Genomic DNA, 60,948 nt, shown 5'->3' with positions numbered 1-60,948 from the left:
GTCAATTGACAGGGCTCTCCCGGCAGTGGGGCGTGGATGTTGTGAGTAACTGATTTGATGTGAAGTAATTGATTTGATATGAAGTAATTGATTTGATGTGTTCTCTTTTCGGTCAACCTGGTGTTTCTCTTTCCGGTTGATTTGTGTCATTTCTCTTCAGCCGATGTGGGTGTTTTCCCTTTCCAGTCGGGCTGATGTTTTTTCCCTCTTAATATTTGACCTATTCAGATCTGTTTGCAGACTATCGCCTTTACTATCCTCTATATAATAAAATATACCTTCAGTCCATTTGTTTGGAGTGGAAAGTGTCTTTTACGTCTCCGATTGAATCCCCGAACCTCTCATAACATAATACGTCTCCGATCGAATCCCCGAACCTCTCATAACAGGCTTCCACTACACACAGCCAAGCCCCATCCTGACAGCTTAACAGCAAGTTCGGATAAGAGCCTCTCGCTGCACCTGCTCTGGCCTCAGCCCGCCAGAGCCACACGGAGCCTGTCTGCCCAGGGGACTCCCGCACACTCCCAGCTCCCAGTGGAGGCAGAGCCGGGTCTGTTCCTAACACAGCACACAGTGCTCCTTTCATCTCTCTCAATGAAAGAAACATGGAAAAGACCAAGAAAAAGGTAAAAGAAGGAGTGACTAAGCAAAGTTTGTACTTATTTAATAAGAAAATTGCTTCTTTAAAAAAATAGTGTCTTCAGGTCCGGTGGGTGGCACAGCGGTTAAGTGCTCGCGCTCCGCTTCAGCGGCCCAGGGTTCGCACGTTCAGATCCCGGGCGCCCACCGATGCACCGCTTGTCAAGCCATGCTGTGGCGGCATCCCATATAAAGTAGAGGAAGATGGGCACGGATGTTAGCCCAGGGCCAATCTTCCTCAGCAAAAAAGAGGAGGATTGGCCACAGACGTTAGCTCAGGGCTAGTCTTCCTCACAAAAAAAAAAAAAAAAAGTCTCTTTACATGCTGAAGTGTATGTAGTCTACACACAAGCTGAAAAGAGATTTGCGGCAGGTTCTCCCTGGATGAAAACGCAGTGATGCAGGTCTCCAGATCCTGAGGTTGCGAGGCCAGAGCTAGGCTCTCCTGTCTCAGCGAGGAATGCAGCCCTATCGCAGACCAACTCCAAGACGCTCTGGTGGGCGGCCCGTGCCTCAGTCGCTGTCTCCGTCCCCTTCACTGCCTTCCAGGGGGCTGGGGACCTGCAAACGAGAGCAGACAGGAGAGCGGCTGTGTGGGCCACCGCCCGGGGTGGGCACGTCCTGTGACGAGGGCTGCCAGAGCTGCCCACGGCGGGCTCAGCATCAGGAGCCCGTCTGCCAAGCCTGCCTTGTCGGGAATGAAGTGTTTGTTCTCAGCCTCCTTCTCTTAACTGGTTCCAGAACCTGACTCAAGCAGGGAAAGCCAAGAGCTGGGGACAAGAAGGGGTTCTTGATTGGGCTCCTTCAGAACCCCAGAGGCTGCAATGACCTCGGGGACATACAATTGGGCTACTCCAAAACTGGACACGTGTAGGCCCCTTGGCAGAGTGTAAAGACAGCAGACGGTCAGAAGCTTCTATTCGTGGGAATCAGGCGGAGGGCAAAGTCTGAACCCGAGGTCAGATCTGCACATGTGCTCCATTTGGCATCATAGTGCTTGGGAAAATTAATAACCATCACATTTAAAGGATGAAGATTTCACATAAGATTCTGGAATGCCAGTTTCTCTTGAAAACAGTTAAGTTCTAACAACACTGAGCCCCCCTTCCCGTGCGGCCACCACTAGCTAGCGCTGAGCTGTAATAGCCCCCTTCACATGGAACAAGAGCTCGCCTGTTGCCACAGTCTCCAACAATCCGTATCGCCTCCCTGACAGTGCCATTTATCGTCTGACCTGCACTCCTGCTTTCCTTACACCCAGCCCACTTCACTTGCTCTCCTGACCTGTATGCACGTAAGTTTACCAGCCCAGGTGTGGAGGAAGGACAACGTTTTAATCTAGATAATGGGAAGAAATCTCCCAGAGCTCCCGGTGGGAATTTCACCCTTTGAAAACCTGCTGGGCCGCCACGAGGAACATGGGCTCTGAGGACCTCAGTCACCCAGGGCACAGAAGAATTGAGAGCTACAGTAAAACTCCAACTTGAGATGCTTTTAGCTCCAGCGCCTCACATCAGGGCTGTTCTCCTTCTAAGATACAGTCAGTAGTTAGCTAACTGGCGAGTTAACTTCGAGCCGGGTCCCTGGGAGGTAAATGAAGCAAGCCGGCCCCAGTGCTCATGGAGCAGAGCCGGCAGAGCAGAGGACTCCGGGAGGGCTGGGCCGAAGTACAGCCTTACCCAGACGGCCTTCCCCTTCCAGACGGGGGGCCACTGTGGGGCCCGGAGAGGAAGGCCACCCAGAGCGGGCAAAGAGAACGCCCGGCAGCTGAGCATCCCGGGCGCCTCTCAAGTGACTCCACGTCTGGAGTGGGTTTAACGACAGACGTGTGCTAACCAAACAGCAGCATCTACCCGAGGAAGTCCTACTGTCACCTCCATCTCACAAACGGCAAGACAGGCCACCGAGCATGTCCCTCAACCAGGGTCACTACGCACTGAGTGGGGAGCGAGCACAAGGCAGCGTTTTGGGTCACTGGCCACTCGGTCCTAAACCCTGGCCCTGCTCCTCCCATTGCTGTGCAACCTTGGGGGAATGACACACCTCTCTGTGCCTCAGCTTGCTCATCTATACGAGGGGCACAAAGACACCAGTGCACGGTGGGTTAGAAGCTTAGCCACAGAGAGCGACAGATGTGGACAAGCACTTGGCTGAGCTTGTGGAAGGGCCCGCACCAGCCCCGTGGCCCCAGCCCCACCTCGGCGCCTGGGCCGGCTGCCGCGTGGGCAGTGGCGCTGAAGTCGTGCACGGGCAGGGTGCTCAGCCACTGCGCCATGGACCTCTCGTGCCGCTCAGTGCTGACGATGGTGGGGTAGATGTGCTGCTCCTTGAAGGCCGCGACCTCCGCCTCCTCGCGCGCCCAGTCCAGCGGCTCGTGCAGTCCGTCATTGCCGAAGCGCTGGTTGTACTTCTCAAAGTGCACCCGCTCCAGGACGAGGCCAAGCCCCGGCGCCTTGGGCACGTCCACCTTCGCCTCCCCCCAGCTGCGCTCCAGCACGCTCTCGGGGGCATAGCCCTTGACGATGGCCACCACCAGGCCGACCATCTTCCTGATCTGGTGCGTCATGAAGCTCTGCCCCTTCACCTTGATCACCGCAAACTCCATGCCCTCCCGCACGAAGGGCTCCTCGCAGTACATGTCCAGGATGTAGCGCTGGGCGCTGGGCTCCCGGGGCCCCTTCTGCGAGGTGAAGTTGTGGAAGTTGTGGGTGCCCTTGTAGCAGGCGAGGAGCCTGTTCACCCTCTGCAGCGTCTCCGCGCTCAGCCGGTAGGTCTCGTCCTGCACGTCGCGGTCCTTGTGGGCGAAGGCAAACGTGGGCAGCATGTAGAAGTAGGTCCTGGCGTCACATTTGTTCTTGGAGTTGAAGCCGCCCGTGACTCTCTTCAGTCCTTGGGGGAGAAAAAGTAAATGAGGAGGAAGGCATCTAAGGCACCAAGTGTGCTGACCAGGTCTGAGCACCGGCATCTCTACTCCCGAACGTGGACGGGTCCTAAAGAGACCCGGCTTCCGTGCACTAAATCCTAAGCCTGCGGACGCGCCATCTCAGAGGTAAACAAATCAACACAACAAACACTTCAGTGTGTGTTAAAGCCCAGGGCTGGCCTAGGTGCAGGGAGATCCTGCTCTTGCCCTTGCCCTGCGCTGACTCGGAGCTGCTCCCGCTCTGCGTGCAGACTAAACTACGCTGTGGACCAGGAGTGTGACAATGACCCAGAACCCACTCGCTACAAGTTATTCTGCAGGTGAGGCCACAGAGGCAGCACCGTGTTCAATAGCAAAAACAAAATGGAAACTTAAAAAGTCCAGCAATAGGAAAATGATCAAATATACTCTAGAATATTTGTAGAATGAGAGGAGGCAGCCCCTGAAGATCAGAAGCAAGTCCCCAGGAACTGAGGCTCGGTCTCCTCCCAGAGACCCAGCACCTTGAGGGCTCTCAGCACCCACAGATGATCAATAAATATTTGACTATGAAGTGAAAAAATAAAAACAGCAAAATGAAGAACTACATGCAGGGGGATTCCATTTGTGGGAAGAATGGAAACACACGTATGTCTGTATTTGTATGGAAACTTTCTGGAAGAGTAGCAAGAACCATTAGCGAGGATGGTTTCCAGGAGCCAGGGACGAGGAAGCGCTCTCCTTGTCCCTGGACACACTTGGTGACGCAAGTGTCCTCAGGAAGGGAGCTGCAGTCATAACCCAAGAGTGTCGGGCCACTGGGTTACAAGGATTCAACCTCACAAGGAGATTGACTTAAAACCCAACTCTGGTCTCCTATCTACAAGGGTCGATGTGGACTCCACAGCCCGACGAGCAGCGGGGTGCCTCCAGGCAGGGCGCCTGTCCAGCCCTGGGGCTGCTGGTTCAAGGCAGCTGCGACCTTGGGAGCATCTGCACAGTGGTGCCTGTTTTGTGTCCACCATTGTGTTTGACTTTCGGGTAACTTTAGTTTTGTTTTTTTCTCTCTGCGTTAAAAATTCAATTTCAGGGCCAGCTCCGTAGCTTAGCGGTTAAGTGCACACGCTCCACTACTGGCGGCCCAGGTTCAGATCTGGGCACGCACCGACGCACCGCTTGTCTGGCCATGCTGAGGCCGCGTCCCACAGACAGCAACTAGAAGGATGTGCAACTATGTCATACAAATATCTAATGGGGCTTTGGGGAGAAAAAGGGGAAAAAAAAATTCAATTTCATCAACACTGAGCATCGCGAGTACGCTTTGGGCACATCGTTTTAGTTGTGCAGGACGTAATTGCCAGGAGAGGCGGGAAAGTGCTGTCAGACAAGCACAATCCTGGGCCATTAATGAGGGAAAGTGCCGTTATATAACAAGTAGTGCTAACTATGAAATAGTTGTGTACGGGGTATGGTATTGTTTTAGCAAACTGGGGAATAATCTGTGGAACACATTAAAATATTTCCTGTGGAAATGAATGGTAAAAGGTATCAAATGGAACTTTAAGAGAATTTACTCCAGGAGGAGTTTTTCAGGAGGGACTTTTCCTCACGAGGCAGAGAAAGACCACAGTATGATAAAAATAAAACTATATTATATGAAAAATAAATTCAATAGTGGGCAAAGTAATCAACAAGGGTTACTGACGCTGCGTTAAGAATCCTGTTTACATGGGGCCAGCCTGGTGGCATAGTGGTTAAGTTCAAGTGCTCCACTTTGGCGGCCTGGGGTTCACAGGTTCGAATCCCAGGTGCGGACCGACATATCGCTCATCAAGCCATGCTGTGGAGGCGTCCCGCATACAAAGTAAAGGCAGACGGGCAGAGATGTTAGCTCAAGGCCAATCTTCCTCAGCAAAAAGAAGAAGACTGGCAACAGGTATTAGCTTAGGTCCAATCTTCCTCACCAAAAAAAAAAAAAAAAAAAAAGAATCCTGTTTACAGAAACTTATATATAATGTACACCTGAAATTACACAGTTATAAACCAATAAGACCTCAATAAAATGAAAAAAAAAAAGAAAACAAACAAAAGAATCCTGTTTATAACTTGTACCAAATGTTCATAGCAACTTGATTTGTAATAGCCCAAAACTGGAGACACCCCAAATGTCCCTCACCAGGTAATGGACAAACAATTATGGCAAATCCACACAATGGGACACCATGCGGCAATATAAAGGAACACACTGCATAGACACAACGGGAAGGAATCGTTAACTAGGCTCTATGAAAGAACCCAGACAAAAGAGTACATATACTATGATTCCATTTACACAGAGCTTTAAAAATACAAACTAATCTATAGTGACAGTAAGCAGATCAGCGGTTGCCTGGTGAGGACAGGGGCAGGGGTGGGTCCCCATCTTCTGGGGGTGACGGAGAGGCTCAGTGTCTTAACTGGGATGGTTTCAGAGGTGTACACACATATCAAAGCTTCTTCATTGTATGCTGAAATATGTGGTTTACTATATGTCAGTTATAATAACTGACATACAATAAGTGCATTTTAAATGCATGAAAGTGCATTTTATTTATTGTTTTATTTTTATTTTTTTGTGAGGAAAATTAGCCCTGAGCTAACATCTGCCAATCCTCCTCTTTTTTGCCGAGGAAGACTGGCCCTGGGCTAACATCTGCACCCATCTTCCTCTACTTTATATGGGACACCACCACAGCACGGCTTGACAAGCGGTGCGTTGGTGCACACCCAGGATCTGAACCCCAGGCTGCCGCAGCGGAGCACACACACTTAACCGCTATGCCACCAGGCTGGCCCCTAAAAGTGCATTTTAAAAAGCACTTAAAAATTTTTTTTAATTGGCTGCTTAAAGAAAAAATAACAACAACATAGTATGGGGTTTATAACATATATAGACACAAAATAGACATCCACAACAGCACAAAGGCCAAGAGGGGAGAGATGCAACTATGTTGTTGTAGTTTTTAGACTATACACAAAGTGGTATGGCTTCATTTGAAACAGACTGTGGTAAGTTAGAGACAGATGCTTTAACCCAGGACTGGCAAACTAGGCCCAAAACAATGAATATTTTTGTACAGCCTGTGAGCAAAGACGGAAAGGGTGGTTTAAAAAAAATACATGCAGGGGCAAGCCTGGTGGTGTAGCGGTTAAGTGCATGTGCTCCGCTGCGACAGCCCGGGGTTTGGATTCCAGGCACGCACTGACGCACCGCTTGTCAAGCTATGCTGTGGCAGCGTCCCATATAAAGTGGAGGAAGACTGGCACAGATGTTAGCCCAGGGCCAGTCTTCCTCAGCAAAAAGAGGAGGATTGGCCACAGATGTTAGCTCAGGGCTGATCTTCCTCACACACACACACAAAAATAATAAATAAATAAATAAACTTAAAAAATAATAATAATAATTAAATAAACTACATGCAACAGAAACCATAATCTGTGTGGCCACAAAGTCTAAAATATTTTGCTGCCTGGCCTTCAACAGAAAAAGTTTGCCAATCCTTGCTTTAAACCCCAAAGCAATCATTAAAAACCCACAGCGAGTTATAGCTAACAAGGCAACCAAGGTGATACTTAAACGGAATTATAACAACTATCAATTAACCCAAAAGAAAGCAGAAAAAGAAGAAAAGGGAAACAAATGCCAGATGGAACAAAGAGAGACAGATGGCAAGAGCTACACCAGCCATCCCAATACCACACTAAACATAAATGGCATATAAACGCCACTTAAAAGGCAGAGTCAGACTGGATTAAAAAAAAAAACAAGACCTAAAAATCCCATTTATCAAGCCTGTTCTAAAAGGGAATAATCGCCTGTTTTAACTTTACCAAATATGGACTTTTATATCTCCAGTGTTAGGTTAACACAGGCTTGTACAGCACCAAGGCACTGCAATCAGGGGACGTGGAAAGTCTGTCAATCCAGCTGCATCCCTTTCTGAAGGAGGTGGGAATACTGAACTCTTTGAGCAGATGACTCATAATCACTCCTTCCAACTATTAAGCAACAAGTCTGTTGTCTTAACTCTGCACCAGAGAAATTTGGTGACAGAAGAAATTTCGTGTCTCTGCGAGACCAGCCACCACCCTTGTGCAGCCCCTGCACAGCAAGGCTTACCCAATATCCGAATGTGAGACGGAAGGTGGCTGTTGATCTTTTCTAAAATGTCGTCAATCAGCCACACCTTCAGGGACACCACCTGGCCAGCTGCGGACACACCCTGCAAAGGAAGCAGAACGGGCAGGAGAGGCCAGCTGGGCCTTGCTCTTTAAGCACAACACTCTGCAAGGTGATCTTTTAAACAGAATAACCCCATGAACATCTTTTCATGGAGGAATTCTGCTCTTAGAAACACATCTGGGGCTGGTACGGTGGTGTAGCGGTTAAGTGCATGTGCTCTGCTGCTGGCGGCCCGGGTTCAGATCCTGGGCGCACACCCAGTTGCACCGCTTGTCAGGCCATGCTGTGGCGGCGTCTCACATAAAGTGGAGGAAGATGGGCATGGATGTTAGCTCAGGGCCAGTCTTCCTCAGCAAAACGAGGAGGGTTGGCAGATGTTAGCTCAGGGCTGATCTCCCTCACACACACACACAAAATGCCTCTGAAGGGAAGAACCAGGTAGAAGCACAAGGCTCTATATACCAAGGGAGAGAGTGCAGCCTAACTTACAGAATATTACAAACGACTTCAAAGCCCCACAAAACTTAAACCAAGGAACATATGACGTTATGCAGAGAGGAAACAAAGCCCCACCTCAGATGTGACTCTCAGCAACTTGGGAAAAAAGAAAATGCAACTGAGACGAGAGAACTGCGAGGCAAAGCAAGGAAGAGATCACCATCTAAGTCACAACAGAGTTATCCTGTGGGGCAGCGGGGTCATGACTCAGACAGGGATGGGGTGCTGGTTACACAGGTAAAAACGATCAGGCTCTACAGTGAAGATGAGTGCACTTTACCATCTGCATATTATATGTTTTTTTCTAAAAGCAAGTTTCATAAAAGTCAAGACCGTAGTAACTTGCAGGGAGAGGGAAGAGGTGTGATTCAGAAGTGGACAAGGAGGGCCCCTGGGATGGGGCAGGGTCCTGTGTTGACCTCAGCCGGGACTACCCAGGCGTCCACCTTAGAATCACGTTTTACGGGCGGGCCCCGTGGCTTGGCGGTTAAGTGCGTGCGCTCTGATGCTGGCGGCCCGGGTTCGGATCCCGGGCGCGCACTGACGCACTGCTTCTCCAGCCACGCTGAGGCTGCGTCCCACATACAGCAACTAGAAGAATGTGGAACTATGACATACAGCTATCTACTGGGGCTTTGGGGGAAAAATAAATAAATAAATAAAATTATATATAAAAAAACGTTTTACTTTACATGGATGTTATGAGAACCTTTCTGTGTATCATCGTCACATTTTCTAGAAAGATTTAAAAAATATATGCAAAGAAAACAGACCATAGTGCAGCACATGTAATATTCCTGCCACAAAAACTCTATCTGAATCAAGTCATGAGAACAATCAGGTAAGTCCAGATTGCGGACAGTCTTCAAAACGACTGGCCTGAACTGTCAAAACATCACATCAGGAAAGACAGAAAGGAGGCAAGGAGACTCAAGGAAACTCAAAAGACATGACAACTGAACACAACCAATGCCCCTGTGTTAGGTGCTGGATCAATAACAAAAACCAAAGCACGTTAGGAAATGGGATCATGTCAACGCTGAACTACCCAAGGGTGCTAGTTACACTGAGGGCTCAGACACGGCCTCGTCCTTAGGAGACTAATCCTGATGTGTTTCAGGGTGAAAGGTGATGGTGCCTACAACTTACTCTCAAAGGGTTCTGTTTTTTTTTTTTGTGAGGAAGATCAGCCCTGAGCTAACATCCATGCCAATCCTCCTCTTTTTGCTGAGGAAGACCGGCTCTGAGCTAACAACCGTGCCCATCTTCCTCTACTTTATGTGGGAGGCCGCCACAGCATGGCTTGACAAGTGGTGCATGCCCGGGATATGAACCCAGGCTGCCAACAGCAGAGCGTGCGCACTTAACCGCTACGCCACGGGGCTGGCCCCCAAAGGGTTCTGTTTAAAGAGAAAAAAAGGAGGTAGACAAATAGAAAACAAATATGGCAAAACTTCATCACTGCTGAATCTAGGGGAAGACTCTTTGGGCATTCACCGCATTGTTGCCGAGACTTCTGAAGGTTTGAAATTCTTCCAAATAAAAAATTGGGGGGGGCCGGCCCCGTGGCGTAGCGGTTAAGTTTGCGCACTCCGCTTCAGCAGCCCAGGGTTCGCTGGTTCGGATCCCGGGCGGGGACCCCCTCACTGCTCATCAGGCCATGCAGAGGTGGCATCCCACGTAGAGGAACTACAACTATGATACACAACTATGTACTGGGGCCTTGGGGAGAAAAAAGAAAAAGAGGAAGATTGGCAACAGATGTTAGCTCAGGGCCAATCTTCCTCAAAAAAAAAAAAAAATTGGAGAGGAAAAAAAAAAAGACAAAAACTAAACTGGTGAGATGTTATACAAGCCAAATTCACCATACTCCAGACCCACACTCTCTAATACTGAGGCATTTGGGGGCTACTGAGTGCATGAAACAGGCTGTTCTGAATTGAGGTGCTGTTAGTGGGAAATACACAATGGATTTCAAAGACTTAGTACAAAAAACGAATGGAAATATGTCTCATTGCTAATCTTTTTGCATTCATGATGTTGAAATAAGAATATTCTGGACACGCTGGTGGGGATGGGGTGATAGCTAAAGGATACGGGGATCTTTTAGGGATGATGAAAATGTTCCAAGATTGACTGTGTGATGGCCGCACAACTCTGCAAACACACTAGAAACCATCGAATTGCACACAATAAATGGGCAAATTGTATGGGAGTGAATTATATCTCAATAAAGCTATTTTTTTTAATCTAAAGCAAAAACTAACAAAATGTTATCATTTGTTCGTCCGAGGGGCTGGATGCCTGGTGTTGGGATGTTAGTGTCAGAGGTTTTCACTTCTTTAGGTTCCCCAAATTGTAAGAAAGAAAACACATTAGAATAAAACCATCTAATAACAGTGCAAATTAAAATAAATGCTAGCACCATATTTTGAAATGCTCTCTTTATTAGCTCAGGGAAATGTCTACTTTTTTTCTGCCTTGAAAACAATCAGAGAGCTGTAAATGGAAGAATTAAAGAGGAAACGAAAACCATGAAGAACCACAGGACCCCTTCCTTGAGCCATCAGTTACGTTATCACGTCACCTACGAGAAGGGAACGTGTGGGTCTCGTTTTCCTTCTTACCTGTCTGTGCAATGGCTCCAGTTCTGGGGTTCTGGCCCAGGCCTTCGGATCCCAGGGGACCTGTGTACCTTTGAAACTAGATGTTATTCCGATTCCCAGGACCCTGACCTGCAAAAGGCTACGTCTGGGACAGATTCCCACTGACCTAGGAGGCTGCAGAGGTGCATTCTGAGCCAGGGTTTCTGAGGGGCAGGGTGAAAGGTGTGGCGTGCATTGTGTTTTATACCTACTAGATGGGGCCGGCCCTGTGGCTTAGCGGTTAAGTGCGTGCGCTCTGCTGCTGGGGGCCCGGGTTCGGATCCTGGGCGTGCACCAACACACTGCTTCTCCGGCCGTGCTGAGGCCACGTCCCACATACAGCAACTAGAAGGATGTGCAGCTATGACATACAACTATCTACTGGGGCTTTGGGGGGAAAATAAATAAATAAATAATCATACCTACTAGAGAAGAGCTTACGTTCTCTGTGCCCTGTTGTCCTACTTGCCGGCACCCAGGCCCTGCCTCGGCGACACCCCTCCATTCTCCTGTGGGGAGCCCCTACCCATACCAGTCCTACACTCAGAAACGTGGCGTGGCGGGACCACCCAGCACAGCTGCCATGCTGGCGAGTGACTGCACCTGGGACAGATGCACAAGCCAATCAGACAGAGGGACTTGATCTTGTGACTGAGTGGACAGGGCTAGCCCACAGGCACCCCTGGCTCCTGAGTTCACAAGATGTGGCTCATGTGATAGAGATGTGCGGTGACTGTGGAATACACACTGGATTTCAGGGACTTGGCACACAGACCCAAAGAATGGAAAATATATCCCGTTGATTGTTTTTTATATTGATTACACGTTAAGACAAGACTATCCTGGATATACTGAGTTAAACAAAATCGATTATTAAAACCAATTTTCTCTTTCCTTTTGACTGTAGCTACTAGAAAAGGTAACATCACAAGTGTGGCTTCACTTTGCAGCCACACGATCCGATCTGCACTGGGAGCCTGAGATGGATGGATCTAAGGCCGGAGATGTCATGACCACCATGCCACCTGCAGGGGCGACAGAGGAGAAGGCACAGACCGCGAGGACACAGAGTCTTGCCAGCGGCGAGCACCTCACGTCCTGCAACACCTGGGCTGGAAATGCTCCTGGGCGTCGCAGTAACACAAGGCAACAACTTTCTTTGCATTTAAACTAGCTTGATTTGTGCATCTGTCATTCGTAACCAAGAGTCTTGACAGATAAAGACACTAGGATGGAAAGTGGGACGAGGGCAGTCAAAGACAAAACACAGACCAGCAGGCCCAGGTGCCACTTGTGCCTGCAGAGACAGGCACCTACCTTGTCTGTCCGGGCGCACCGCTGGAAGGACATTTTCCTCATGTCTTCACCATGATTTTCAGGAATACAGCCTGACCGGACCAGGGCGGACACCAAGTCATCCTCGATGGTCTTGAATTGCGAGGACCCAACATTCCTCTGAGGAAAAGAGAAGAAAACAAATTGTTTTTCAGTCACTACCCACACATCAGGGGCCCTGGGTGCAGGCTGCTCCAGGTAGGGGGCCTGTGGAGTGTGCCCACACCTGTGGCCGTAGGGACACACTGCAGCTCTTCCTCCACCCATGCCAAGTAGGAAAGCTACCTGGGGGTACCCACAGTCTCTAGAAACTCCCCACCCTGGGCAGCCAGGTGAAACAACCAACAATAGGCATCACCTGAGACACCGTTTCCTCCCTCCTGGTCAGATCTGAGACCAGTACTCCTCCTGCTGGACACCCATCTGTCTGCAGCACCCAGCTGCAGAGGGACACCCCCCTCATCACTGCAGGAAGGGGGGCCCCTTGGCTCAAAGGGGGAAACCCACCCCAGGATACCGCCAGCAGGGGCTGGGTTTGGCATCCCTGGCATTTCCCAAACCCTTCAGTCCATGTGACCAGCCTGTACAACCTCCCGTGATTACTGAATACCAGGGAAAGACACCCACTGCTTCTAGAACCTCCCTAATGCTATCCATCTCAGCTTGCCCTAACCATAACCCAGTGCCTGCAGGACCCTATGACATTAGTGAGATCAGCATCCTGACTATTCTCAGAGGAAACCTTTCCAACACAAGCGACACAAGGGCCTGCGAGCACTTCGCCAAGACCCAACACAGCAGTGAAGTTCTTCCCAAAGTCTACCTTACAGTTCCCACGGCAATTTAGGTACAATCCCTTTACTCAGCATCAAGTAATAAATGCTCCTCAAATGATGGGAATGGATATCAACAAACAGGGATAGGGCCAAGGCAGTGAGGAAGGTGGCCGAGTGGTGACATCTACGCTATAGGTGGGAGGTGATGGAAGGTGGGGGGGAAAAAACAGAGATAACAACACTTCCACATATCTCAATTTGTCCTTCTGTCAGCCCTGTGAGCTACTGTCACTCTCCACACCCTTTTCCCTATTGGGGAAACTGAGGCAAAAAGAAGATGATGGACATTTTCTCAAAGTTCTCAAGACAGCACCTAAGGCAAAAACCCATGTAATCAAAATCACCCTCAAAAAAGCATTTCAGTCATCCACAAGGAACAGCAGAGGTGGTCTCTGTTCCTACTAAGGCTGGGGGCTAAGTTACACTGAAGGAACGTTTTCTGACCCATAGTCACAGTCTCCCAGTGGTCACGAGATTAGTTTCATGGGTGTGACCTATACTACTTGTGTAAAAATAAAATAGGATGCGAAGCATCTTATTACTACTATTATTCACGTAAAAGTTACCATAACTCTTGGTAAGGTTACGCATTGTTTTCTCTTTCTTTCTTTCTTTTTTCATGAGGAAGATTAGCTCTGAGCTAACATCCGTGCCCATCTCCCTCTACTTTATACGTGGGATGCCTGCCACAGCATGGCTTGGTAAGCAGTGCGTAGGTCCGCACCCAAGATCCGAACCTGCGAACCCCGGGCCGCTGAAGCAGAGCATGCAAACTTAACCGCTACGCCACCGGGTCGGCCCCAACAGTGAATTTCTTACTGTGAGTCAAGCTTAAAGAAGTTTAAAGAACAAAGAACCAAAGTTTAAGAGCTACAGAGTTGACTACGAGGAACAAGAAGAAAATCTACGTGCATTTGCAGGCCATCTAGATCCTCTGGCTTTCAGAGCAGAATCAAACTGATGGGCTGGGTAGAGAATTCTGCAGCGTGATTGCTTGTCCACACTCTGTCACCTTAACGTACCTGACAAACACTAACAGCCGATTCTGAGCTTCCTCGGCGCTATCCACGGTTCTCAGAACACAGCACCAGTGAGCCTGCTGAGTCTTCATGCCCCAGAGTCGCTGCTGTGACCGCCCCACCCCACAGACGAGGGAAGGCGGCAGTGAGAGTTTCAATCACTTGCTCAAGGCCACAGCACTGGTCAGTGGCAGAGCTAGCCCCTGCACCACCTCCGGCCAGACCTGGCCCCTGCACCACCTCCGACCAGAGCTGGCCCCTGCACCACCGCCGACCAGAGCTGGCCCCTGCACCACCGCCGACCAGAGCTGGCCCCTGCACCACCGCCGACCAGAGCTGGCCCCTTCACCACCTCGGGAGACGCGGGAAAGCCCCAGCACAGCATCTCAGGTGGATGGATTCCAATCTACATCCTGCTTGATGGGACCCACACGACAACTGTGAAAAGTGGGGGAGAAGAACAAGCCCCATTTCCTGTGGTTTCCTGTTATGGCCTGACTGGATCATCGTCACTCTAATGTCCCTACTCAAAGCTACACGGCGGTCACGAGAGGAGTCAGAGCTGGGCTGGCCCGCGGCGCCCTCACCTGCATGCCGTGGTAGCCCTTCCCCGAGTAGGCCATGAGCAACACAATCTTCCGCTTGGGCAGCTTCCTGCGCTGCTCCCCGAACTCGGCGCCGCTGCTCTTGAGCTTTTTCGCCTGCTGCTCCGTTTCCTCCCAGGTCCTGGCCCCGCCCTGCCAGCCACTCTGGGCCTTCCTGTCCTGCTCCTGCCCGGCCCCCACGGGGGCGGGGGCCTTCACGTTCCCAGCCATGGGGGGCGACCTGAAAAGTCAGGGCGAGTGTGAGCACAAGAAGCCCGGGAGTTCGAATCCCAGCGCGGCGCTCACTGCAGACTCGCCCCACAGCGGCAGGGCCTGGGTTTCCCCGAGAAACCGGCCGGTGACAGCACTTGGCGTGCAGTCCGGCTCAGGGGCGTCACGAGCCGCCCGGGGCGCGACAAGTGCGTGGTCATTACCAGAGGAGGCGCGGTCCCAGGCGCGGGGTCCACGGTCCGCAGGCTCTCCTCAGGGCCCCGGCCGCCGCCCGCAGGCTGCGGACCCCCATGCACGGCCAGCAGTGGCGGGGGGCACGCGCCCGACCCCGACCTCCTCCGGGAGCCCCGACGCCCCAGCCCCACTCCTCCTGACCTCCGACCTCCCCCGGCACCCCCGACCCGTCCCTCTTGATCTCCGGCCTCCCCCGGAACCCTCCCACGCTCCAGCCCCGCCCGCGGCTAACCTCCGACGACCCCTACCCCTAGGCTGACCTCTGACCTCCCCGTCCCTCCTGCTCCCCCCTCGACCTCAGCCCCACCCGACCAGCTTCCCCTCGACAGACGGGGAGACCCCAACGGCCCCGCCAGGACTAGAGGGGCGCGTCCCCACCCGGCCCCACTCACGGCGCCGGGGACTGAGCGCCAGCCGGACCACGTGGGCGAAGGCGGAAGTGGAGCGCGCGGCGGATGGCGGCCCGGCGCGGACAAAAGTCTTCCGGGCGTGACTGGGCGGGGCTTCCCTGCCGCAGGCCGCGGCTGCGCGACTCAGAGGGACGACTGTCCTGGCAGCTAAGACTCACGTGGCTGTGTTCCGTGTTTCCTGTGTTAACTCACTCAATCCTCTCCCCGCCCTAAGGAGCAGGCACCATAGGGCCCCCACTACCGAAGCAGAACCTGAGTTGCAGAGAGGTGGAGCCCTCCGCAAGGGCTCGACCAAGTGGCAAAGCACCACCCTGGTCTTTGGAAGGCACGCTTGGCTTGGCAGTGTGCAGACCAGCGCCTTCCCAGACTTTTTATCTCACAAGTCAGTAATAATAAAGCATGTGTTGTGTGCCAGGTGCTGTTCTAGTCGCTTGACACATTGTAGCTTGTTAAATCCTCATGAGACTTTGAGTAAGGTTCCATTGTCCGCATTTTACAGATGAGGCAGCTGAGGCCCAGAGAGGAGCCCAAAAGCCCGGGAGAGTGAGCGTTGTGCTGGGTGCTCACGGGCTTGTGTCAGAGCTCGCAGGAGTGAGGACTCTCTAGGAACCAGTGGAGGACACAGATGGGAAAACCGTCAGCGCTCAAGGGCTTGGGAGGGCGTCTCAACGTCGTCGCAGCTGGGCGGATTGAGCGACAGCACCCAGGAGGAAGACAGTGCAGCCAGAGGCTCGAGGGACTCACAGGGACATCCCTGGAGAGGCACCATTCGGTGGTAGCTGTTTACTGAGACCTCCTCCGTTCCATCCCTTCCAGAGGCTGGGAGAGACCAGGGAGCATGATGGGAGACGACCCCGCCCTCGGGAAGCTTATGTTCAGCAGGGTAGTCCAGGGAGGACAGAACCCGTCAGTAAACAGAGTAACAGGTGCCAGGTGGGAATGAATCACAAGTACTGATGCCCGCCACAGCGCAAGTGACCCCTGAGAACATCATGCTCAGAGAGGAAGCCAGATGCAAAGGCCAACAGCGTGTCATTCATGTGTGTGAACTATCCAGAGGCCAGAGACACACAGGGCATTAGCACTGTGAACCAGCACTCTCTCCTGGACCAAACTCCACTCGGGCTCCTCTCAGCCGTATTAAGAAAGAGCTCACGCAGTTGAGGGGACAGCTCCCCTGTGCTAAACAAGCCCCCAGGACAGCCCTCCCCTCTGAGGAAGGGGCAGAGCCACCTGTGGGTTCCAAGGGGGGAGGAAAGGTCAAGATCACATGGGACCTGGGAGCTCAGGTGGCTGAGCAGCATTAGGAAGCATTGGGTCACCTCCACACAGAGCACCCCACCTTCACACAGCATCCCCACCTTCACAGAGCGCCCCCCACCCTGCTTCCCATATAGATTCCTGGTGCTGGGAATGCTCCTTCCTTGCCCTCAGCCTCTGCAGCTCAGGAGGTGTGAGCCCCTCCCCAGCCCATGGAGGCCCCAGGTTGAGCCAATCCACAAGTGCACGACCTGGACAACTGTGATGGGTCAAGATGGGCCGAGGGACTAAACCAGCCGGTGAGAGCCGGTGACACTTGACCCTGAGACTTGGAGCTGTGCTACCGGGAAAGCAGAATCAGTCTCTCTCCCTGGCCCATATGGACCAGAAGTTCTCGGTGCCAGAACAGAAACCCAGGCCAGGGGGAGGTCAGTCTCAGCACCGACCTAGCCCCTGCTGTGCCAAGTCCAGCCCCTGACTGGGAGAGCCCCAGGCCAGGCCACCAGGCGGGGAGGATGGAGGCATGTGTCCTGTCCGGGCCCTGCCCCAAGGTCCTGTTAGGAGTGGGGCGGGCAGGAAGGTGAGCACCCTGGCTGGTCAGAACTCCACTGTCAGGTGAGAGAGAGGATGAGAGGAAAACAGAGAGGTGACCACCATACCTGCTCCCTCCTCAGAGCCCACCAGCTACAGCGGACGAGCTTGCATCTCTGTTCTCTGGAGGGTAAACTGAGGCCTGTGGGGCTGGCACAGGTGCCCAGGGGGCTGCGATAGGTGGGGGCAGGCAGCCACGCGCAGCCTCCTGGCTGAGGGACCTGTGGGCCTGGGTACACTGTGAATGTGCTGGGAATGTGCAGGGCACATGAGGTCCTTGGACAGGAAGGTGGGAGCCAGCCCCTCCCTCGTGGCCACTGCACTCCCAGGCCCAGCCCACCCCTTACCATCAGGCACCTGCACACGGACCTTTATACAGCTTTAGTCATAATCGCTACAACTTGGAAGCACCAAGCTGCCCTTCGGTGGGGAACGGATAAATAAAACTGCGGTCCATCCAGACAATGCAGTGTTATTCAGCACCAGAAAGAAATGAGCTCTGAAGTCACGAAGAGACACGGAGGAACCTTCAGTGCACATTACTAAGAGAAAGAAGCCAGTCTGAGAAGGCTACGTACTGTGTGATTCCAACGCTAGGACGCGGTGGAAAAGTCACAACCGTGGGGACAGTAAAGAGGTCCGTGGTTGCCAGGGGTCGGGGGAGGGGGAGGAGCAGGTGGAGCAGAGGCCTTTCAGGGCCGTGAAGCTGCTCTGGACGCTGTCGTGGTGGACACGTGTGTCACACATTTGTCCAAACCCACAGGATGTCCAGCACCAACAGTGAGCCCTATGTTTACCCTCAGGTGAACTGTGGACTCTGGGTGATGATGACATGTCAACACAGACTCTCCAGTTGTAACAAGTGTACCCCAGCAGTGTAGGTGTTCACGATAGGGGAAATGGGGGGGCGCAGGGAAGAGGGAGCATACTATATTTTCCTCATGATTTTTCTGCAGACCTAAAACTGCTCTAAAAAGTAAAGTCCATTAATTTAGCAACAACAAAATGCCATGATTGTCCATCCTCTCTGGGTGTTTCTGTCTCTGATATACCAAAAGCCCCACAGAGCGGAAGGTGCCGCATCCCGCAGTGCACGCCTTCCTGTCTGCAGACACTCGAGGAAGCCAGACTGGAGTGGCCCCTCTGGGACCCAGCCTTTGGAGGCATTGCTACTTCCTCCAAGGCTCCCTTTCCACCAACTTTAGTGTAATACTGCGGTGAGCCTTTTTGGTAATAATAAGTTAGTTTTAACTTATAAAAACAAGATATAGCTTAAAAAATGCAAACCCTACAACTCAACAATAAAAAAAGAAACCACTCAATTCAAAAATGGGCAAAGGACTTGAATAGACGTTTCTCCAAAAAAAAGATCTAGAAATGGCCAACAAGCACACGAAAAGATGCTTGAAATCACTCATCACCACGGACATGCAAATCAAAACCACGCCAAATTTCACCTCATAGCCAGCGGGGCGGCTGGACTCAATAGGCAAGAGGAGTGGCTGTGGGCGAGGCCAGGGCAGCGGGCCCTTTGCGCTGCGGGGGTGGAAATGGTGCTGGTGCCCGGGAGGTGAGTTAAACAAGGAGTCTTCCCCTCCGGTGTACACAATCCAGACAACGGAGAGGCAGGCGTCCCCCAAGCGCCTGGGTGAGCGATTCTGCTGGGACACAGGCCGGGGGATGGACACAGCCCCAACCCACGCCTGAGCTCACAGCCTTGCCCTGGGGTCTGCTCCCCAGGCTGAGCCCGGCTGCCCCAAACTCTAGGTGCTGCTGCAGGACCCGGGGTGGGGGCAGAGGTGACAAGAAAGGAGGTGACAGAGAAGGACAGAGACAGTGACAAACCAACTATCAGTGACACCAACGCCAACAATTCCGAAGGTTTATTTCCTTAAATTGCTAGTACACAATTTAACACGAACGGGGAAAATCACACGAAATTCCTTTTAAAGCAGACCAAGCCCCAAGCGCTGCCTAGTGGAGAACAGGACCAGCTGGCGGCACCCGAGGCTGGGGCCCCAGACCGACCTGGGCACACACACACACCACACAACGAGGACGGGAAGCTACGCAAGGCCCCTCTTGCGGCGCCAGCCTCCCAGCGCCCGGGATTCCAGTCGACTGTAAAGCAATAAATACGAACACATTCTGTGCAGCGAGGAAAGAATAGTCACCGCGTGATGAGAAAAGACACAAGTCACAGGGCTTTTCTAAGTCCAAGCACAGTGGTGATATTTCAAGTATTGCAGAGAAACACCCGGGCAGACCTCTGTCTGAGGTGTAAGACCCTACACCCCTTGCCATGGATGCCTGGACTCACACGGGCCTTCTCTGCACTCTTGGGGATCCACTTGAGGGGAGCAGACTGGGAGGGTCCCCATGAGCCTGGAAGGCAGGCCTCCTCACTTGACTCCCTTGATGGCGGCCAGGACCTAGAGGGGGCAGCGGGGGTTGGGGGAGGGGGGGCGGGGCACTCTGACATCAAAACCTACTGTGAAAGCTGGATGGGGGAGGCTTTTGCACAAACACTCCCCTCACCTGCCCGCCTCTGCAGGGCGGGAGGGGGCAGCAGGGGCAGAGCTGTCCTAACAGGCTGGAAGGCAGGACAACCAGCCACTGCAGACGCATAGGCACCTGATGCCACCCACCTCCCACGCCTCAGCGTCCACCAAGAAGCCGAGGCCCAACCCTTCCAAACAAAACGTCCTCAATACCTACGAGTTTTCTTTTTTGAAAAAAAGGAGGTGCAAAAAATAAGACACATTTTAGGAGTAAAGTGTGAAAGGCTGCAACGTCTGCTGAGTTTAGAAAGCTCGGTGCTTTGTACTGTCCAACCCTAAAAGAACATTTAAATACGATGGCTGTGTCTCCCCAAAAGAGGGTCCCGGGTGTCAGGCACAGCACACACACGTGCACGCCCATACACACTCACAGGGCTATTTATATATATACGTGGATATAGATATGTACACGCGCCTTGTAGTGCAACAACCAGGACTATAGTCCTGGCTCAAGTCCGCCTGCATAAAGTGCTGGGTGATTCACAAAGCTGGGTGGCTGGTCTTGGGGAAGGAGAGGCGGGGAGCCAGGAGGCCACACCTTTTCCTGGGCGGAGCCACTGGGCAGGTCTGGCAGCTTTGGCTTGAATGGGCATCACCTTCTCAGGGCCTCTGCTTGTCCTCAGTGGGGTCAGGGGAACCACGCATCCCCACTTGCCATGAAGGCAGCCGAGGGGGAGAAGTTTTGACTGCCGCCCAGGAGCCATGCCCATCAGCAAGACCAGGGGACCGGCCTGGGTGGAGGTTCTGTGCGAGGCCTCCAGTGCCCTGAAGTCCACTGTCACGGAGCCCAGGGAACGGGGACACAGCTTGAGGCCTGGCTCTGGACGCTGGGCAGGGAGCCTCAGTCCTTTCCTGGGCACCAGTGAGCAGTACCAAGGCCACAGGATATCCCCTCCAGCCCAGCCAGCATGCCGCCCCCACCCTGCGGGATTGGCAGAGAAGGTCCAGCAGCTTGGACATGGCAGGCCGGGCCTCTGGGAGGTCAGGCACAGATACCGGTCAGCAGGGCCGAGAGTCTCCGCTCAATGCACAGCTTGCCTGCAGCGAGGGAGGGTGTCATGAGTGGGCCGCCGGTACCCCCTCCCCGCCCACAGTGGCCCAGTGGGCACTCACACTTGGCAATGTTCTCCACGTCCGCCTGGTCCGTGAGGATCTGCTGCAGCCCCTCCATGAGCAGCAAGGCCTTGTGGTAGCGCTGAACACAGTCCTCCCGGCGGTGGAACATCTCGTCCAGGGCGGCCGACTGGACCTGCTCGGGCAAGGGTGGAGGCTGGGAGGGGGAGGACCTAGGGCTGACCGCACCGAACACCCACGTGTGGCTCTCATGTTGGGGGACACAGATGATGGTGCAGGAGGTGTGGGGGCCGCCCGTGTGATGCAGATGCTCGTGTGGCCTTGGGTAGCCAAGGGGTTACAGATCAGACAACCGGCCAACTTAAGACAGTCAGGGCCACCGGGCAGAGCACCCCCTCGTCTGCATCGTCACTATTAGTGCTGGTGTAACTTACCAGTGGTCGCCCCTGGGGGAGGGCGGCAGGGAGAGCTTAGGGGCTTGGAAGCAGACTTTTCCCAAACACTTGTTCAGACTGTGCATTTTTACTACACAAATGAACGTTCTCAGACCCAGGCACTGCCTCAGAGGCAGCACTTCTTGGACAGAAGGACCCCAAAGCAACGGAAGCAGAGCGCAGAGCAGGCCGGGGGCCCCTCGGAGTCCCCCATGCCAGCAAGCCGGGCTGCCTGCGTCCATCTCCTCTGGAGGCCGCCCCGCCAGCTAAGAGGCTTGAAAACCAGGCCTCTCACCTTACAGCTAGGGGAACTGAGTCTCAAGGGGCGTGTGGCCAAGGATGCCCCCTGGGCTGCAGAGTGCACGCAGTGGGGCCAAAACCCAGGCAAGCTCCCAGGGCTCTGGAGGGGCCTGGACGGTCCCATCTGTCATTGTTGTCTGGGGGGCAATGAGGTGTGATTTTTCACCCCGGGAATGATGACCCCAAATCCAGCCAAGCTTCAGCCATCAACTTTCCCCTGCCCGCACCTCGGCCCCGCCCTCCCGCCCGACATACTGTCTGCACCGCGTGGCTGAAGATGAGCTTCTCAGCTGTGACGCTCTGGATGCGGTCCAGGAGCCGCTGCTTGTCTAGGAAGAAGCGCTGCAGCCGCAGGCTCAGGCCTTGGCAGGACACCACGCTCGCCTTGTACAGCTCGTTCAGCTTCCGCACCACTGCAGGGGGTGTGCGGCCACCATCAGCTCAGCCCATCCCAAGCAGGGGCACCAACAGGACCAGCAGGCAAAAGGCCCTCAACACGTCCCTAGGGCCACCATCCGACCGACCCCATCTCCTATGTGCTCCGCTCCAGCGACACACACTGGGTCTTCCTTTCCCCAAGAGGCACCAGGGCCCTGCCACAGGGCCTTTGCACCTGCCCACCCATGGGATCCCTCACTGCTCCCTGACCTGGGCTGGGCCTATTCCAAGTGACCTCCTCAGAAGAGCCCTGCTGTCTCTCTCCCTGTGGTCACCTGTCCCACCCTGGCTTTCTCCTGCGAGTTCACCATCTCCTGCTGCCAACGCTCCTGGGGGCACGAGCTGAGTACACTCACCCTGCTTGACGGTGGACGACAGGCAGAGCTTGCCGGCCCGGATCTGGTCAATGGCGGTCTGCAGGCCCGAGGAGAGCAGCTCGGCCACTTTCAAGTGGAGCACCAGCTGCTCTGCAAAGCTGGAAGGCAGCAGACGCGTCAGGTGGCTTGGAGGCCCCGCACCCCAGGCCGCCTCCCTGCCTGGGCCCCGCCGCTGCACCCACCCCCACTCGCGGCTCAGCAGGCTGATCTGGTCGGCCACCATGCTCTCCTGCAGCTGGTACTCGGGCCCCCCGGCCGCCTCGCTGGCGCTGCCCTTCAGAGCAGCAACCTCCAGAACGTGCTGGACAAAGACGAGCGTGAAGCGCAGGCTGTGCAGGATCTCCGTGTGCTCTTGCTGGGGGGAACCAGGGCCAGTGAGGAAGGGCCTGGGCCTCGGCTGTGGGCACTGGTCAGAGTGCTGGACTCGGGGCGGGGGGGTTGTCCACAGACCCGACAGGCCTCTGCCTGCCCCTGCTGCTGCAGAGCCCACCCCTCACAGTCCCCTGCCCAGCTGCACCCAGAGGCACATGTGTTCCAGCCAGGGGACGGCAGTGCCACCAGGCCCCCTGCCTGCCCCAGCGCCAGCCCTCACCTCCATGAGGGTCTCCTCGGGGAGGTCAGGGGCCTCGAAGGTCACGGCCCCCTCCAGGTTGGCAGTGACAGGGTCGGCAAAGCTGCAGCAGTGACCAGGCGCAGGGACCTCGGGGGTGGCCTCGCTGCAGGCCCCGGGCGCCAGGTGGCGGGCGGAGGAGGAGCCAGCTGAGCTGAGGGAGCTCGAGGAGCCCACTGCAAGGAGCGGCCGGTGAGCAGCAGCCCCCCAATTCAGGACATGCTCCCACCTCCCGCGTGAACCGCAGCAGTACCTCCCAGCTACTGACCAGCTGGCATGTGCCATTTACTCGCTGCTGCCTGCACAGGCCCCGTGGCACTCCTCACCTGAGAACAGCCGGGCGCGGGGGCCCTGGGGCGGCGTGGTCCCGCTGGGGGGCGAGCCCACAGTGAACACCACAGGTGCAGGACTGCTGGCGCCCCCAGCACGGGCGCCCGAATGCAGGTTCCCTCCGAGGCCAGCAGAAGGCGCTGGTGGGGGGGCAGCAGGAAGACAGGCTCAGGGGCCTTCCCACCACCACTCCCATGGCCTCCACCCAGGGAGACCCCCGCCCAGGGAGACCCCTGCCCAGCTCCCTGCGCACCGATCTCCATTGGCTTCTCCTGCAGGCTGTCTGTGCTGCCCGAGTCGGGGACCTGCGTCCCAAACGCGGCCTTAAGGAGCAGATCAGTGAGGCGGCCGGTGCTGAGGGACCTGCAGGGTGAGGAGCAGCGATGACCTGCCCTGCGGGTCCAGAGGCCTGGGCACTAGGTCCTGGGGGCCTGGCAGTCTGATCAGGGGCTCAGCCCGGCCCGCCCACCACAACTCGACCTGCCGAAGCGCGTGCTGCACGCCAGGCACATACAGCCTCTCCCAGGTGCTGGCTCCTTGGTCGTCCCGCCTACCCTGGGGCAGGTACTGTCACCTTCTGACCAGACAAGGAAGCTGGGGCTCAGAGGTCTCTGAGGGAGCGAGGTGCAGGCCAGCCTCCTGCCCAAGTCCAGGCCCGCTCCCGGAGTACTGGCGCTGGCCCCGGTCTCTCCTCCCACTCGGGAGCATGTGACAGGCAGTGCCACGGGAGTCCCACCCACTCACCTGCCGAAGGGGCCCTTGGTGTCCTCAGCGGGCCGCAGGCCGGGGCCCAGCTGCTGCCCCTGGAAGGGCCCTGCCTCCGAGAGGTCGGGCAGCGTCCGGTTCCGAGGCGGCGTCATGACCACGCCCTGCCGGGCCAGGAGGGTCAGCAAGTTCTGGGAGCTGGGGGTCTTGGGGAAGTCGAAGGTGGGTATGGCCTAGGAGGAGCACATGGGGTGCTGAGAAGGCTGCCCCACCAGTGCCCCCGCACGATGACATCAACAACCTGACAGAGCCCCACACCACAAACCCCCAAACTTCCACACCCCAGGTCTTGACAGCAAAAGCGGGGGACCTGTGCATGGCTGACTCCACTCTGTGCTGGAGAAAAGCGCTGCACGCACGTGCATCCGTACAAACACACGGCACACCCGTGTGCACCTACACTCTCATGGCAACACCGCCAGGTAGCTACTGGTTCTGGCCCCATTTCACAGACAGGAAAACTGAGGCAAAGGGCTGAACTAGGTAATTTCGGTGGCAGCCCGGGCTTTCCGGGGCTGGGGACTGCTGGGCCAGGGTTGGGACACCTCTTCTGTCCGGGACCAGAGAGCAAATGCTTTGGCTTTTGGGGCCAGTCTCTGCAGAGGAACGGGGCCACCCCACATGTACACGGCAGACTCGTGGCACTAGCCGTCAGCCAGTGCAAGAGGTCTCGGCACTGAAGGTGGACAGAGCCGTGCCGGAGCGGTTGGCCTGCCTCTGGATTTCTGGGTCCCCATCTTCTATGGCTGAGCAGGTAGGTGGGAAGAGGGTCCTCGGGACAGAGCCACCCTCTTTGGTCCAAGAGGGCACCCACCTGGAGCTTGGGCCCATTACCTTGGTGGGGGAGCCCAGGATGGGTGGCAGGGGGTTCCTCTGCAGGAAGTCGGGCAGCTTGGGCGAGCCGCGCAGGGGCCGGCAGGACTGCAGCCCGTGGGATGGCTGCGGGGGGCTGGCCTGCGGGTGACCGAACACCACCCCCAGCGGGTCTGTGGGGGGCTTAGGCAGCTTGGGGCGGACGACGTGCAGATCGGACAGGTTGGGCGCACTGTGCAGGCGGCAGCCCAGCCCGGCAGCGTGCAGAGGGTGCTCGGGCACGGAGGAGCCTGGGACAGTACAGGACGGGCCCGGTCACTGCCGTCCTGGGGCGGCCCAGCCCAGCCCACACCACCAACCTGAGGGTGTAGAGAAGCCCTCATGGCTGCTCATTATTCCCTCTTCCCTCACGGCCACCCACCCGCTGCACCATGCATCTGAGCAGACAGGCACAGATCACACCCTGCCGCAGATCACACAGCTGGGAGAGGAGGAGGCAGCTGAACCCTGCAGTCGGCCTCCATAACCTCGGCTCAACTGTGTTTACATGGACGGTCTCACGGGTTTCCTACCGTCCTTTAACTTGTGAGAAACGGTGGTTGTGAGAACAGTAAAACAGCCCCTGCCCCAAGCACGGAGGTCAACCCGTATCCTCCAGGCTCCCCAGCTCCACCCTTACGGCTGGGGCCGGGGCTGCACCCACCTGGACGAGGGGACCTGGCACCTCGCATCTCCGCTCCTTGTGGGGAGGGCGCCCTGCTCCAGCCTGGCCGCTCGGGGATGGTTCCAACTTGGACGAAAGAGGAGTTGCCAAGGTCATGCCCGGGTGAGAGCATGCCCTCCCTGCCCCAGCCACCCAGTCCAGAGGCTGCGGCCCCAGCGGCTTGAGGGCTCACCTTGTGGAGACGGCGTGTAGGGCCGGCCCCCTCCCAGGGAGAGCTTCCTGGCCAGGGCGGCTCCGTGCTCAGCGTGGGATGGGGGTGACGGACTGGCCCGTGCAAAGCCCAGGGGACTGGTGCTGCCCGACCTACGGATGGCGGAGGACCTGGGACAGGGCCAGGCACAAGGAGGTAAGGCCCCCAGCCATGCCCAGTGAGGGCCACGCCCAGGCCAGATGGCTCAGCCCCTCAGTTCAAATGAGGGGCCTCACCAGGGAGCCTTCGGGAGGGTCAGACCCCTCACCCTCCTGCCTGGAGCAACAACTAGGAGGGGGGAGCCCCAGCGTTTCCCCCGGGGCACCCTCAGGCCTGAGGTCCCTGCCAGGACAACCACTAGCCCACAGGGCCTTCTGTGAACTACTCAAGTCATTTACTGCTGTCTGCTGACACTTGCCAAAATCAATATTGGTTTTGTAAACTCAAGACACTTTACTGACCTCTACCAAAACGCTGTCATGATAAACCGAGAAGCCCAGTGTGTCCGCACAGCCAGTGGTGGCCTGAGAGCTATGCACTGCGCAGCCGGCACAACTGTGCATGCACCACGACCCGGCCCCTAAGTGGGTTCTAGAAGGTTCTCACCACAGTTCTCCAGGACATGCCTGGCCACCAGGGGGCCCCCTGCACTCACCGTGGGGTCTGGTACTGGGGCCCCCTGCACTCACCGTAGGGTCTGGCACTGGGGTGCCCCTTCACTCACCGTGGGGTCTTGTACTGGGTGGGCGACTGCAGGTTCTGTTCTATGCGCTGGTAGTTCTGTACCTGAGTGGGGACTGGGATTGGGACGGATGCACCGTATCTGCTGTTGGAGAACAGGCCAGCCCGGCTGCAGTGGGTAGAAAGAGGTTGGGGGTCACTGGAGACGGGGTGCTGGGCTGAACCCCAGGCCCAAACATGCTGGGGCAGAGGCCACCAGAGCCGCCTGCTTCCTCATCTCTGCACACACCCAGCACTGCTGCCACGCAGGCACTGGGGACTGTTTGCACCCCACCCCAGCCACTCTCTGCCCTCAGGTGACTTCTGGTTGGGACCAGCCAGTGGGACACATGGTAGGAGGTCGGGTCGAGGATGGCAAGGCAGGGCCAGCTCCTGCCAGCTCTGGGAGCCCGTGTCCACTCGGCCCTGCAGGCTCAAGGTTGGTGATGATGCCGGGCCCTAGGAGTTCCTGCAGCTGCGCCCCCCTCGGTCTATGTCTCCTCCACCCAAGTCCCTTCTTCTGGTCTATCTATGAGGACCTGGTGTCCAGCCAGGCCTGAATGAAGGCAGGGTCTTCAGGGCTGGGGATGCCATGACACCGAAGGAAGCCCTAACTCTGGCTCTAGGCCAGAGGGGCTACTTACGGCCCCTCCCCAGCCTGGGCGCCTGCTTACCCTGAGGGGCTGGGGGAGCTACTGCAGGGTGGTGAGGGAGACGGGGTCCGGCCGTGGCTCTCCAGGCCAGCCGAGGCCACCAGCGAGCTCCTGGTGGGGACAGAGCAGATGGGCAGGGTTGCACCTTCAGTCCGAATGTGCGCAGACCACGGCCCCTCCCTAGGACCCCGTCCTGCACTGGGCACAGCAGACCTGGCCCTACCCAAGTCATCTGACCCAGGCAGAGCAAAAGAACAACCCGGAAGAGCCAGTGCTCCCTCCCCAAACACGAGGGGCCAGGCCAGGGCTTACCCACTGCACATCAAGCTGTCCGGCAGGGGCTTGGCAGCGGCTGCCTCGGCCCCCAGGTCACCTGTGGACAGGAGACAGGTGAGGCTGGGCCCAGCGCGTGGGCACTGTGGGGCCCCAGAGACCAGAGCTCTCCTGTCCCCACTTCTGTCACTTGTACTGGGAATTCCCTTTGCCTGGCTGGACCTCAGGGCTCTCAAGGGAGACCCTGGGATCCCCCTCGCCAGCCTTCAGCCAACACTAGGCCGTGTTCCACAGCTCCCAGTCAGGGCCTGACCCCTCCTCCAGGACCCCTGGGTCCCACATCTGCCTGTCCCCCTCTCCCGGGACTCTGTCTTCCCGTTGCCCTCCTGGTGCCACCTGAGGCTGGGCAGGGGCTGTCCTCCCCTGCCGGAGCCCAGCTGACGGGCTCAGCACGAGTGACCACCATTCCCGGCACACACCAGGGCCCGCTCCAACCAGCCCAGGCCCAAGAGTCTGGAGGTGCCCAGGAGCAGCAAAACCAAGTGACAAGAGTCTAGGGTCACGAGCAGAATGAGGACCCCAGGACAGGGCTTTGGAGGAGGCCAGACCAGCGCCAGCAGTCTGAGCACCTTCGCTCAGCAAATACTGAGTGGGCAGCAGCTCCGCCCTCGGAGCAGGCGCTGTGATAGGTGTTTTCAACATGCAAGGAGGGCAGATGGGCACGGGGCGGGCAGTGTAGAGGGCACGGCCTGGGCCCACAGACTGCCTGTGACCACTGGCAGGACTGGACATTGACTGTGGCCAAGCTGACCCGGTGTGGAAGCTCCTAGAAGCCCATCCTGAAGGCCCATGGGTGGAGACAAGTCTGCGACCAGTACACATGTGGACATGGGGTCCCCCCGCCCACACACACCCTGGCAGCCCCCGGACCTGGAAACTGGGCCGGGACCATGACGAAGTCATCAGTGTCACAGGAGGAGTCCTTGCTGCTGCCGCCTGAGTCCCGGGAGCCCTGCAGGAAGCCGGCGGTGTCGGCTGGGGAGGTCAGCGTCTTCTGTAGCTGCTGCTGCATCTCCCCCAGGGACTGGGGGTCAGAGGGGGCACTGAGACTCAGCCGCAGGGCCCGCATGAGACCAGGGCCGTGGGGGCGGAGAATGGGGCTCGGCACCTCATTCTCCCCGTGAGCCACTCTTCCCCTTTCTTCTCTGAGGTGCTACACGCCAAGCCAGGCCTAGACCACACGGGGACAGTCATGGGATGGAGCCACCCCGCCACCCAGGGCAGAAGGAAGCACTCGGCTCCCACAGAGCTCCTGGGGAGACCCCCCTTCTCCATCTGTCCTGCAAGGGCCTGGACAGGGTGGTGCAGCGGGGACATGTGCAGAGGGGAAGGCTGCCGGTTGACGGCCCTGCTCTGCGCTCAGCACACGGGGTGTCTAGAACACCTGCCTCAGACGTGGGCAGCGGCCATCCTCTCCACCACCAGCCCGGCCCTGGCCCCCGCCTGGCAGGATGGATGCACAGAGGGACGGGGGTTTGAGCCCTGAACCCTGACCCCCCGACCTCGTACACACCCCTGGCAGACCCCGCCCCACCCCTGCGTTGGGGTGCAGGGGGACATGCGCTGGGGGGCGGCCTCCTCGAACACAAGTCTACCGAGGCCTGTGTGTCTCCACACACCTGAGCTCAACGTGCACAAAGGCCCTGAGGGACGTGGACTGGTGGCCATCAGGTCGGCCTCTGAGGTGCAGAGGGGGCTAGGAGGGCCTTCCCCTATTTCTAACGCTTCGACATTTCACAGGCAGGCTGTGTCCATCTGCGTCTTGATCCGATCAGACAACACAACAGAAAGAAAGGCAGTGCCCTGACTGAGGTCCACACGGCTCTGAACCCCAGGGGAGGGAAGCCCAGAGCCCAGGGCCAGCCCCCAGCAGGTGACTCACCGGTGGGGAGGCCAGGTGGGAGGTGGAGCTGCTGCTGGAGCTGCTGCCGGACCCCGAGCTGGGGTACGAAGGCACGGGCACAGGCGGGGCTGGTGGAGGGGGGAGTCAGTGTGGTCGCTCTCCCTCCGGCCCTGCAGACCCCACCCCACAGCACCCGACCCCATGCTGCAGACAGCTGCTGCCTGGGCCCCTCAAGACAGAGAAACCAGGGATGGGGAGCGGAGGGGAGGGCAGCTCACCACCCCACACCCCTGCCCCCGCCCCATGGGAGGCCCCCCGCCCCCGCCCCTGCACACCTGCTGACCCAGTCAGCACAGCTCTCGAGTCAGCCCCGGGGGGCAATGGCCCAAGGCCACCCTGGGCTGGAGGAGGGCCGAGGAGCCAGTACCCCACCTCCCGGGTGGTCGCAGCCTGGGGTGGGGAGGGAGGAGCCCAGGACGCTCAGGGGACTCACACTTCTTCACAGTGGCGCTGGCATCAAGAAAAGGGTGATGGAAAAACTCATCTGCAGGCGGAAAGAGGGTGAGCGATGCCTCAGAGGGCTGTGACTCCAGGGGTTTTCGGGGTGAAGGAGGCCCCCCCAGATTTTCCCTAGGGCCTGTGCTCCAGCTGGCTTTGGCACCCATCCTGGCCGGCACCACGCCACGCACAGAGGGAGGAGACAGACCCCAGCTGGCGGCTCCTCCACACATCTGCCCCATCTGGCCCAGGCCAGGCCCCACCCACCTGCCTGATGGTGGTTTTCCCAGCAGTGCTTCCCAATGCAAAACCGGGGGATTTACAGCCGTGCTACCGGGAAAGGAGCTGTGGGCACCCGGGAAACCCACTCTGCCGCCTCCAGCGTGGCCCTTGGGAGCTGGGAGCAAGCAGGATGTGGAGGTGCCAGGAACACAGCTAGAAAGACCCCTGCCCCAAATCAGTGAGCTCTTCAGGACTGGATGAGTGGGGAGGGGCTCCTGGGGGTCCCATCCCCATGCCTGTCAGGGTGGCCAAGCCAAGCCGGGTGCTCACCGAAGTCCATGCGGTCTTTGTGGTTTCGCTGCAGCAGAGCCAGGAGCAGCTGTCTCAGGGGGGCTGAGGTCTCCCGGGGGATGCTGGGGTGGGGCCAGAAGACAGTGTTGACAGGGCACCCTGGCGGGGGGATTTGCAGGGAGCGGAGGCCTGGGCCAGGGGTAGAGGCACTTACGTGGGGACCAGCGTCTTGTTCTTCTCATAGAAGAGGCGGAGGTCTTGGGGGCTGCTGGCCTGGTGGGGAGACGACGCGTAACTGCCCCACTGCTCCTTGCATAGCCTCATCCCCTGCGGTCTCTCGGCCAGAATTGCCAGCCCGGACTCGCAGGCCCTCACACACTTCCTGGGACGGGCTTCCCTCGTCCTCCCACATAGGCTGTGGAGCCGTGGGGACTGCACAAGGGCAGCTAGGCAGGCTGGAAGCAGGGCAGCCAGGCCTCCGTCCACAGCCTGGCATGGGTGCACCCCGGGGTCTGGTGTGACTGGTTGCTTGATTCTTGAAATTAATGAGTAGCCCACGTACCCCACCCCAGAAAAGGGCCCCAGAATCAGCTCGCCTCTCCCAGCGGGCAGGGTACCCCATGCGGAACACCTGGCACACGTGTGTTCGTTCACTTGTTCACTCACTGAGCACTGCTGTGTGCCAGGCACGGGGGTACAGCTGAGAGCGAGACAGCACCCGGCCCTGCTGGGGCTGATGTGCCCCGGGGGACAGCCCTGCACAAGCTCACGCAGGGAGGATATGATAGGCGTGGAGGGAGCGAATGGGGCCAGCCTAGGTCACCAGGCAGTCAGAGAGGGCTGTGGGGCAAATGGGCAACAGCTGAGACTGCCAGCTCAGGCCATGAGGTCATTACAGGGTGCACAGGCCTGCAGTGTGGGCTCAGAGCCCTGGGCCCTCTGGAGTCCCACTGCACAGTGGGGCACTGCTTTCCAAATGTGAGGCGCATCCCAGAGCTTGGGGTCCCGACACCAATTTAATGGGTCATGCCAGCATTAAAATGGGTGGGAGCGAGGCCGTGAAACTCAGTTCAGACGTACACAGATGCTCCCTGAGACGGCGGGGACTCTGGCCGCGGCCCTGAAAGGACTGCCCAGCAGGGAGCTGGGAGGCCCCTTCACTCTAGTGAAGGGAGCTGCCGCAGGACTGTCGTGACCAGCAGGCATGCTGGGAACCAGAGCTGAGCGCCCGGGGGAGGGTGCGATCTGGCCAGCCCGCCCAGGCCCGGCACTGGCCCCCCGCTGAGCTGGGGCTCACTCACCTGGAAGGGCGCCTTCCCCGTCAGACACTGGTACACGATGGTGCCGATGCTCCACAGATCTGCTTTCCCGTCGTAGTGCTGGGACATGATGACTTCAGGGGCCTGCATGTGTTAGACATACAGGTCAGTGCAAGAATGGACAGAGGGCACACTGACCAAAGTCTGGTGTCAGCCAATCAGAACAAACGCCAGCCAGGCACCGGCCAATCAGAATGGACACCAGCCAGGCACCAGCCAATCAGGACAGACACCAGCCATGTGTCACCCAATGCACAGCCGTGGCAGGAAACATCGGTACAGCCACGCAGGCGGCCACCTGAGGTGGGGCCACAGGCTGGGCTCAGCTCCGGACACGGGGCAGCAGGGGCTGGGGGCAGTCCACCTACCATGTACATGGGGGAGCCGCAGAGCGTGGCTGCCATCATGTTGCTCTGGAGGTACCGGGCGAAGCCGAAGTCGGCTGCGGGCGGACAGACGCATGAGGAGGCGGCCTCCCGGCCTCCCGGCCCCGCCCCGCCGGCCGCTGGCCTCACCGATCTTGACGCGGATGTTGTTGGGGTTGGTGCGGCGACCGCTGGGGTTGGAAAGCAGGATGTTCTGGGGCTTCAGGTCACGGTGGATGATGCCCTTGCTGTGCAGCAGCCGCATGGCGCCCGCAATCTGCTGCAGGAAGAGCCGGATGGTGTCCTCGCTCAGCGTCCGCATGGCTGCAGGGAGACAGGGCTCAGTGGGTGCAGCGCGCCCAGGCCCCTGGGCAAGGGACTGCCAGCCCAACAGGACAAGGATGACGCGGACCCCGCTGGAGAGCCTCCTGCCCAGCACTGCTCCCACACCATGCCCCCCGAAAACTGCCCTGGAACCCTGTCCCCTGCCTGAAGCCCCTGCGGTCTCCAGGCCCCATCACTCACACCGCAGCCACGTGCTCCTGTTCACCCCAGCCCATCTGCTGCCAGCTCCGTCTGGAATCCTCTGCCCCTCATGCCACCCAACTCCGACCTGCTGTGTCTCCTCCCCACTGCCAGCTCTGTGCTGCTGCCCAACAACCTGCCCCTTTCTGAGTTCATCACTTCTCAGGAGCTGCCTCCCCACTACTCAAGGACAGCACCACGGCCAGCAGCTTTGCGATGACAACTCCCCGCCCCCGACCCAGGTGCCCGGCCCTCAACGCGTGAGGGGCGGTGAATACAGAGGGTGCTAGCCTCCACCTGCGGCAGGGCTCTGGGGAGACCCGCTCCTCTGCGGTGAGCCAGGCCTCGCTGAGGACTCAGAGTGCTCAGGACGGGCCAGCACCTTGCAGAACAGCCAGCCAGATACCTCAGGGACCCTGCAGGTCTGAGGGGCCACATCCCAGCAGACCGCACGGGGCCCCGTTCAAGAGGAGCCCTTCCAGACTGAGGCCACCCTGCGAGGCTGTCCGTGACGGGGCTCTGCTCCCCCTTCCATCTTCCCCAGCAGGGGCCAGGGCGACAGGAGGACCCGCTGTCGCATCAGGCATGGGTCAGGGTGAGCCTGGGTGTGCAGCCAGCCCAGTCCTGGGGCATCCACTCACTGTGCAGGTAGTCGGCCAGGTCCCCGCCGTTACAGTACTGCAAAGGACCAGTGACATCTCGGTCAGGAGCCAGGGCAGACCCTCCAGCCCTGCCCAGGTCTCCCCACCGCCCTATGCTTGGCCATCTGCTCCCTGCCCTGGGCACGTGGGTGCCCTGTGTCCTCCCCGGGGTAGGTGTCCCCTGCAATCTGTGCTTAAGAGGTCAATGGCGGCGCTTGTCACCCCTCGGGCACCTGCCGTGACCACCAGGGCTCCTGGTGCTGAGACCCTAAGCCCACAGACATGTGGACAACTCCTAACCCCCAGGTGACAAGGGGCCCAGGAGCCAGGAAGGCCTGGCCTCCCTGTCCTCACAGCCAGGCCTGCAGGGACTCACCTCCATGACCAGGTAAACAGAATTGGCCATTTCCTGCAGGACACAGAAGACGCAGTGAGAAGTGGAGGGGAGGGCGTCCTGCCCCTCACTCCAGCAGCCCTCTGGGAGGCCCATCTGAGCCCCAGAGTGACCTGAGCACCCAGCACCCACAGGTGCCCTCCACACACCACCTGGGCTACAGGCAGTAGAGACCAGGGAGTATGGACATCAGCTGGCCTGGAGGACCCTGGGGCCTGCGTGCCAGTGCTTAGACTGTTGGTTAGTGGCCAGGAGATGAAGACGTCTGAGAGCCCAGTGGGCTCTGCTGTTTTGTTTTGTTTTTGAGGCTATTTGCATGTGGGCTTGAGTGACAGGAGCAGCAGCCAATCAGAACACTCCATTTGCCAAGTCTGGGGAAGAGGCTGAGGTCACCAAAAGGTGTCAGGAGTCAAGCATGAACCCTGCCTCCCAAGGGCTCAGCTTGCTGTTCTATGAGGGGCAAGTCCTGGCCCAGTGCACCCACAGGGGTTGGGGGCATCCAGGCCCCCAAGAAGGGACATGGCCAGGGTATAAGGGCCTTGCCCCTCAGGCTGCAGAAACTGCTCGGCTCCTGGCTCCAGAATCAAAGATGCCAACAAAATTATAAGTCTGTGCTGCCAGCCCAGTGCCAATCAGCAGCACCAGGCCAGCTTCTGGCTCGGCCCTCAGTCACTCATGGCCTCAGGGTGCCGCTGGCATCCTCAGCTCTGTTGAGCCCCATGAAAGTGAGATGGAGCCAGGAGCCCAGGCCAGTGCACAGACGCCCCATCGCCAACAGTCAGCGCCTGCCTGGCCCTGCGGCACCTGCGGACTCCACCTGCAGCAGGGCACTTCCTCCTCAAGGCAGCTGGTGGGAGGTGCCATTGAGATCCCAGGTCACCATCGAGTAAACTGAGGCCCAAGAAGCCAAGTCAACCAGGCAGGCAGAGTTCTAACCTCTCTGCCTCCTGCCAACAGTCCCCTCAGCCCTTCCCCAGGTGGGGTCTTCCCTAACTGAGGAGAGGCTGTGCCAGCCAGGAGCAAGGACTCCAAACTCCTTCAGCACCAGCACATGGCTGGGCCTTGGAACCAGAGGACCTCCCCGGGCCCCGGCACAATGCAAAAGCCCCCATCCACAGGCAGCTCCAACTTCTAAGCTCCACGGTGCAAGGGGTAAGTCTGGGAGCTGGCCCCAAAGCTCTCTCAAAGCAGTGTGGGGCCCAACGGGGGGGGGGGGTGGGGGAGATGGCACAGGAGACGTTTCTAGGTGGCCTTTGGGGGAGGGCACCTGAGGCCTAGACACGGAGACCTGACCCACAGCAGTGGGCCACTGCCTTCTACCCCTGCTCATGACCCAGGGATGCCCCGACCCCCTTTGTCCTGGCAGGACAAAGGACCCTGGCTCAGCCACCCCGCCCCCAGGAGGTCGGGGCCTGGGCTTAGACCCACACGCAGTGGACAAGGAGTGGGGACACTAAGTAGATGGGTGACACCTCGTGTTTAAATGTCAGCCCCCTGAAACAAGAGAAGCCCCCCACACCTCCAGAGCTTCACCAACAGGAGCTCTGTGTCCAGGGCAGGGACACCTCGGGCAGTGAGTTGAGGAGTGGAGTGGTGTCTCGGGGTGCAAGGCCAACACAAACCCCTTGGTGCCAGCTGGGCACGGCGACAGGCAGGCCTGCTCTGGCATGCCTCCACCCTGCATTCCCAGGCCCGTCACTCAGGGCGTGTCCCAGCAGGGACACAGAAGCTTTCCAAAGTGCCTAGCTGGCCTTGCCTGGGAGGGGCAGGCCTGACTGGTCCCGGATCCCCAAACAGCAGAGAAAGAGAGAGCAGAGGAGCCCGCCTCAGCCCCGCCTGCCGGCACAGCCTTCCAGGGCAGCTGCCACAGAGAGATAACACAGGGGCAGGTACCGGAGAAAACCCAGTCACATGGGACGGCTGGGCAGGCTGGGGCCAGAGGGAGACAGAGAGACCAGGATGGAGCGAGATCACGATGGGGGGAGGCAGAAGAAGCCTCTTACAGCCAGGAGGGCAGTGGGAGGCTCTCAGGCAGAGGACCCAGCAGAAGGCAGAGGGAGGTGCCAGAGATAAGGACCCAGAAAAAACCCAGGAGATCGCAACACCCACTCCCCGTGACACCCAGGCCACCTGCTCCCTTGCCTGCCGTCACCCTGACCGCGGCCACCTCTGGTGACACGCTGAGTGTGCTCCCAAATTTACTCCTCACCAGTGAGCTCTGGGGTGGGAGAGGGTGGGGGGGGCACTACGAGCACTCTTGTCTTGAGCAGCCCAGAAAGGCTGAGCCCCCTGCCCTGGACCACACAGACGGAGGGGCTGAGCCAGGACTCAGGCCCAGGAGCCTCAAGCTCTAGCCCGTCCTCCTGGCGGTCGGCACCCTGCTCCCTGGGAGAGCCCCAAACTCACCCACGGAGCCAGGACAGGCAGGACAAAGTGACAAGGACAGATGCAGCAGGCATCCCTGCTGAGCATCCCCAGGGAGTCGCCCACCAGGACTGGCAGGCACCCCAACACCATGCGTGGGCTGTGTGGGAAAGAGCAGGCTGCAGGCTGGAGGTACGACCACTGCCCTGCCCACTTCTCCCTCCAAATGCAGGGGTGCCCCCAGAACCCACGATACCCTCCCGCAGACAGGAGGTCCCTGAGGCCTAAGTAACAACAGAGTCCCCTTGGTGCCTAGGAACCCCCAAAACCTCCACCCAGGGCATGGCCCCTGCTCCACCCCCATCCCCACACTCCAGCCAGGGTAAGCTTCCAAATGCAATATCAGGTGCCCTCCCGCCCAAGACCCCAGCCCACGGTCCCCCCAGGGCACCCCAGTCCCCACTCAGTCCTGCCGCTGGCTCATGGGTCCCAGCCCCTCCCTGCAGGAGGTCACAGCTCATTGTCACTTCCCCAGAGGCCTCCTTCCCTGAGATCTACCTGAAGCCTTCCTGGCACCTCACGGCCCCTCAATGAACAGGGGAAACCAGAGGCTCTGGGATGCACGGGGCTGTGGGGGTCCAAGCTCCTCTCCTACCTCTATCTGTCCCTCACCTGGGGCGGGGGGTCACTCAGCGTCCACCTGGACCCGGGGTCAGCCTCATCCCCAGCAGGCCCTCCCAGGCACAGAGCACAGTGGGGCTGGGGCCACATCCACTCGCCATCAGGCATTCAGGCCGGGGAGACCCAGGACACCCAGACTCAGGGTTCCCCACCACCCTGGGACAGAGGACAGCTTCAGACAGCCCCTTCGGGCTGGGGGGCCTGTCTCCCTGCCTGTGAGCTGGGCCCGTGGAGGCGCTCAGAGCGGGTCAGCCTTTGTGCGCAAACTCCCCCAGCCAGCAGGAGCCCAGACCATTCCCAGACAAGGTCAGGAAAGGTGTTGAGGGCTGGGAAGCAGAGGTTGGCTGGAGTGTGTCCTCAGCCTCCCCTCATGCCAAGGCCAAGCCAAGTCCCAGGAGCTCCCGGCAGCACTGGCACCAGCCCCGGCAGGGACAAGAAGGTGGGGCTCAACCACACTGCCAGCAGCACATCTCCCGGACCCTGGGCAGGGTGCTGTTTCAAGGAGGTGCGTGCACAGGCCCCTCCCCCCTCAGGGCCCAGTCGCCCCGTCCATCTGGGGCACGCAGTCACTGCTGGGTGTCCCCAACCCCTGTCCGGGGGAAGCTGGCTCTCTGGGCCCCCCAGGGGGGAGGGAGATGCCAGCACGGCCTTGGTGGCCACAGCTGACCTCTGCCTGCCCAGTCTGCCGGCCACCCATAACCCAGACAGCCTCAGGGTTCATTTTTGTTGGCTCCTGCAGGGGCTAAGTTTGGTTTTCACAAGCTCCCCTGGGCAGTGAGCGAGGACCCAGCTCCAGGCACCAAGCCACCTCCTTGGGGGTCAGTCTAGATTCAGTGTAGACACTTCAAAGGACCAAACCAGCTGCCTGAGGGTCTTAATGACCACCCGCTCCCAAGAGGGCTCACCTCCTGGGGGAGGCAGACGGGAGCTCCTGGCTGTGTTCTTGCCCTCAGGTGGCAGGTTCTCAGGAGTCTGTTATGTTATTAACATGTACATACAAACGCGGCCGAGGCAGGAGCATGGGCCCACCAGACCCTGCGTCCTACAGTGAACACCCAGGGCCCCCCTCATCACTTGGCCCATAGTCAACCCGCAACCCTAGGACTTGGCAGGGCCGATCGATCTCGGAGCCTATGTAAGGGGAGGAAATGGGGCACAGAGAGGTGCTGCAATTCTGCTCCAGGCACACAGCCGTCAAGGGAGGGGACTCCACTGTGCAGCAGTGGAGGGAGCGATGAACCACAACCTGTGCACCTGCGGCGGACAACTAGGCACAGCCTTTAAACGGAGGAAGAAACAGAGCCATCTCTCGGTGGCGTGCCCACAGGCCCTGGGGACAGGGCTGGCCCGGGCATCAGGGCAGGTGATTGGGGCAGCCCTGCACGGGCGGCTGGGCACGTAGGAGGCCACCCCGCCCCGAGGCGCTAAGGTGCTTTGCTTAATAGGATCCCAGTTTCTACCTGGTGGGTGGGGGGCCGGGCAGGCAGCATTGACCTAGTTAACTCGTTGGGAGCCAGCCATCCTGGCTCCAGAAGGTGGCAAAAGCCACAGCTGAGGCCAGCACAGAGCCGCCCACAGGAGCAGAGCTGCTCCTGCCCCCAGGCTGGACTCTCCCGGACAGCTCCCAGAAGGGAAGGGACACCCTCCTTCCTGAGGAGCCTCCTTCAGCTGCCCATTGTGTGCTGGCGGCATCCTGGGGGCCCGCAGCCCGGCCTGCCCCTGGCCTGCTCCAGGAAAAGCAGGGAACACTTTCAGGGCCGGGGAGCATGAGCTGGTACAACCCCTTGGAAAACAGAGAATCTACACATTCCTCCACAAAACCCACGAAGCCCTAGTTGGTGTGCAGCCCTGTGACACTGCAGATCTAACATGCACAATGCCCACGGCAGCTCTGTCCCGGGCACTGTCTCAGGATGGCCCAGGACAGGATGCCACCCACAAGCAGAGACACAGCACCCCCAGCATGATGCCGAGGGCACGCGAAGACAGGCCAGATGGGCTGTGGGTGTCCAGGGCCCAGGTGCAGGAGCGCCAGCCAGGAGGAAGTCCCCACAGATGGCAGGACCCAGGGTCCCTCCGGTGGGGAGGAATTTGAGGGGTGGGCTTCAGGGGCTAACCAAGTTCTACTTGTCACCTGCCTAAGAGTCACACAGGTACCTCATTTTTTTTTTTTTTTGAGGAAGATAGGCCCTGAGCTAACATCTGTTGCCAATCTTTCTCTGTTCTTTTTTCTCCCCAAAGCCCCCAGTACACAGTTGTATATCCTAGTTTTAGGTCCTCCTAGTTCTTCTATGTGGGACGCTGCCTCAGCATGGCTTGACGAGTGGTCAGTAGGTCTACACACAGGATCCGAACTGGCGAACTCCAGGCCGCCGAAGTGGAATGCACAAACTTAACCGCTGCGCCACCGGGCCGGCCCAACAGGTGCCTCCTTTATCAAGCATTTTGTAATCTGCGTTTTACACTGTCTGGTATGTATATACTTCAAAATTTAAGTTAAAAAATAGATAAAACAACAATAACACAACTTTGCAGGCAGTTTCCAGAACTGCCCGGCCCCTCAGGCCTACTCACAGGCCCCTGCCTTAGAACCTGGTCCCAAGGGGCTTCCGTGCTGCCCGAATCCCACCCACCCTCAGGCCTAGCCTGGCAGCCCTGTCCTCTCAGGGAAGGGGAGCATCTTGGGCTCACGGAGCCCATCACCAAGAGCCAGGACTCTGGAACAAGCCAGGCCGAGAGCTGACACCGTCCTGGAAGGCCCCAGAGTAAGGGGAGGCCCCTCCCCTCGACTGAGGTCCCCACGCTATAACTCACAAGGAGCAGGCTCTGTCTGCCCGCCTGCCCGGGGTGAATGAGTCACGTCCAGCTGTAGGAACCAGCTGGACAGCGTGCTGGCCTTGGGAGGGGGAGGGTGGAGGGTCACTGTCAGCAAGGCCCGTGACCATCAGCCCTCCTCCCAGGGCATGCTGGGCAGGGCTGGTCCTGGCTGCACAGTCTATACCCCGATTCCTGCGATGGCCACTGTCCCTGGGCAAGAACACATCCAGACACCGCACAGCACACTGGGCTGAGACCAAGGGCCACTCTTCTACCACTCAATGGAAGGCCCGGGGCCGCCACCTCCACAAGGGTCTGGGGGCCTCAGAACAGACACAATCCAAGGGGCCCATCTCCCAGGCACCCATATTGGCTCGACAAATGTATGTATTCTGCACGGCCCCAAAACAAAACCACTTCAACAGACAAGAAACAACCTGAGGGGGAGTATTTGCAACCTATCAAGAGAGAGCTTTCCTTAACATATAAATAGCTCCTACAAATCAATAACATTTATACAGTACTTACTATGTAGTAGGCACAGATCTAAGCACTTAACATACATCGAATCAAGTTGTCATCACAACTACCCTACAACGTACGTAGGTGTACTGTTATTATCTGCCATTTTACAGGTAACACTGAGGCACCAAGAGGCAGAGTAATCAGCCCAAAGTCGCACAGGTAAGTAAATGGGGGAGCTCGCTCAGGGCCCATGCCAGTAACCGCAGTGCCATCCAGCCTCAGTAAAAAAGACCAACAGGACCATGCGCCTAGGACAGGAGGTATCCCTAACACTCACATGTACATGGAGAGATGCTGAGCCTCACTCACAGCAAGTGAGAATCAAAACCATGAGAGACGCCATCTTCCACCCTCAGACGGGCCAAGATGACAAGATGATAACCCACCTCCTGGCCAGGACAAGGCGAGACAGGCCCTCCCGCACGCAGTGCCTCTAGGAGGCCCTGGTCCAGCCTCAGTGGACCACAATTTGGCAACTATCCCAAACGGAAAGCATGCATTCCTCTTCCCCAGGGATTTACTTCTAGGAATCCACCCTGCAGATACACACGTGGCAAAGGTGAGTGCGAGGACAGTCACCACCACACTGCTGATGTGGCAGAATCCCAGAATAACCTCCTGTCCCTCTGCGGGGGGGTTGGCGAAGTCAGATATGGAATATGGGGCAATGGAACACCAACCAGCTGCAAATAACAACCACAGCAACAACTGCAATAGCAGCCAACACTCACACAGTGCTTACCATGACCAGTTTCAACCAAACAACTGCATGGTCTCTGTTTTACAGAGGAAGACATGGAGGCACAGAGAAGTTAAGACACTCGCCCAAGGACACACAGTTACTTTTAAGTGGCACAGCCAGGACTGGAACCAGGTCGTCTAGCTTCTGAGTCTGGGGCTCTGGACCACTGTGCTTAGAGGTGGTAACCTTGAAGAAGGAATCCGCAGGTAATTTTCTTGGGAAGAGAGGGGGGTCAATTCTGACTTATGGACTGAGATAGTTACATGGAGTGACACGGAACCTTCTCCAAGATACATGCTTAAGTGAAAAAAGCCATAGTGCAGAACAGTGGATGGTGTGGCGGTGAGGAGTATGTGAGAATGTGCTCCTGTCCCCAGAGAGACGCAGAAACAACCAGCATAGATGTGGGTGCCTCTGGGGAGGATGGATCCCCACCGGACAGGGGATAGGAGTTACTTTTTCCTCATCCCCTTTTGTACTATTTCATTTTTCTTTTGAGCCAAATCATTATCTATTTTTAAAAGCCATTTTTCCTGGGCCCCGTGTGTGTCTCAGACAGGAGTCTAAAGACTCAGGGAACCGCCCCGCACCCCGAGGGGTGAGAGCACCAAGCCCCAGCGGAGGTGCCTGCCCCTGGAGGGGAGAGGTGCCTGCCCCTGGAGGGGAGAGGCCACGCTGCCTCTAAGCACTTCCTCTGAGCAGGAGAAGTGGCAGGGCTGCCCGCAGCCAGGTGTGTGGCCGGGATAGACAAGGGGAGGAGGAGGGACAAGGGAGGAGAGGGGAGGGGAGGACAGGGAGGAGGGAGTGAGGAGGAGGAGCAGGGGGGAGGGGGCTGCCCTCCTGGCCCCAGGACAGTGTCTCCTGCCTGGCTTCCAGGTATTCGCTGTCACACTGACCTGGGCCCTGCCCAAGTCACCCCATGTCATACCACAGCCCAGCTCTGAAGGGGGAGGGAAAGGCCAGGGGAGGAGGGAGGAGGCCACCAAAACACAGACAGCCGGGCCGGGAACTTCCCCTCAGCCAGGGGCTGGTCCCGTGGCCTCAGTAAACAGGTTTCAAAACCATTAGTCAGCACTTTGGCCCACAGATCTGCCGCCTCAGGTTCCCAGTCCCCAAACTGGGCATCCAGGGTCCCAGGCCCTTGCCAAGGCTGGGCCCCACGGCCCTGAGGGCTGTGGGTGGAGCCAGCCGCGGGCTAGGCCTAAGGTGGCCTCACCAGACAGGCGACTGCCTCCTCCTGGGGTGGCCAGCCCCAACTGCCAGCAAGAAGGAATCTCCCTCGGCCCCTCCCCTCCCCCCGTCTGACGCAGGGAGAGGCTGGCCAATGCCAGGCCGTGGAGCAATGTCAACAAACAATCGGCCAGCCCAGACAGGTGGACCAGGCCGGCAGAATTGCCCCGGGCCTGCTCTGGAGACAGGGCTGATGGTCAGAGCCACTGGGTCAGACACCCCTGGAGGGTCACGCTGTAGCCAGACCTCACCCGGTCAGAGTAACTCACCCTGCCCCACGGTCCACTGCTGGCGCCTGTGGCAGTCAGGCAGCAGCGAAGCTGGGAACTCGCCCCACATGCCCAGAGGAAGCCCAGGCCCCAGGACTGGGCCCAGGACAGGGTCTCCAGGGCCCGTCAGGTCTCAGAGCTGGGCAGGCCAGACACCCATCTCCAGGTGGGGGGGCCCAGCTCCTCCCTCCGACATGAGACTGGCCCAGAACAGCCCACTGTTCTCCAGGGTCTCCAGCACTGGGCTAGCCTGGGAGGCTAGCCCGGGACACGCCATCAGGGCCTCCGGCTGTGCTCTGGCTAGCCTGAGGGGAACGCACCCCCTCCCCACACACCGCAGCACAGCCCCAGACTTACCTGGAAGTCATACAAAGCGACGATGTTGTCATGTTTCAACTCCTAGGACAGAAATCCAGGTTCCCGTGAGTGAGGCGGCTCGCCCCCCACACTCTCCCCCGTCCCTCCACCGCCAGCTCACCTTGAGGATCTTGATTTCTTTCCCCAGCAGCGTCTGGGACTTGGCAAGGTTCTTCTTGTTAATGCACTTGACCGCGACCTCCAGGTCGTGCTTCTGAAAACCAAGCGCCCACGTTCCTCAGGGGCCGGGAACCCCTCGAAGGCTGCCTCAGACCAGGTAAGCACCTGGCTGTCCCAGTGGTGGGGGTCGCCCGGGGGATGAGAGGGTCCCCAGAGTGTAGGAGTGGGTTGGGGGGGGTGGTTCCTGGGGGATGGGAGGCTTCCAGTAGTTGGTGGTGTGGGTCCCCGGGCGGGATGAAGGGGTCTCCCCAGAGGCTGTGAGTGTCCCAAGGTGTGTGGGTCCCCTGGGGGTGAGGGGTCCCGGGAGGATGAGGGGGTCCCTAGGGTGTGGATGTCCTGGGGCGTGAGGGGTCCCTCCGGGAGGATGAGGGGGTCCCCAGGGTGTGGGTGTCCCGGGGCGTGGGTCCCGGGGAGTGAGGGGTCCCCGGCGGCGGGGACGCGGGGTCCCCTCGTGGGGCTCCGTCCGGTGCGCGGCGCCTCACCTCGCGGTGGCGCCCCTTGAAGACCACGGCGAAGGCGCCGTGCCCGATCAGGTCCTTGCGCGAGAACTCGAACTTGCCCACGGCCTCCAGGCCGCCGCGGCCGGGCTCCATGGCGCGGGCGGGCAGGCTCAGGCGGCGCGGGCCGGGGGCGGCGGGCGGGGGGCGCGCGCCATCGGCAGGCCCGGCCCGCTCCCAGCCCGGGCCGCTGATCCGGCTCCGGCTCCGGCTCCGACCGAGATTCGGATCCCGACCCGACTCGGACTCAGGATCCGAATCGGGCTCCGGCCGGGAAACAAAAGAGCCGCGGCCGCCGGGCCCCAGAGCCTGAGACGCCGGCGCAGGCGCACTGCGTGCCGGGCGGGGGCGGAGCTGGGGACGGGCCTGGCCGGGTGGGGGCGGGGCCAGGAGGGCGGGGCCTGGCTGGCGGCCGCGCTTAGTGGGTGGCGGCGCCGGCGGTGGGGCGGGGCCTGGTGAGGATGAGGCGGGGCCTGGAGGGGGCGGGGCCTGGAGGGGGCGGGGCCTGGGCCGGTGGGGGCGGGGCTGAGGTGGGTCCAGTTGGTTGGGCCGGGCCAGTAGCGGGCCCGCCCCTGCTTGGGTTGGCGAGGGACTCGAGCTGGCCGCCGGTAGATCCCCGGCCGGTTCTCCCGCTGCAGCGTTCCCCCACGTCCGTTGTCTGCGCATCCTGGGGGTGCACGTTTACCATAGCCGTCATTAATACCTGGGACATGGCGTGTGTGTACCCCAGAGCTGGGGACTGGATAGAATAAATTCTTAGCAAGAGCCCTTAGAAAGGGCTGTGTCAGAGGTTATGCATTTAAAACTGCATTCCATAGTAACAAATTGTCCGCCAAATTGCACCAAAACCTAGGAAATAGCCCACAAGTCCATCAGAGAGGAAAGGAGGTGACAGAAATCATAGTGCATCCTTTCTTTTTTCTTTTTTTTTTTTTGTGAGGAAGATCAGCCCTGTGCTAACATTTGCCAATCCTCCTCTTTTTTTGCTGAGGAAGACTGGCCCTGGGCTAACATCTGTGCCTATCTTCCTCCACTTTATATGGGATGCTGCCACAGCATGGCTTGACAAGCAGTGCGTTGGTGCACACCCGGGATCCGAACTGATGAACCCTGGGCCGCCGCAGGGGAGCACACCGCACTTAAACACTTGCGTCACAGGGCGGCCCCAGTGCATCCTTTCTATGGAGTAATACACAGCAGATTCTTAGAGACAGAATTAAACATACATGTGCTCAGATGTAAAGTGCTGCAAAGTTTATAACTAAGCAAGAGCAAGGTGCAGAACAGTGACCTAGGCTACAATTTGTCATTTTAGAAAGTCACTGGAGGGGTGTGTGTGTATACAATACCTACGTGTGTATATAGGTTTATGTACATGTATACATAGATGATACATAGTGCTATTCATATACGCATGCACAGTGTCATTATAACCACTGACCCACTGCTTACCAACTGCCAGGCAGTGGTCCTCCCATTTATTAACTCATTTATTCCTCACACTGATTCCATGAGGTACTTGCTATTATATTCCCGTTTTACAAATGAGAAAATTGAGGCCCAGAGAAGCTAGGTAATGTGACCCAAGTCACACAGCCAGCAAGAGAAAGAGGCAGGATTCTCATTCACAGGAGAAAGTGTGAAGAGTGGCTGCTTTGGGCGAGTCAGTCCTTTTCACTGTATACCTTGAGTACTAGTGTGAATTGTGCTTATTGCATTAAAACATTGCTTTTGCAAATGCAGAATTCTAAACAGTCCTCCTCCTGGCCGCCCCCAGCCTTCATTAATAGCCCTGGATGGTTGCACCAGCCTTCGAACAGGCTCTCTGCCCGGGGACCTCCCTGCTGCCTTAACAGAGCGGCCCAGGGGCTGCACGGCCTGATGCTCTGCGGGGAACCGACTCAGGATCTCCTGGGAGCACTTCCCCTGCATCCAGTCCCTCCTCCAGGCCCCAGGACATGCAGGCTCCCTACTCTGGAATGGGGCCAGAAGCCATGAGAGCTGGAAGGGACAAGGAGCCTTCTGGCCCGCCACCCTTGTTTTCCCCGGAAGAGCTCTCCCAGTGCCCCACGGTCAGCCATAGGATCCCGTCCCCCCTGCCCCCCATCCCCTGAAGTCCTCATCCAGTCCCTCGTTTACTCAATGAGTGTTTATTCAACACCTACTGCACCCAGGCACCTGCAGTTGCCACAGGGAGAAAGAGAAAGTCCCCTCCTTTAGGAGTTTCCGGTTCAGTGGTGGGGGTAGGGGGCAAGATGGGCAATAATTGCACAAATGAAGGTAAAATTGCAACTGAGGAGAGGGCAAGGGCGGAGAACAGGTGGGGCCAAGGTTGCTAGAGGGAGCCCGATGCCCGGAGATACGCCAGCCCGCAGGAGCCCAGCCCAGCCCAGCCTGGGAAGGAGGTCTTCACTCTAAGCTCAAGGAATGACCAGGCAGAAGTTAGGAGGGGCAGATGGAGATGGGATGTGCCTTTGGAAAAGATTACTGAGTCCCTAAAGGAGGAAGTGATGGGAGGCTAGGCGTGTCCAGGCCCCCACCCTGGGCTGCTTAGTTATCTCGCAGGTTCCTGCCCTCCTCTGTTTAACACTGCCAACGCCTGTATGTACAGTCAGTCCTCCTTATTCAGATTCTATATCTGCGAATTTGCCTACTTCCTAAATTTTATGTAACCCCCAGATCAGTACTCACATGCGTGGTCATTCACGAATATGTGCAGAGTGGCCAAAAACTTCAGTCGCCTGAGGTGTACATTCCCATCAGTAGATGAACCAGGCGACCCTCTGCTTGTGTCAGCTCTCCTACCGTAAACAAGTGTCTTTGTGGTCTGTTTAGTGTCACATTTTTTCATTTTTGTGCTTTTTGTTGCTGATTTCACTGTTTAAAATGGCCCCTAAGCATAGAGCTGAAGTGCCATCCAGTGTCCCTATGTGAAAGAAGGCTGCCATGTGCCAACGGAGAAAATGCGTGTCAGATGCCCTTTGTTAGGCGTAAGTTATTGTGCTGTTGGCGTAGGTTCAATGTTAATGAATCAACAATATAGATTAAGTGAGGTGTCTTTAAACAGAAACACATAAAACAAGGTTATGTACCGAACAGTTGACAAAAACGTGACACAGTGTGGCAGAAACCTAACCCTGTATTTCCCCTGGAGCAACAGTTCAGTATCCACTAATTCCGTGTCTGCGGCTATGTTGTAGAATATAAGGACCATGAATAGCCAGAATCGACTGCACTTGCTATTTGCACACAATGCTCTTTATGGGAAGAAATTCTTACGCCCACATCAACCCTATGAGGTAGGTTCCTAGCACTCTCACTTAATGGGAGAAGAAAGTGAGGGCCAGAAAAGTGAAGTAACTTGCCCAAGGTCACACAGCTAAGAAGTGACAGCTCTAGGATTTCAACTGGCCAGTCTGGCTCCACTGGAACCACTCGCTCCTTGTCCTCCGGGAAGGAGCAAACCTCCCAAGGCAAGGACTGAGTCCTGTTCATCTCTGACCTCCATTGCTCAGCCTAAGGCCCAGGAGGCAATAAAGAAACTTGTTGAAAGGAGGTTGAATGAAGAGGAAGATCCCCCCAACACACGTGAAAAACACACCACCTTCCACGGAGATGCCACCCACCCACCCAGACAGGGTGCCAGTACTGCTGCGACCTTCAACAAAAGCAATGGTGAATGGGTGTCGTTTCTAAGAGACTGGTCGTGGCCACCCAGAGCCTTAGCCAAGAGCTCTGAGGGTTCTGTGATCAATTAGTAGTGTCTGTCACAGGGGCTGGGGGGTGTGGGGTGGTTCCTGTGCCCTAAAACAGGTGGATGGCCACATTCTTGTGTCATCATGACTTCAGTGGTGTTGAGTGTAATTTCAAAAAGTTGGAAACTAACTCTTATACAAATATGGAAAAAACCTGGGCTGGAGGATTATTTAATTCATTAAGGAGAGAACCAGCAGGACAGTAAGGTGTTTCCTAGGTAGAATTTGCGGAATCTGTTATTTATAGAGATTTGAAAAGAAGAATGTTAGAATAAGATTGGTTGGTCAGATACAAAACAGGTTATTGTCCTCCATGACAAAACCTTAACCTTTGATGATGAAGGAGAGGAAGACTATCCCTGACCCACCCTGGGTCCTTTCTGGCTGGGCTGCAAATTAACTTGACATGAGACCGAACAGCAGGAGAAAATCAAACAAAGCTTTATAACATATATACATGGGAGAGACCCAGGCAAAGCTGGGATACTCGACAAATGGCGGAGGTGTTCACCGTAAATGGCATATTCATGTAGACAAAGGAGGCTGTTGGGGGTGGGGAGTCGGCTATGGGAGATGACCGGAAAGCACAGCGATCAAGAGTGTGCAGATTTAAGGCCTCACCTTCCGCTCTGATAAGAGTTTCTAGAGATAAGGTCATCCCCACTCCTTCCTGGTACAGAGAAGATATACCTTTACCAATGGAGTTTCCCTTAAACAGAACTTTGATAAGAATGGGCTTAGCAAGGACCCTCCCAGTCTATTGCTTTTAGGCAGTTTGGGGGAAGGTCAAATGTCCTTCAGAGAAAATAATCAACATAAAGAGAACATATTTTGAGGTGGCCAATTCTGATCTCCCACAATGATCTTTTCTACCTCAGAGAAATCATTTGCCCTCTGCTTGACAAAAACTTGCAAGTTAACATGGAGAAAACATTACAGACCCAAAACCTTCCATCAATAGTCAACAGCAAGGCAAAGACAGGTGCAGACCCCTGCATCAAGGATCTGAAAACATGGTGACAAATCCAGCCCTCCACTTGGTTTTTTCTTTTTTTTAATTGTGTTAAAATACATAGCTTAAAAATTGCCATTTTGGGGCTGGCCCAGTGACATAGTGGTTAATTTCGCGTGCTCTGCTTCGGCGGCCCAGGGTTCACAGTTTCCAATCCTGGGTGAGGACCTATGTGCCGCTTATCAAGCCATGCTGTGGCAGGTGTCCCACATATAAAATAGAGGAAGATGGGCACAGATGTTAGCCCAGGGCCAATCTTCCTCGCAAAAAGAGGAGGATTGGCAACAGATGTTAGCTTGGGGCTGATCTTCCTCACACACACACACAAAAAAAATGGTTAACATGGCAATTTTTTTTTTTTTTTTGGTGAGGAAGATTGGCCCTGAGCTAGCATTTGTGCCCATCTTCCTCTACTTTGCGTATGGGATGCCGCCACAGCATGGCTTGACAAGTGGTGTGTAAGTCCACACCTGGGATCTGAACCCATGAACCCCAGGCTGCCAGAAGTGGGGCATACAAACTTAACCACTATGCCACCAGGCCGACCCTATGTTTAATCTTTTGAGGAAACTCAATACTGTTTTCCACAGCAGCTGCACCAATTTACATTCTCACTGGCGGTGCATAATTTCTTCACTTCCTCACCAACACTTGTTGTTTTCAGGCTTTTTTTAAAATAGCCATCCTAGTGGGTGTGAACTGGCTTCTCACTGTGGTTTTGATTTGCATTTCCCTAATGACTAGTGATGCTGAGCATCTTCGCACGTGCTTGTTGGCCATTTGTTTATCTTTTTGGAGAAATGTCTATTTAAGTTCTTTGACTCGTTTTTAACTGGGTTGTTTCAGTGTAGTTCTTTATGTATTCTGGATATTAACTCCCTGTTTTGGTAAATAACGTTGATTGAAATCCAGCCACATTCACTTGCTTATTTATTGTTGGTGGTTGCTTTTAAGCTACATTTGCAGAGCTGAGCAGTGGCATAGTGGCTGTGTGGCCTGCAAAGCCATACATACCACCTGGCCCTCTACACAACAGGTTTACTGGCCCCGGCCTCGAATTGCTAAGTAATCCTTGGGTGGGCTTGTTCAGTGATGCTCCCATACGGGTGAAAGAGCGTGCTGCTGTCCTTACCTGCAAGTTTTGGATCATTTTCCCAAACAGTGGTCACAGATACGAGCAAAACCCTAGGATTAGTCTCCATTCCTCTCTGTATCAGCCCAGTCCACAGTGCCCACAGAGGGATCCACTCCTCAAATACAACTGAAACACTGCTGGGCCTGGGGACAGTGTCGCCTCCTCCAGCCCTGACCCCTTCCCCCATGGTGGGCTGCCCAGCTGAGAGCTGAGTGGATGAACCTGCCCGAGTCCCTCCAGGCGTCGGGTGGAGCCTGGGGAGTCATCTAGTCACCTAGATTCTGTGCCTCGGTCACCTCCCCTGGAGAACGGGAGTGTTGCTGCAGAGGATTCAGTAGAACAATGTGCCTGTGCCAGCCTCTCCAAAATGACCCCACACCTCCCTGCCCCAGGGTTGAGCTAATTCCAGCCCCGGGTGCTGTGAAGTGTGGGGTGATCTCATTCTGGAAAGATGTTTGTCCTCCTCTACAGGACTTAAGGCAAAGCTTTTCAGGGCCCAGGGCTGGATCTCAAGGGCTTCAGACTTTGTTTAAACAACAGTAGGGCTGGGCCCCACCTTTTGCCTGGAGCCAGTATTGGTTCTGAACTCTCCTAGAGAATTTAGAGGGAGGGGACTGGGCGGGAATTTGCCTCCTGGCTCCCAGAAGGTTGGGGTGGTGACAGCCCAGGGGTTCGGGATTCAAAGGAGGCTCTGGGCCAGTTTCAATCCCTGGTGGCCTCTGGCCCCACCCGCCCTGGCCTGGCAGCCAGCCCCTTCCAGCCCCAAGCCCAGAGGGAAGGGCTCCCCTGTGTCCCCCTAGACACGGAAAACTGGTAGTTTTGTAACACTAAACATAAACTTACTTTCAACCCAGCAACCCTACTCCTAGGTATTCACACAAATCACGGGTGGGAGATGTTCATAACAGCTTTATTCCTAACAGCCCAGAGCCAGACACAAGGGTCCACCGACAGGTGAGCCGAGAAACAAACTGTGGTGCTGCCGCACGTTGGAACGCTCCCCCCAGCGAGGGGGCCTCTCAGCCCTTTGTGCAGAGTGGAGGACACAGACGCCAAGACCCTGCTGGAGGCGCTGCCCACGTGGGCTTCACTCATCAGCGGCACAGAAAACGGCTCAACTGGCTTGCTGCTTGTTGCCTGGGGTGGGGACTGACTGGGACGGTACAGGAGGGGACTTCGGGAGTGACAAAAATGTTCCATGCTGATGGGGGGATAGGCAAGTGGGTGTATACAGTTGTCAAAACTCACTGAACTCTACTCTTAAAATGTGGCATTTAATTGTGTGTGAATTTTACCTCAACAAAGTTAATTTTAAAAAAAGGCACTGGGGCCAGCCCGGTGGCGTAGCAGTTAAGTTTGTGTGCTCTGCTTTGGCGGCCTGGGGTTCGAAGGTTCGAATCCCAGGTGGGGATCTATACACCGCTCGTCAAGCCATGCTGTGGCAGCATCCCATGGACAAAACAGAGGAAGATGGGCACAGGTGTTAGCCCAAGGCCAATCTTCCTCAGCAAAAATAAATAAATAAATAATAATAAATAGATAAATAAATAAATAAAAGAGGCACTGACACGCTATGGCGTGGATGAACCTGGAAAACATTCTGTGAAGTGAAAGAAGCCACACACAAAAGGCCACATCTTGTATGGTTCCGTTTATGTGGTGATGGGGTTCAGGGCAGGCCGCCCCAAGATGTGCCACTCTGGTATGTGGATTATTTCAAGCTGAAGACAATAAAGGCTCAGAAGACTCAGAAAGAAACTTTGACCTCTCCCTCCACTAACCGCCTAAAAGGATTTAAGATAGAAGGCCTGTCCCCAGGGCAGGCCATCACCATAGATAACTCTGGGTATCCATAGACTGGGAGGGTCCTTGCTAAGCCCATTCTTATCAAAGTTCTGTTTACCAAACGTTTACATTTGTAAGGGAAATCTCCATTTGTTTTTTTTGTGTGTGTGTGAGGAAGATCAGCCCTGAGCTAACATCCATGCTAATCCTCCTCTTTTTGCTGAGGAAGACCAGCTCTGAGCTAACATCTATTGCCAATCCTCCTCCTTTTTTTTTCCCCAAAGCCCCAGTAGATAGTTCTATGTCATAGCTGCACATCCTTCTAGTTGCTGTATGTGGGACGCGGCCTCAGCATGGCCAGAGAAGCGGTGTGTCAATGCACACCTGGGATCTGAACCCGGGCCGCCAGTAGCGGAGCACACACACTTAACCGCTAAGCCATGGGGCCGGCCTGGGAAATCTCCATTTGTACAGTTAGCTCCCTCTCTATACCGGGAAGAAGGGGGGATGACCTTATCTCTAGAAACTTATCAGTGCGGAAGGTGAGGCTGCATAATGACCTTACTGTGCTTTTCTGATAATCTCCCATTGCTGACTCCCCCCCAACCCCAGCATCCTCCTTTGTCTTTACCTAAATCTATTTAAGAAGAGAACCTCCGCCATCTTGTCAAGTTACCCAATGTGTCTCTCCCATGTATACATGTTATAAACCTTTGTTTGATTTTCTCCTGCTATTATGTCTCATGTCAATTTAATTTGTAGCCCAGCCACAAAGGACTCCAAGTGCGTAGAGAATAGTCTCCCTCCCCTTCAGTAGAATGTCCAGACTAGGCAAATCCATGGCGACAGAAAGCAGGCTGGTGGTTGGCAGGGGCTGGGGGAAGGGGGATGGGGAGTGACCACTGATGGGAAGGGGTCTCCCACCGTGCCCAAAGGTGCAGCGCTGGGGGCTGGTGGGCGTGGCCCTAAGAGGCACATCAGGTGCCGATGTCCAGTGGCGGTGAACGAGGAAGCCCTCCTTGAGGGCCTGGAGGGAGAAGGAGCGAGTGAGCGCCAGGTCCAGGGGCCCCGGCCTCCTCCAGCATCTTCCCAGCCCCCGGGGGCTCCAGTCCTTGAACTTCAGCAGCGCTGAGTGAGGCCCAAGCTGGCCTGGAGCCTGCGGCCGGCCAGACTGGCTCCTGCAGAAGTCATTAGCGGGGTGCCCCAGAGCCTCTGCACCCTGCCGGGTGGGTGACTCAGCCCGATATGAACAGTATCCACCCCGCTGATGGATGACAGACAGTCACGAGCCTTGCAGGACATCCTAAAGGCGTGAGAAGCCCCTCCAGGCCGAGTCACCGTGGAGCCTGGGGCAGGGACCAGGGCCTGGGCTTCCTCAGGGCTCCGTCTGAGCCTCCTGGCCCCAACGCCAGAAGCTTGATATCCTGCTTTCCCAGCCTGGCAGAGCTGGTCTCCCTCTTCACTCCCAGCCTCCAGTGGCGCCCAGGTGTGTCTCCCCACGACGCTGCCTCTCGCTGTCCTATCACAGCCTGCTCTCCTCTCCCTCCTCCGATTCCACCCACCGCGCCCCCTGGTCCAAGCCACTGTCCTCTGTGCCTGAACCCCATAACGGCCCCATAACGGTCCCGCCGCCTCCTGCATTAGCCACGCTCCTCGTGCAGTGCTGTCCTCCTCTCTCCATCCCGCCACCCCACCAGCTCGTCCTGGCCCAGCCTCAGGTCTTTGCGCTGACAGGCTCTTGGTTAAAATGCTGGTTTCAGCCCCAAAATCACCTCCTCGAAAGGCTATCCTTGACTGCCATTCCATCCAAAGAAGCCCCTTCCCTCCAGTCACTCTCTAACGACAGGTGTCTTGGACCAGTGAGCGCAATCAGGGGTCTGTGGACTTGCATGGGAGAGACAGCCACATCCTTATTTTCCCTAACCTCTGCTCATCTGCTCCAAGGTGGTTAAGATTAACCTCACCCAAAAAGATTAGCAGCTCCCCTCGGCAGCACAGCCCCTGGGTTATTTTCCTGGTAACATATCCTTATGGGAACTCTCCTTGTTGATGTCTTATTTTCTGGCTCCCTCCACTAGTGTAGAAGCTCCAAGACGGGCAACTTGAACCTGTTATCACCTCAAAGGGACTCAGGAGACCTCCGGTACGTTGTTGTTGAGTGAATGAATGAATGAATGAACGAGGCGCAGGGGCTGGGCATCTCTAGGCATCCACCTTCCCATCCATCCCTGGAGACCCTCCCCCCTGCTGTGGGAGCATGGCCCCCTCTTCCTGCTGAAGCCCCCTCCGGGCCCATGCCCTCTTTTATAAGGGGACACACACACACACACACACACACACACACACACACACACTCACAAAGGACAATTTACGTGGTTCACAGCAGTAGTGTTTATAAAAGTAAAAAGTGGGGCTAGCCCGGTGGTGTAGTGGTTAAGTTCGCATGCTGTGCTTCTGCGGCCTGGGGTTCACAGGTTCGGATCTGGGGCGCAGGCCTATGCACTGCTCATCAAGCCATCCTATGGCAGGCATCCCACATATAAAATAGAGGAAGATGGGCACGGATGTTAGCCCAGGGCCAATCCTCCTTAGCAAAAAGAGGAGGATTGGCAACAGATATTAGGTCAGGGCCAATCTTCCTCACACATACACACAAAAAGTAAAAAGCTGGAAAAAACCCAAAACCTCAATTATAATATGGTTCTGCAGTGGAACATTATACAGTAGTGAAAAGGGACAATTGCCAGCTTCCTGCAACAACAAGAGTGCTTTTCACTGACATAATGCAGAGTGGGAAAAAGTGAATCCCACAAGATGACAGAGAACGTGACACCCTTTGCACAAACATGAAAAGAATTCAAACTCGACCTTACGTTGGGATGCACATGTGGTGAACACATGGAGTATTGTCCACATGCACTAAAACAACAATCCAACGAGGGTGAGGGAAGACAAGACAAAACCCAGGACGTGGTCCCTGGGACAGGATAAGAAGCGGGGGACAGAGGCACGTGGAGGTTATTGTCGACACTCTAGTTCTTGAGCGGGTTGGTGAATTCACGGATTTTCATATTATAAATAAAACAAAATAAATCCAGGCTGACGATGACAGCGTATGATCCTCCATGAAGTTTGGTTAGAATTTTTAAAAAGAACAATTTGTATAACCGTGTGGAGACATATTTTTATTTTCTCATACACTGGCAGCCTCCAACGATGGCAAGTCAGAGGTCACACATCGCACGGTCCATTTACATGAAACATTCAGAACAGGTAAACCCACAGAGACAGACAGGCTGGTGGTTGCCAGGGCCTGGAGGAGGAGGCAGCGTGGGGGAGGGACTGCTCACGGGTGTGGTGTTTATTTCCTGGTGATGAGACTGTTATGGAACTAGACAGAGGTGCTGGTTGTGAATGTTCTAAATGCCACTGTAGGGGCTGGCCCCGTGGCTTGGTGGTTGAGTGGGCGCGCTCCACTGCTGGCGACCCGGGTTCGGATCCCGGGCTCGCACCGACGCGCTGCTTCTCTGGCCATGCTGAGGCCGCGTCCCACGTACAGCAGCTGGAAGGATGTGCAGCTGTGACACACAACTATCTACTGGGGCTTTGGGGAAAAATAAATAAATAAAATCTTTAAAAAAAATAAAAAATAAAAAATAAATGCCACTGTATTGTTCACTTTAAAAGGGATAATTTTGTGTTACGTGAATTGCACCTTAAAGAAAATAGAAAGGCCTCGAGGGGGGTTCTGGCTTGGAGAGAGGGGCCCCGAGGGGCCTGGGAAAGGACTGATAACCCCGTTCAGGCTCTGCTCTGAGTGCTCCACAGGAACTAACTGCCCCCACCACGACCCCACAGGTGGCACTATTGCTGCCCCATTTCACAGGGAGAAAGCTGAGGCCTGAGCGGCTCAGAGGCACACACTCGTACGTCTTGGAGCTCAGCTGTGAACCCAGCATCTGCATGTGACAGCCCTGCTCGAGCGAGTGAAGTGTCCTGTGACAAGCGGGGTGACCCCCCCCCGACACCTCACATGCCTCCACCCCAGGCTGCTTTTCCAGTCACCCTGGAGGCAGGCGGCTCAGACAGTACTCCATTTCTCTTTTTTTTCTTTTGTGAGGAAGATCAGCCCTGAGCTAACATTCACGCTAATCCTCCTCTTTTTGCTGAGGAAGACCGGCTCTGAGCTAACATCTATTGCCAGTCCTCCTCCTTTTTTTTCCCCTTTTTCCCTAAAGCCCCAGTAGATAGTTGTGTGTCATAGTTGCACATCCTTCTAGTTGCTGTATGTGGGACGTGGCCTCAGCATGGCCGGACAAGCGGTGCGTTGGTGCGCGCCCAGGATGCGAACCTGGGCCGCCAGCAGCAGAGCGCAAGCACTTAACCACTAAGCCACGGGGCCGGCCCCCATGTCCTCCCTCTTAAGGACACTTGTCGTTGGATTTAGGGCCCACCCTAATCACTATGACCTCAAGTTAACTAAGTAATCTGCAAAGGCCCTATTTCCAAATAAGGTCACCTTCTGAGGTTCTGGATGGACGTGAATTTTCGGGGACACTATTCAGCCCAATACAGCACCCAATGTACGTGGAGATGCTGGTTTCTGCCACCAGTGCCTCCCTCGTGGGTTCCGTCCCCAGCCTGTAGCTGCTTTCCACCACAGCCTCTTCTGTCTCTGCAGGCCCATGGTTCTTTAAAAACCCAGGTGGGGACCAGCGGCTCCCACTGCACTCAGCGTAGGCATCCAGGTCCCTATGCTCCTGGATGGACATCGTCTGCCTCCTTTTCCTGCCTTGTGATCTTCCTGGACACATGTGGCACGCTCCTGCCCCAGGGCCTTTGCACTTGCTGTTCGCAGACCAGGAGGGACCTGTCCTCCCCCAGATCTCCCCGACTCCCCCTCTCCCTTAGGTCCTGACCTCCCAACTTAGAATTGTGATTTCCCCCTGCACACCCAATGTCCCTTCCCTGTCTTATTTCTCTCCAGGGCACCTATCACAATCTAAACCTCATGTTTTACTTATTGTGGTGTTTATTGTCTCCCTCACTGGAATGAGAACTCCATGATGGGAGGGATTTTCCAGAACCTAAATTGGCACCTGCCCTCAGGAAACCCTCAGTGGGTATTTGCTGTGTGAATGGTCACATGCCTTCTCACCTCCAGACCTGATGATGTAACCATCACTATTCCCTCTACATCAGTCAGCATCCTGGCAGGAACCAGAATTCCTCTCCGGAGGGTTTCACTGGGCATTAATGAAGGGGCTCCTCACAGAGCTGTGGGCAGGGAGCTGGGGCCTTGCAAGGCCTAGGTGGTGGGGGCGGGGGTGAAGGGAGAGGAGGGGAGGAAGGGAGGTGGGGCGGTGGGTGGAGGTGGCGGGGGAGGGAGGTGGGGGTGAGGGCACAGGCAGGAACCCGGTTGTAGAACTCACAGCTGGGAGGGCAGAGGGAGTGGGGGCTCAGTGCCCCTCCCACCTCCCCCCGCCCACCCTCCCCTCTCCTACTTGTGCCTCTGATTGGCCAACCCTGGGGCAGGGGTCGGGGGGGAGGTGGGAGGCTGGGATGAGTTGGGGGGAAAGCTAGGGGCCACAATGCAGCCGGAAGAGATCAGCCTCCAGGCCCAGAGCCTGGCCCGCACATTCGCCCATTCGTTAGTCTGGGTGTGGGGGGCACAGAGAACTCGCAGGACAATCATTTCAGGGGAGAAATCAGAGGCTGGGGGATGAGACGACTCCTCTTGCCCTGGGCAGAGCTGAGGCTCAGATGGAGGCCTCGTGGCTCCCGGTCGCGGCCCTCGGCCACCCACTGCACGGCCCCCCCAGGGACCCGGGGAGCCTCCAGGCTAGGGAGCCCGTGTTGGAGGCAGATTCCTGACTCACCCTGTGTCATGGGGCGGCAGCGCAGGCTCTCTGAGCAGCCACACCCACCACACTCAACCTCATCCCCAGGCTGTGGCCTGGTCATCAAAGTGGGTGTGTTGTCAGGGGTCAACTCTTGCAGCCTTTTTGGGCAACTGACTTTTATCCTTTTTTAATTGGTTTCCTCGCTTTTATCCTTTTTTAATTGGTTTCCTCGCCTGTAAAGTGGGGCCACAACGCTACGGGGATATTTCCAGCTTCCCAGGTTCTGGGCATCTCGCGGGCTTGACCATCCTGCCCTTTTGTGTCAGAGCCGGCGGTCAGCAGGAGCAGCAATGTGCCGCTCCCGGAATGCAGCTCCTCACGGCTCCTCCTGCGCTGCGTGCCCCCGGCGTGCAGGTGTCGAGACGGCCAGACGTCATTGGAGCCTGTCCCCTGAGAGCCCCCAGGCGGCCCCACGAGCAGTTAGCTGGAGCAAGAAACAAACCTGCGTGGTTTCCAGTCGCTCAGCTTTCTCGAGCTGTGACTGCCGCGGAACCTAGCCCGTCCCGAGGGCTACAGTCAGGAAATCGCGTCTCGAGGACTGAACGGGCTGGCTGATGCAAGGCTTAGAACAGCGCCCAGCACACAGCAAGTGCCCGACAAATGATTCATAGATTCCGGCGGTCACCCAACAGGAATGTTTGTGTGCGCATTTGTTCATTCATTCATTCAGCTCCTTCATGATCTGGCTCCTGCCGGCTTTTCCCACCTCCCTGCTAACCACTCCTCCACCGGCTCCCCTGCCCACCCACACTGGCCTCCACGCCGCCCCTCACACACGCTGGGCCTGCGCCTCCTCCTGCTGGGCACACTCTCCCCCTAGAACTTTGCGTGGCTGGCTCTTCGGTGCCTTTCAGGATTCAGCCCTTTTGTCCCCTCCTCTGAGCGCCGTCCCTGGCCACCTAAACCCAAGGCTGCTTGCCCAGCTGTTCTCCATCATTTCACCCTGGTCTCCTTTATTTAAAGTACCTGTCACAGGACAGTCTGTCCCCACTGGTCATCAAGTTAAAGGCATGGGGAGAAAACAGGGGATCTGTTGTAGATTAAAAGAGATTTACAAATGTAACATGTGGCTCTGGATCGGGTCCTTGTTTGAGCAAATCCACTGTAGAGACGTTTGAGGGGAACGAGGGGGCACGCTGACTAGGATGGTATGAAGTGACACTAGGGCATTATTGTTAATCTTGTGAAGTGTGACAGGGATGTTGCTGTCATGTAGGAAAATGTCCTTTTTCTTTTTTTATTGAGATATGTGACATATTAAAATGTCCTCATTACTAGGGAGAGGTACAAAGTGCTTAGGAGTAAGATGTCACGTCTGTACTTTACTGTGCAATTACTTCAGCCAAGACAACAATACATGAAGCAATAGGCAAATGCTAACAATAATTACGTCTAGGGGCTGTGTATGTGGCTGCCCATTCAACCATTTTCTCTTCTAAGCTTGAAAATTTTCACATGGGGAAAAGAAATACCACGCAAGAGAAATAAAAGAGAAAAGTACTTATTGTTGTTGGACGTTCCTATCTGTTTACTTTAAAATTCTTCCTTATTACTATTGAATACACATCAAATAACGTGTGTGGCACCTATGGAGGGCATAGTTAGACAAGGAACAGCCTGAAACCACCTCTGAGACGAAGAAGTGCCACATGCCCGAGAATGCCCATCTCTGTCCCTTCCTTCCCATCCCGTCCTCTCAACCCTCTAATCAGAGGTTACCTGTGCCTGAATTTTGGGCTCATCATTCCTTTGCTTTAACTTTTAATTGAGGTGTGTGTACCTTACACGAAGTTAGCACGCTAATCTTAGGGCACGGGTGTGCACCTGTGGACCCACCGCCCCGCTCAACACAGAAAGCTCTCGGAGCCCTGTCACTCCCGACGCCAGAGCCGCTATCCCGGCCTCTTTCTCCATAGGTCACGACTGCCTGTCCCTGAACTTTATGCAGACGGATCACAGAGCTCAATCTTCCTGTCTGGCTTCTCTCAGGAGGCGCTACATGTGTAAGATACACCCACGAGATCGCATCATCCTCTGGCTTTTGCAAAACAATCTTCCCACATACAGAACACGTACACGTGTTTGTCTACGTACATACGTATGTCTAGACATTGTACCTTTCAGTTTGCTTGTTTCTGAGCTTTATGAAAGAGCATCCCAGCCGGCCCCGTGGCTGAGCAGTTAAGTGCGCGCACTCCACTACTGGTGGCCCGGGTTCGGATCCCGGGCGTGCACCGACGCACCACTTCTCCGGCCATGCTGAGGCCGCGTCCCACATACAGCAACTAGAAGGATGTGCATCTATGACATACAACTATCCACTGGGGATTTGGGGGAAAAATCAATTAATAAAAATTATTAAAAAAAAAAAAAAAGAGCATCCCAGTGCAGAAGAAACACAACACATCAGTGTAAGAAAGCGTGGAACCCACTGGTAGAGGTAACTATATAGACACACACCTAACCCTGTGGTGGTGCTGGGGAGTCGCTTTTAATTCCAGTATAAAAATTACAAGACATGGGCCGGCCCCGTGGCTTGGTGGTTAAGTGAGCGTGCTCCACTGCTGGCGACCCGGGTTCGGATCCCGGGCTCGCACCGACGTGCTGCTTCTCTGGCCATGCTGAGGCCGCGTCCCACATACAGCAACTAGAAGGATGTGCAGCTGTGACACACAACTATCTACTGGGGCTTTGGGGGGAAAAAAAAAATAAATAAAATCTTTAAAAAAAAAAAATTACAAGACAAAGTATTAAAAAATAACTATAACCAATAAACATGTTAAAAGATACACACTGTGAACAGATATAAATGGTGACAATACCATAGAATGTGTGTGTGTGAGCTAATGTGTAGGGGTTTTGTATATGGCTGGACATAAGTTATCAGCTTAAAATAGACTTTTATAACTATAAGATATTTTATGTAAGTCGAAAAGTAACCACAAAGGGTACCTCTAGAGTTACACAAAAAAAGAGAAAGGAATCAAAGCATATCAACATTTAAAAAAATCAACAAGCACAAGGAAGATAGCAAAAGAGGAGAAGAGATTACAAGATTAACAGAAAGCGAGGAACTTCCAGGCAATAGTAAATCCTTCGCTCCGGGTAACGACTTTATGTAATTGGATAACAACTACGTACATGTCAATGTAAGTGGATTAAACTCCCCAATCAAAGGACACAGAGGGGCTGAATGGATTCAAAACCCAGACCCGCCTCCATGCTGCCTTCTGGAAACTCCCCTAAGACTTAAGGAGACACACAGGCTGCAAGTGAAGCACTGAAGAGCATCCCCAGGGAAGCGACGAGGGTCGGCCCCGCACAGCGCTGCTTCCGCGCTCCGGGCTCTCCTTCCCGCCTCGTCGTCTCCCAGCTGTTCTACTGGCAGACACGCAAATTCCTTCTTATCCACAGAGGGTCGATTATCTTCCCTCCGTCCCACAGAAAAACAACAGATTTTCCTGCATTGACATGTTCATGTAAATCTTCTTTATTTAAAAAGGTGCTGTTTTGGGCCGGCCCTGTGGCTTGGTGGTTAAGTGCGCACGCTGCGATGCTGGTGGCCCGGGTTCGGATCCCGGGTGCACATCGAGGCACCACTTCTCCGTCCATCCTGAGGCCGAGTCCCACATACAGCAACTAGAAGGATGTGCAGCTATGACATACAACTATCTACTGGGGCTTTGGGGGGAAAAAATAAAATAAATAAAATCTTTAAAAAAAAAAAAAAAAAGGTGCTGTTTTTATTTTCTTTCGAACTTTCTAACATCTGCCTGGTTCCCTCCCTGAGAAAACTTTGACCACCTGTTCATTTTTACAGCTCTGTGAGTCAAGATTTTTCCTTTTTTGGATCATCTTTTATCAATA

General features: G+C 56.2%; 2 protein-coding genes across 8 annotated transcripts; both read right to left on the bottom strand.

Annotated features, from left to right (window-relative positions):
• Positions 1 to 650: 650 nt before the first annotated feature.
• On the bottom strand, positions 651 to 15,621 carry PUS1 (pseudouridine synthase 1). Of its 3 annotated transcripts, none has more exons than XM_087423499.1 (6): positions 15,541 to 15,621; positions 14,687 to 14,924; positions 12,227 to 12,364; positions 7,704 to 7,806; positions 2,840 to 3,531; positions 651 to 1,203 (listed from the first exon to the last, which is right to left on the bottom strand). In XM_087423499.1, the coding sequence occupies exons 2-6, from the start codon at positions 14,912 to 14,914 to the stop codon at positions 1,156 to 1,158; spliced, it is 1,209 nt and encodes a 402-aa protein (XP_087279625.1). In that variant the 5' UTR covers positions 14,915 to 14,924; positions 15,541 to 15,621; the 3' UTR covers positions 651 to 1,155. The 3 variants fall into 3 exon arrangements, with proteins under 3 accessions (XP_087279625.1, XP_087279624.1, XP_087279626.1); XM_087423498.1 differs by lacking the exon at positions 15,541 to 15,621 and adding an exon at positions 15,118 to 15,275; XM_087423500.1 differs by lacking the exons at positions 12,227 to 12,364; positions 14,687 to 14,924; positions 15,541 to 15,621 and adding exons at positions 10,892 to 10,999; positions 11,122 to 11,921.
• Positions 15,622 to 19,274: 3,653 nt separating this feature from the next.
• On the bottom strand, positions 19,275 to 43,783 carry ULK1 (unc-51 like autophagy activating kinase 1). Of its 5 annotated transcripts, XM_087423497.1 has the most exons (29): positions 43,477 to 43,783; positions 42,936 to 43,028; positions 42,815 to 42,856; positions 33,812 to 33,844; positions 33,436 to 33,472; positions 32,420 to 32,593; positions 32,273 to 32,346; positions 31,887 to 31,988; positions 30,800 to 30,858; positions 30,625 to 30,707; positions 30,068 to 30,118; positions 29,614 to 29,702; positions 29,540 to 29,553; positions 28,602 to 28,795; positions 27,711 to 27,771; positions 27,420 to 27,509; positions 26,750 to 26,875; positions 26,008 to 26,156; positions 25,815 to 25,901; positions 25,133 to 25,401; positions 24,278 to 24,471; positions 23,787 to 23,896; positions 23,530 to 23,673; positions 23,186 to 23,379; positions 22,776 to 22,948; positions 22,573 to 22,691; positions 22,034 to 22,191; positions 21,084 to 21,219; positions 19,275 to 21,008 (listed from the first exon to the last, which is right to left on the bottom strand). In XM_087423497.1, the coding sequence occupies exons 1-29, from the start codon at positions 43,585 to 43,587 to the stop codon at positions 20,953 to 20,955; spliced, it is 3,222 nt and encodes a 1,073-aa protein (XP_087279623.1). In that variant the 5' UTR covers positions 43,588 to 43,783; the 3' UTR covers positions 19,275 to 20,952. The 5 variants fall into 5 exon arrangements, with proteins under 5 accessions (XP_087279623.1, XP_087279620.1, XP_004430139.2 ...); XM_087423494.1 differs by lacking the exon at positions 29,540 to 29,553 and having other exon boundaries at positions 28,602 to 28,683; XM_004430082.3 differs by lacking the exon at positions 29,540 to 29,553 and having other exon boundaries at positions 28,602 to 28,755; positions 43,477 to 43,782.
• Between the last annotated feature and the right edge of the window lie 17,165 nt (positions 43,784 to 60,948).

Source organism: Ceratotherium simum, chromosome 35, assembly GCF_057802395.1.
Source record: "Ceratotherium simum simum isolate JZ-2026a chromosome 35, ASM5780239v1, whole genome shotgun sequence".
NCBI lineage: Eukaryota > Metazoa > Chordata > Mammalia > Perissodactyla > Rhinocerotidae > Ceratotherium > Ceratotherium simum.
Note: the sequence above shows the minus strand (reverse complement) of the source record. Positions and strands in the feature narration are given on the sequence as shown.

Coding starts and splice junctions, on each gene's coding strand:
- ULK1 (XM_087423497.1), bottom strand. CDS start 43,587: ATGGAGCCCGGCCGCGGCGGCCTGGAGGCCGTGGGCAAGTTCGAGTTC. Junction 31,989..32,272: donor GCGGCTCCCCCATGTACATG/GTAGGTGGACTG, acceptor TAACACATGCAG/GCCCCTGAAGTCATCATGTC. Junction 30,859..31,886: donor CGGGGAAGGCGCCCTTCCAG/GTGAGTGAGCCC, acceptor TCTCCCCACCAG/GCCAGCAGCCCCCAAGACCT.
- PUS1 (XM_087423498.1), bottom strand. CDS start 15,206: ATGGGGGTCCGCAGCCTGCGGGCGGCGGCCGGGGCCCTGAGGAGAGCC. Junction 14,925..15,117: donor CTGGGACCGCGCCTCCTCTG/GTAATGACCACG, acceptor CTGACTTTTCAG/GTCGCCCCCCATGGCTGGGA. Junction 3,532..7,703: donor GTCTCACATTCGGATATTGG/GTAAGCCTTGCT, acceptor TTCTCCCCCAAG/GACTGAAGAGAGTCACGGGC.